The sequence below is a fragment of the Canis lupus genome, chromosome 7 (assembly GCF_011100685.1).
Source record: "Canis lupus familiaris isolate Mischka breed German Shepherd chromosome 7, alternate assembly UU_Cfam_GSD_1.0, whole genome shotgun sequence".
Classification (NCBI taxonomy): Eukaryota; Metazoa; Chordata; class Mammalia; order Carnivora; family Canidae; genus Canis; species Canis lupus.
Genome location: NC_049228.1, coordinates 40,687,096 through 40,755,715, shown reverse-complemented (window position 1 = coordinate 40,755,715; position 68,620 = coordinate 40,687,096). Strand labels below are relative to the sequence as shown.

Below are 68,620 nucleotides of genomic sequence, written 5' to 3'. Positions count from 1 at the left end.
AGCCCATTCAGGTCTCTCCTGTTATCTCAGCTCCTGCAGTGGGCTCAGGAGATCATTGCAGAGCAAATGTAGGAACAGCCCCGTCTAGGAGCCCCAGTGCAGGGGAGGCCCCAACTCTGTGCTCACAAGCAGCCTGGTGGTCTCACCTCCCCAGTCTGCACCCCTAGGGCCCCTGACCTGTGTCTTCGTGTTCCCACTCAGGCTCTGGACCTGCTGTCCCTCCTGCTGGCACCCAAGGGCTCTGTCTGCACCTAGGGCCCTCCCTGCCCCCATACACAGGGCATAGCTCCCCAGGAGCAGCACCCCAGCCAGCACCTCCCTCTCTTCCCGACATGGGCCCCCGCTCCGACCCAGGCAGGGGTGCAGAGGGATGGGCTCCTCTGGCCACTGTTCAGCAGCCTCAGGCCCCAGCCGCCTACTGAGTATCGGGCCCAGCCTATTCTTCGAAGAAGGGTTTTCCACAATTTGTGAGGACCTTGCCCTCACGTGGACCCCAGGGGAGCAGCTCCATCACTAACCCACCCATGGAGGCTCCCCTTGGCTGCTCAGACCCTCACATCCTAAGACAGGATCCCCAGGCCTGGCTGGGAGCCATGCACATTTGGTGTCAGCTTATTGGCTCTTCAATCCATTGTATGGGTGTGAGCCCTGAGCCCTGAGGGTTTGTGTGCAAACACAACAGATCCTGAACCAGGGTCTGGACTCCTAACGAGGAATCTGAAAAATCCAGCCTCATAGCCCCTGTCCTGTCCCACAGTGTGGCCTCCTGCAAGTCCCCACATCCATTCTCGGTTCTCCTCATCCTCTCCGTGCCCCTCGACCAGAGAGCCCTCAGCACTGTCCTGCCTGCTCCCACCCACTGATGGGAGATCCCTTCCCAGGACATGCCTGAGCCTTGTGGGAAGGAACTCCTGGGGTGGAGTCCAGATCTGGGCATCTCAGCCCCTGGTCACTTCAGGGGGATGGGAGCAAGTGGCTCTGCCCACTTCCCCGTCCCCACAACCCTGGGCAAGCCCTCCTGGATAAGGACTATTTGCTTGTGGAAACCACAGCTTGGGCTCGGGTGGGGGGCCCAGGAGGGAGCTCCGAGGACCCGCTGGCTTTGGACCCCAAGGGCCAGCCAGCGACCTTCCATGCTGGCCCAGCACAGGGACTCTGATGACTCCAGATACTAATCCTGTCTCTTCCTATGTCCTGTGCAGTATGAGGGCTAATGTCACCTGGCCTCCATGTGTCTTGGTCCCTCTGGTTAACAAGCCTGTTTACTGTGAGGGGCGGCGGTGCTCTGAAATACTACCTGTTTTACAGATGAAGAAGTCAAGACCATTGACGTTATCTGAAGAGCCCACAGTTTGAACTGCCCCAGCATGGGGCACAGCCAGGCTCACATCTCAGGCCTCCTAGACCACTGCTCTTTCTAGACCCAAGTTCCTCCCAGACCTTGAGAAGCCACATAGAGTGGGAGGGAGGCCAGGCCTGACCCAGCTCAGTCTCTCTCACACCCCCAGGCTGAGGATACAAGGCCTGTGGTTGCATGTGTGCAGCCTGTGAGGTCCACAGCAGCTGTCTGCCGACCACAGCCTCCCCTGCACTGGCTATGTCGCACATAGGCCTGCATCTCCAGGCCAGCTCACAGTGGAGCTTGCTTCTCCCACACTCAGACGCTTCCGGAACCACGCGACTGGCCCGGAGTGTGGTCTCTGGTGTGCCGAGAACTCAGGGCCCTGATTCCGAAGACACACACTGGGCAGCATGACTTCTGTGCTGACTGGCTTCGGGCTGGAAACTCCCCTGGAGGAGCAGGTGCCACAGTCTGCTGCCAGGGAGCGTGGGCTCTAGGACCAGATGCTCGAGGACCAGAGGCTGAATGTCATTGTCCCCACCCATCCCTGTGTGTCCCCTGGACACAGGGCTGGATGGCCCTGAGCTCGAGCTGTCAGCACAGTGGGGATGTGGAACTGCTCAGAACTTGCTGGGGAGTCACGGGGCCAATATGGGGCCAGTGACCCCCAGGGCTTCGGGAGACTCCTATGGATCCCCAGAATGCCCTCATAGCATAAACTATGTTTAGGCTCCGATCCTGAGGGGCCACATCAGACCTTTCCTCCTTGAGTACCCCACATCTGCCCGTCTGTGTGTCCTGTTGACTCCAAAGTATTTGTGGAGTCCCCCTTCCTATCACTTCCACGTGTCTCCATTCTACCCATGAAGAAGCTGGAGCATTTGTTGCTAAACACCCCAGAGCCATGGAACCAGGAGGTGGCAGCACCATATTCGAAGCCTAGTGGTTTCCTCCTGAAACTCTGTGGCTTGTCCTTTTGGGAGCCATTCCTTTGCCCGGACTATGAGACGTGGACTACACTGGGTCTGCTCTGCCTCCCATATGTGTAGAAAAGAGATACGAATCCATTGGCTGTAAACTAGTTGGTTTAAATTGTTCTTGGTTGCTTGGATGGTATACATGGTATTTGTGTGGGTAGGATAGAGTGTGGTCTCTACTCTGTGCTCTAGGACGCCAGGAGGACCAGCCCACCCGTGTAGATGAGTATTAGTTGCCTAATTGGTGTTCTCTACAAAATTCATCTCTTCATTGGTTTCCTTGACTCCAAAAGTGACTGAGCCCAAACACCAACTCGTGATAATAAACTCAAGTTAAACTAGGAATTGTTTATCAACTTTATCTCCTTGATAAAGATCATCCCCAGAAATACCACTGCGGACAGCATACTTAGTGGTGAGATATGGAAACCTCTCCTTCAAAGAAGAGAAATGAAGCCCGATGACCCCTATCACCATCCTTTTCAGGGTTGGACTGGAAATCTCAGCTAATATGGAAGACTAGGCAATTCAGTTAGAAGCATACAGATTTGGAGGATTAATTAAATCTATCTTTATGCTCAGGTGACATGGTTTTCTACTTAGAAAATCCATGAGAAACTGACAAAAAGAGGGAGGAAGAAGAAGAAGGAGGAGAAGGACCAGGAGGAAAAGAAAAAGGAGGAAGAAGAGTGTGAGAAGGAGTCCTAGATGTGATGAGTGATGATAGCAAGGTTGCAGGACACATTGTAAAAAGTATAGCAAAATCATTGTTGTTACTGCTCTTTTGTATTTGTGGTTATTTCCTCAGTTTTAATTTCATTTTTCGGGCACTTACGATTTCGGGGCTGAGGGATGAAAGATGCAGAGACAGAACCTGCACTTGCCCAGGTGCCACCGAGGCAGGGTTTCATCCTCCAGACAAAACCCCCTGATGCAGGAGACAGTAGGGTCCCCCACAGCGATGTTGGGTGCTGAGCAGGGAACTGCATGATCAAAGAAGAGGCAGGTGGCCGGGGGGCAGGACAAGATGGGACTGAGGGAATTTCCAGAGACCAACAAGGTAGTGAAGGCACAGGCAGGAGCTCCCCCAGCAGGCAGGTGACAGTTGCACCTGTGGGTCTGTCTGTGTCTGTCTGTCTCTCTCATATGAAGTAATTTATGAGGCGAGGACACACAGACTACAGAAGAGACTCTTTACTCTGAACAGGGATGAGTTCCAGCTCTCAGGAAAACTGAGAACAGCCACTAGAGGGAAGGTGGGGCCACAGTCCTTGTGGGATCCAGGCTCCTGGTGTTCATGCTCCACGTGAACGTCTGGACACACGAAACATACAGGAGGAGGACCCAGTCCAATCCCATGAAAGGCTGGGGGAGAGCTTGCATTCTGGAGGCTTCTGCCAGCAATCCTGGGTCCTGCCTGGAGGACAGGAGCACACATATGTCCAGGGCAGCTTCCTCACAGACCTCAAGACCTACACTTTAATACAATGATGTAATGTCATAAAGTTCGATTGTTTTAAAAAGCATCTTTTCATATTTTTAAAAATATTTATTTATTTATTATAGAGAGTGGGAGAGAGAGCACAATAGGGGGAGGGGGGAGGGAAGGGACAAGCAGACTCTCCCTGAGTGGGGAGCCCAGTGCGGGGCTCAATTCCAGATTCCTGAGATGATGACAGGAGACGATGTCAGTTGCTTAACCTAATGAACCACTGGGCGCCTAATCCTTTAATTGCTTAAATAATTATGATAGCCTCCAGACCAAACATGGACTTGAACCCCAACCCTGAGATCAAGGGTGAGGTGCTCTACAAACTGAGCCAACTGAAAGTCCTAGAATTTATCCTTTGAAATAAACCACAGTACCTCAATTCAGTCAACTTTGATTTTTAATAAAAGTGAGTCATCGTGGGGGCGCTTGGGTGGCTCAGTCGGTTAAGCATCTGCTTACAGCTCAGGTCGTGATCCCAGGGTCCTGGGATGCAGCCCCCTGTGTTGGGCTCTCCCCTCAGGGGAAGTCGGCTTCTCCCTCTTCCTCACCCCCACATGCTTGTTCTCTCTCTCCCTCAAATAAATAAAATCTTTACAAAATGAGTCCATGATGAAGCCAGCACTGCCATATTCTGCTTGACACCAAGTCGTGTTCCGGAAAGAGTCTCGTGGTCAGTGTTGAAGGACAGAAAGGCCATCGAGCCCAGGGCCAGCGGGCCCAGGCACGCCTGTGCCGCCCCCAGCTCGGGGCTCCGGGCCGCCCTCCGCCCTCAGGCTGCCGCAGGCTCTGAGGGAGAAACAGCCCTGGGACTAGGGCCGCCCTGAGCGCGAGCAGCATTGCTGAGCAGCACCGGGGGGCGGCAGCTGAGAAGGGGGAGCAAGCAGAGGACAGATGCATCCTCACACACGCTCCATCCGTTCGCTTTCGCAAACCAAGTCAGGAAGCAGGAACTTTACAGGCTCAGAGAGTCTCTGCGGGAGGAGAGTCGACCAGGACCCAGCGTCGGTCCGTCCCACTGATGCCCTCGAACGTGGAGGTTCAGAAGGGAGCCACGTGGCAGAGGGAGTGGAGGTGCCCGAGGCTCCTGGGTCCCCCCACTGCACCTGGATGGAGGCGCAGTGGAAGGACTGATCCACTGAGAGATTTATGGAGCCTCAGGTCTCATCCCCTGGGTTTGTCTGCATCGTGGAGCATTGAGGTTCCCTTCCTGCAGCCTCTAAGGTGGACGGTCAGGGCCGCAGCTCTCGGGGACCACGGCTCTGGCCTTCCCGGGGACTCGGCTCCTCTCGTGTCCTCAAGCCTCCGTCCCCTGCCTCTGGGTGTGGGGCAAGTGAAGAGCCAGGCTGTGGCTGGGCCCCGGCTCCAGGGCACACGTGTGTCCCTGTCTGTCATCCGTTTTCCTCTTTCGCCTCTGGCTGTTTTACTATTGCAAACGGCATTAAAAAAAACCAAAAAGTTACTCTGCTCTGAGGAAGAGCGCACGGGTGGCTCGTCCCCAGGGAAGGTCTCTAGAGTGCAGGGGAAAGTCCTACTGAGACCCCAGGACATCCTTCCCGGAGGCAGGAGAAGGAGGGAGGCAGGTGTCAATCAACACAGCCTGTTAAAAGCTAACTGGTAGGACCCAGAAACTTCCATTTCTTCCTGAACAGTAGGAGGCTCTGCCATTTGCAGCAGGACAGGACAGAAGGGAGCTTTGCCAGGACTCGGGACAGACAGCCGAGGGCTGGGGAGCCGCGCCTGGAGCCCCGATCCCCGGGCTGGGTCCCGGCCCAGCGCTCCCAGCTGCGCGGCCTCCAGAGTCAGCCCCCAAGGCCTCCTTCTACTGACCCGACCCTGCGCACAAGACCCCCACGTCACGGCGTGTGCACGAGGCCCGGGAGGTCCCAGCCTGCACGAGGTCAGAGCAGTGCGGGCCACAGAGCAGCACGCAGCCGGCGCTGACCGCCACGGAGGCATCGCGTCCCTGAATAGCTCTCGGCCCAGCCTGACCGCGGGCTGCTCTTCAGACTGTCCCGGTGGGAGGCTGTGAGTCACAGTGGTGCGTCCAGGGGGCGAGGGTCTGAAGGTAGTTTGCTGTCCTATAGATGAGGAGGAGAGCAGAGTCCATCCAGGGGTGTCCGGGCTGAGGCTGAGCCGACCTGGAACATGTTGGTACCAATACATTGACTCAGTTTCCCTCTTGCTCTACCACTGTGTGTGTCTCATGGTGAACGTGTGCAGAACCACTTAGCATAGACACTAGCTGATGTTTGGACCAGCCAGTCCCTCAGCAGAGGAGTCAGAGGAGGAAGAGGTGAGACCAAGGCTGCAGGCATCATGGTCCCAAGACAGGTGTCCCCGGGGGGCCGGATTCTCCTGCTTCTTCCAATTAAATCCTCATCATGGCCCTGCCTGGCCTGCGGACCTCACTGTAGACAGTAGTGAGGGGCGTCTCCCCTTCTAGACGAGCTGCACCCCTACCCTGGAATGCAGACAAAGGGTCCTGTAACAGCAGAGGGACAGAGAGGCTCAGAGGGACCCCCCGCCAGACCCAGTGCTGCTGACATGACCTCCCCTAATCACTCAGCACTGCATGGGCCCTGAGGTGTATTTTGTAACTAATACTGTGCTGTCTGGAAAGAGTTCCAGGGGCGTCGAGGTCAGACCCTGTGGATGATGGGGATTGACAAGCATATACCCAGGCACACAGGGATGTGGGAGGACTCAGGCTGCCCCCTCTCCCAGCCTCACCTGGTCCCTGCTGTCTCCAGTACCCTGCTGGCTCAGCTCTGCATAGTGGATGCCACCCATTGGGTCCCTGTGCTCCTCCTGGGACCCTGCACCTGGGTCATAAACACAGGGAACTGAAGTCTGAGCCCTGGAACCCTATCCCCTCCCCTCCATGACCCCAAGGTTATGGCCTCCCCCACCAGCCTCCTGCAGGGACATCCCCTGAGCAGTAAAGGCAGGAGGAAGGGAGCCCAGGGTCCAGGGGAGGGAGGTGTGTGGGCCCGGGGAGGAGAAGTGCAACCTGCCTCTCCCAGGCTCCAGGCTCTTCTTCACTCGTGTCCTCCAGAGGAACAGTCCAGCTCCCAGGATCAGCAGCAGGACCACAACAACCCGCAGGATGGTGGGTAGTTGGGAGGCATCAGCCTGTTCCTGTGGATCTGCTTCCCCCGCACAGAGAGATGGAGAAAGTTAAGGACAGAGAGGACAGATACCCATTGCCCAGCACGTACGTGGACACGTCTGAAGGCACCTGCTCAGAAGCTGAGGAGGGAGCAGCAAGGCAGGTGCTTTCACTCAACACTTCCCGAGCTCCTGCTTGAGGCCCGGGGGCTGAGAGGAACAGGACACGGTGCCCACCTCTGAGGACACCTCAGTGGGAGGAGGGTGAGAAGGTGCCAGAGGGAGCCAGCCAGAGCCATCCCAGGGCACAGGAGCTCCCAGCCTGTACTCAGGTGGTCAGGGAGGGCCTCATGGAGGAGGTGATGGGAAACCTCATCCTGAGGGAGGAGTGCAGGGAGCAGATAGGCAGGGTAGGTGCCACCGTCCAGGAAGGAGGGCCATGAACAGGGAGGGGGGCACCTTGCCTGCCCTGGATCTCCAGCACCCACTGGGGCAGGTGGGAGGGGGACCAAGCAGGGAGGAGCCAGGTAGGAGGGTGAGAGGGAGGCAGGGGCCTCTTTCCATAGGGTCCAGTGTGTCCCTGAGCGATTACTTCCCCTGGGATCGGGGAGACTGAGGCAGCAGGGCTCCAGCTGCTGGTGGAGGAGGGGGGAGGGCCGAGGGGGCACATGGGACACCGGGTCTCTCATTCACTCAGGGAAACACAGACTGTGAGCAAACAGCCCGGGGCCGAGCAGGGACAGGAATTCAAGGAGAAGCAGACGTGGCCGCTGCCGTCCAGGGCTTGGGGCTGCAGAGGAGGCTCATCCTGGCGCAGAGCCTCACTCTCAGTGTGGGGGCCCCTGGCGGCTCCTGAGAGGACGCAGGTGTGAGGGCAGGACGGCAGCAGCTCCTGCGGGGCCTGAGCCCCTGAGGCCCAGACCCCAGGGTCAAACTCTCTTCATGCTCGACCTGCCCCCAGCGGCGGCCTCGGGGAATACTCGGGTGTCAGGGCCCAGAGCCAGCTGGAGCCAAGGGGTCCCTGGATGGGAGTAGGGGGAGTGAGGATCCTGACCTGGAAGGGCTGAGGGCAGAGGGAGGAGCCTGACCAGAGGCTGGGGGCTGAGGACAGCAGGTGACATCTGGGACGCAGGCCAGCAGGTGGGTGATGTTGTCCGTGAGCCCAGGATCGAGCAGAGGAGCCCCCGGCCCTGAATCCTGAGGGAGTCGCTGATTCACACCCCTGCTGGTGGCACAGACCCCTGACATGCCTCGACTCCCCTCATGAAAACCACCCTGGACACAGGGAATGATGGATGAGGGTGGGCAGAGGTCCCTGCTGGGTGCTGCCTGGACCAGCAGGGGTGAGGGTGGGGGTAGAGGAGCCCGGGAGCAACATGCAAGGGCAGAAGCAAGTGGATGTGCCTGCCAGACTCTGGATGGGGTGACCAGGTGGCAGGTGGTGCCATAAACAAGGGGACAGACCCGAAAACCCTCACCCAGGGCTGCCTGAGCCCCGGGAGCCCCTCCCCTCTGCAGGATGCACTCACCGTGGCCACAGATGTCCCCAAGGTCCAAGGAGGCAGTTTTCTGGTCCACCTGGTTGCTGAGCACACAGGTGAGGCTGGCGCTGGGCTGGGTCAGGGGCAGGCTCAGAGCCAGGGTCCAGGGGTTGGGGGCTGGTCCTGGGGCCCCTCCCTGTTCCAGCTCCCTGGGGAGTCCCCTGCTCCTCCAGGACATGGTCAGGTCCTCCCTGGTTCCTGGGGCGTCACACTGCACGGTGACGTTGCACCAGCCTGGGGTGGTGGACAGATTCGTGGTCCGGATCTGGGGAAGGGGCAGGGGCTCTGGGGCAGGAGGGACAAGAGGACAGAGTGGCAGGTGGTTAGAGTACATCGCAGCTCAGGCTTTGTCCTGTGGAAACTCCCTGAAGCTCTGGCTTCCTCCCCCTCAGGATGGTGAATGTATTTTACAGATGACCCAGTAGTGACCCAAATATACAACAGATGCCATAAGGTTAGAGCTAGTGAGTTCAACCTTTTGTTATTTTACTGATTGATCAAGTCTTAAATATCTCCCACGAGTAAATAATTGGTGGGCCCACCTACCCATCCCCATTAATTCTAAGAAAGTGGTGTGTCCTCTAGAAGGAGATTTTTTTTAAAGGATTTATTTATTTATGATAGACACAGAGAGAGAGAGAGAGAGAGAGAGAGAGAGAGAGGCGCAGAGACACAGGCAGAGACACAGGCAGAGGGAGAAGCAGGCTCCATGCCGGGAGCCTGTTGCGGGACTCGATCCCAGGACTCCAGGATCGTGCCCTGGGCCAAAGGCAGGCGCCAAACCGCTGAACCACCCAGGGATTCCCTAGAAGGAGATTTTGAATAGAAGGGTTTGTCCTGGTCTAGACGCTCCCCTGCTTCTCCCACTTGGGTGTTTCCCGGGACCCCACAGCCCATGGTGCAGAAGGCCATTGGCCATATCTGGGAGCCCAGAGATCAGCCTAGGCTCCCAGAGGGAGAGACCATGGTGGGGACACAGTGTGGTCCCTAGGAATGGCCTCCCCGAGTATGGTGGTAACATACACTGAACTTTTGGTTCAGCCAGAGGATAAGGGACGGACTCTTAATAGGGCTTGCAAATCTCTGCCTGAGGCTGCAATGCTCCCTCTGCAGCAGGACTCATCCCAGCAGTGCTGGCTGTGCAGGTGGAGAAAGGGGCCACGACTCAGGGGGTGCAGGTATCACCAGAAGGGGGTCAGTAAGAGAAATGGATTCTTCCGGAGCCTCTAGAGAGGAGCACAGCCCTGCCCATACCCGGACCTCAGGGCATAGCCTCTGGGGTCTGACTCCTGCCCGACCTCACAGTAGGACCCTCAGGTGGGGTGTGGTGAGCCCCTGAGGTGTCCTCACCTGTCCCAGCGGCACAGACAGCTAAGGGACAGCCTGAGAACCCTGAGTCCTGTGGGGACTGTAGTGTTAAGGCAAAATCCCCACTTCCCCCCACAGGGGTTCCCCTCCTGAAGCACCAAAGTGATTCCATCCCTGGGGTGACTCTCAGCTCTGCCTGCATTTGTGGCGAACACCCTGCATCTGATTCCAGGGGAGAAGAGAGAGTCTGAAGGCTGGGGTCTGGGGGGAGCCCTGTGAGCGGGGCACGGGGACCCTCCAGGGACAGAGGAAGGAGGTGAGCTCTGGGGCTGGGGGAGGGGCCTACACACCATACACAGTCAGGTGGAAATCCTGGTCGTATTGTCTTCCTCTGGAGTAGAAGTCCCGAGCCCGGTACAGCCCAGTGTCCTCCGGGGTCAGGTTGTTCATCCTCAGGGTCGTAATGTTGAGCACACGGACCCTCTTCTGGAACTTGTCCTGGAAGTTGACCCATTCTGGATCGCGTGCCCCAGGGGAGACCTGCAGCAGGGTTGTGTAGTTTGCCCCGGAGGAGATCCCCCAGGTCATCTTCTCCAGCTCAACTCCTGCAGGCAAGTCTGGGTTTCTGAGCACTTGAAACAACACAGAAGCTCCTTGCATCCCCTTCAGAGAAACGGGGTTTCCAGAATCCTCAACTCCAGAACCATGGGCTTCAGAACGCTGGGTGCCAGTGCTGCAGACGCCTAGGGCAGAGGGCACAGGAAGTGAGGGTGGTTTCCAGGAGGAATGAAGGAGAAAAGCCCAGAACCCATCTTGCCATTAAATCCCTCCCATGTGCTCCGTGACTCCTGGAAGGCAGGAGAGTGCATGAGTGTGAAGCGATGCTGGAATCACGCCTGTCCCAGGGCAGCGTCCCCTTGACCAGGTCATGTGACCTCGCTCACCTGCAGGGTCCTGATCCCCAAAGGCAGAAAGAAGAAGTGCAGGGGACTCTGACAATAGGTCTGGCCTATTTTCAGTCCCTACCAAGAGCATTTCTGTAGTAAGGAGTCGCTCACGGGGCTGAGGATTCCCTTCCTGGCCTTGACCCAGTCCCTGTGGCTTCCCTCCAGGCCTGGGGATCCCACTTGGGGCCCAGCACCCCTTATGCACCAGGCCTTAGGTCCCAGGACAGGTGTCTGCTCTGTTCCTGGCTCAGGCCAGCCCTGACGCTGACAGGTGATTCCGCCTCAGCCTCCTGGGGCTCCCCATGTGTTCTCTCCATCCACACTCACTGCCCTCTGACACCCTGTGCAGGAAGAGGTCTGGTGCTGACATGCAGTCCTGTAGAGGCCATGCCCTGGGGTGCAGGAGGAACTCCGACAGGGCCACACACGGCCACTGGAACAGGAAGGTGATACTGCTACCAGGTCCTTCTTAGCAGGTCAGGACCCCAAGCCATGGGTCCCCAGAGCACGGCGCTCCATCCGTCTCACCTGAACCTGAGTTGGCCAAACCTTGATCTGGACTCTCAGCCTCCAGAACCGGGAGACAGGAGGAGTCTGGCCTTTAAGCCGCCTAATCCACAGGTTCTTGTTTCGGCAGCCCCAGGAAACTGAGGCAAGAGCCTGGGCAGCGCGGCCCCCACCCCACGTGGACCCGGCGCAATGTCTGGGGATCCAGCCTGGGCTCTTGGGCAGCAGGACCTGCAGGCGCAAGCTCAGGGGTGAGACAGGCCTGGGCTCCAGTGCAGGCCCGCCCCTTACTGGCTGAGCACCTTGGGCGACGTCCTCAACTGTCTCAGTCTTGAGGACCCACCAGGGAACCTCGGGGACAGAGCTGTGGGTCCATGAGGCTCCTGCTTGGGTTCCCTGGGACCACAGGTCCAAAGCACCCGCAGTGAGTGTTTCCTGGTGGTCGTCGTCACTGTCCCAGGGCCCGGCTGCTGCGGATTGTACAGGCAGCTGGTCCACCTGCCGCGGGCTGGGCCTGAGACCAGAGGTTCCCCGAGCCCGGGATCCCCGGTCCCAGCATCTCAGCCCCTGAGGGCTCCTGCTCCAGGCACCTGAGAGTGGCCCCAGCTGCACTCCTCCCCATAATCCTTAGCTCCCTCCACCCCAACACCCGGGATCTAACTTCTCACCCTTTGCCAAATGGATGAGAGAAAAGTCTAGCACCTGATATTGTACCGAGCATTTCTCCTGAACCTGAGCCTGGTCACCATGCCCTCCGACTGCTGATCTTTTCTGGCACCTGTCAGCTTTCCGCTCATATCCTTGGCCTCTGCTTGGATTTTTCCTAATAGTTTCTATGACTAAGACTTATTTTAAGAAGATTAGCCTGTTTCCCATCACAAGGTATAGAAAAATTTTCCAGTTTGCTTTTCAACTTTCTCTCTGAACTATTGGGCCTGCAAGTGTCCCTTGAAGCTAAACGTATGAACCATTTTAAGTTTCCTGGTTTAATCTTGTATAAAAAGATCACCCCCCATCACATGGGTGTTCCTAATTCCCTCTTGTTTCCTTCTAGAACCTTCTCCATATCACTGTTGGTGTGTGAACCTGACTCACGGGGAGTGTGTCTGGGTCTCTGACCGGGAGGTCTAGTGCAGCAGGGCGGTCAGCAGCCTGGACGGGAGGATCCAGGAGGAGGGAGACCATGTCCTCTGTTCCCTTGAGCCTGTGGACGTGCACGGTCCTGTGACCTCCCTACCCTTAGCCTTCCCTCTGGGACGAGGACATCATCGCAGTGCTGCCCTCACAGGAGGAGTGCTAGGATTTCAGGGGAGGAAGCTTTCCCACCCCTGTGGGCTGTTTTCGTGACCATGATGGTGACTCTCGACCAAGCAACCATGGATCTGCCTGGACTTCCCAGGTCCCAGACTGGAGTCGAGGTGTCCCCCTAGTGGCCCCTGTGTGGGGTCCTCCTGAGATCAGGGATGGGCCCTCGGGTCTAGACATCCATGGAACAATCCCACAGGAGGCGTCGGGGAGTCACAGTCAGGCCAGGGCCTTCCTGACTGAGAGTAAAGTTGTATCTGTATACACAGCTGCTGGCTTCGATGGCCCCTGTCACGTCCCTGTCACCAGGTGTGAGAGCACCCCTAGGTCCCCACACTGGGAGCAGTCTGGCTCCTTCAAGGTGTCGGCACAGCCCACTCAGGAGCAGAGGCAGGGACAGCAGAGGGCCAGGGGATCGTCAGGGAGCCTTGGAGACATCACCCCTCTCTCCTTGGAGGGCTGAGGATGTGACCCAAAGAGGCCTGGGCTCTGGGTTCTAAGGGTCCCAAAAAGGTTCCCTGGGTGTCAGCCCCTGTCAGGCCTGGGACTAGGACAGGACAGGAGGACAACAGGGAGCAGAGGCTCGGGGAACCCCCAGGACAGTCCCGACCAGGGGAAGACCCCTAGTCCCAGGACATCACAGCTGGAGGGGCTTCCAGGGGACCTTTCTCAGAGGAGAGGCTCCCTCGGGGTGAACCTGTGCAGGTCACACAGGGCAGAGCCAGACCTGGAGCTGGATTCCCTGTCCCCACACCCATGTTTCCTCCTGTCTTGCCCTGCACCCTCCCCCTCCCCTGCCCTGCCCTGGAGCTCCTCCCTCCCAGCACTGCTGTCTGGTCAGCAGGTCTGAGCAGTTCTGGGTTTCATGCCCCAGCTATTGTCCTGGGAGAAGAGCCTCCAATACCTGGGGGACTTTCTCAGGGTAAGCGCGTTGGGGAGTTTCGGGTTATCTGGCACCTGCTAGAAAGGGGGGAACCCGGGAGAGAGGAGGTCAGCCCTCAGGCTCAGGGGAGGGGCTGCCCAGAACCTGGCCGGGGAGCCTCAGCTTGAGGATGCTGGAAGCCCACTCAGGACGGGAGGAGGCTCCAGAGCTCTCAGACCTGCAACAGGTGCTGATCCCAGAGAGGACAGAGGCCGGGGGCGGGTGGCTGTGCGCTCGCGGGGCAGAGTTCATTTCAGTAAGACGGAATTTAATTTTCAGCCTCAAAATAAAAATGTGTCCATTTTCTTCCCTTCTTCCTTGCTTCCATCCTCCTTCCTTCTTTCTTCCCTTCTCTTTCTCTCTCTTTCTTTCTTTCTCTCTCTCTCTCTTTCTTTCTTTCTTTCTTTCTTTCTTTCTTTCTTTCTTTCTTTCTTTCTTTCTTTCTTTCTTTGTCTCTTTACCAAATTTACAACCCAGAGGAATTAAAACAGAATTTAATATCATTTCTCATATGTCTCCAGTTAAATAAAACAGAAAAGAGAGAAAGCCCACATGTTACTGACAGAAAGTTATTTCCGTAAAGAATCTCAATGTCCTGCAAAGCTAAGTTTGTAATGAGTAAACACCCTGTTTACAGATGCCCCGTGATTCCAGAATTTCCCAAGAACCTGAGCAGCTCACAGAGGGGCTCGTACACTCAAACAAACATTACAGGCAATAAAATCATCCAAACTGTCTGAGAATTCACAATTCTCCAGATCTTAGTTTTTTGTCGTTTGTTCTTATTTCCTTTGTTGCATAGAAGCAGGTGGTCTGATGACGTAAGAACTGGAAAATCCCACTCTGGTTAGCACTAGTGTTCCGTCAGACCAGTTCAGGGCCCCCTCTGCTTCCCTCCTGACCCCCCAGGGCACCCCCACCGGGAGCCCCTGTCCTCAGTCTCCTGTTCCAGGCACAGTCTCACATGCAGCAGGGGCACAGACCCCTTGAATTCTGGAGGCCGCCTTTCCTTCCTTTTCCAAGAGAATGTCACCATAGTCAGGCCTCATGTCGCCCCAGGAGCCAGAGGACACCTGCTTTCTTCTCCAGCTCAGCCCTGGGCTCTGGGTTGGCCCCGCCCGGGCACAGCAGCTGCAGGGGCTGCCCGGTCCCCTGAGCATCGCAGGCCAGGGGGTGCCTGTCCCTACTCTGGGTCCCCGCAGCCCCTGCTTGATCTCCTCCATCCCACTCCCCAGGGGGCTATGGGCTCTCCTGGCCTCACCCCTGCTGGGGGTTCCATCCTGCAGCCAGGCAGCCAGGGTCAGGGCTCCCAGCCTGGCCTCCGCCAGAAGCTCCTGTGTTCATTCCGCTGCCCCCGGGGCTGGAAACCAGACGCACCGCGTGTGCTCCATATCACAGGGCTGCTTCCTCTGCTCCTCCCCAGAGACACCAGACAGCCCCGCAGCTCCTGCCTCCCTGCCCTCCCGGGGGTCCTCCCTCCCCGGGAGCCCGGGCCACTCACTGAGGAGGAGGCTGGTGAGTCCCAGGAGCCAGGAGGCCCCGCCCAGGTGGGGGTCCCCTGAGCAGGAGCCCATGGCAGTCTGCCTCCCGCTGACTCCACCAGGGTCTATGAGGTTGTAGAGGAATCATCAGCACTCAAATGCAAGAGTAGTTGAAAAGCTGGTCTCAGAAGAGTCCTTCAGCTACTCTGTACCCCTAGGGCGGGGCTAACTGTTAGCCCTGGGACCTCACTGTCCAGTAGATTAGCCCATTCAGGTCTCTCCTGTTATCTCAGCTCCTGCAGTGGGCTCAGGAGATCATTGCAGAGCAAATGTAGGAACAGCCCCGTCTAGGAGCCCCAGTGCAGGGGAGGCCCCAACTCTGTGCTCACAAGCAGCCTGGTGGTCTCACCTCCCCAGTCTGCACCCCTAGGGCCCCTGACCTGTGTCTTCGTGTTCCCACTCAGGCTCTGGACCTGCTGTCCCTCCTGCTGGCACCCAAGGGCTCTGTCTGCACCTAGGGCCCTCCCTGCCCCCATACACAGGGCATAGCTCCCCAGGAGCAGCACCCCAGCCAGCACCTCCCTCTCTTCCCGACATGGGCCCCCGCTCCGACCCAGGCAGGGGTGCAGAGGGATGGGCTCCTCTGGCCACTGTTCAGCAGCCTCAGGCCCCAGCCGCCTACTGAGTATCGGGCCCAGCCTATTCTTCGAAGAAGGGTTTTCCACAATTTGTGAGGACCTTGCCCTCACGTGGACCCCAGGGGAGCAGCTCCATCACTAACCCACCCATGGAGGCTCCCCTTGGCTGCTCAGACCCTCACTTCCTAAGACAGGATCCCCAGGCCTGGCTGGGAGCCATGCACATTTGGTGTCAGCTTATTGGCTCTTCAATCCATTGTATGGGTGTGAGCCCTGAGCCCTGAGGGTTTGTGTGCAAACACAACAGATCCTGAACCAGGGTCTGGACTCCTAACGAGGAATCTGAAAAATCCAGCCTCATAGCCCCTGTCCTGTCCCACAGTGTGGCCTCCTGCAAGTCCCCACATCCATTCTCGGTTCTCCTCATCCTCTCCGTGCCCCTCGACCAGAGAGCCCTCAGCACTGTCCTGCCTGCTCCCACCCACTGATGGGAGATCCCTTCCCAGGACATGCCTGAGCCTTGTGGGAAGGAACTCCTGGGGTGGAGTCCAGATCTGGGCATCTCAGCCCCTGGTCACTTCAGGGGGATGGGAGCAAGTGGCTCTGCCCACTTCCCCGTCCCCACAACCCTGGGCAAGCCCTCCTGGATAAGGACTATTTGCTTGTGGAAACCACAGCTTGGGCTCGGGTGGGAGGCCCAGGAAGGAGCTCCGAGGACCCGCTGGCTTTGGACCCCAAGGGCCAGCCAGCGACCTTCCATGCTGGCCCAGCACAGGGACTCTGATGACTCCAGATACTAATCCTGTCTCTTCCTATGTCCTGTGCAGTATGAGGGCTAATGTCACCTGGCCTCCATGTGTCTTGGTCCCTCTGGTTAACAAGCCTGTTTACTGTGAGGGGCGGCGGTGCTCTGAAATACTACCTGTTTTACAGATGAAGAAGTCAAGACCATTGACGTTATCTGAAGAGCCCACAGTTTGAACTGCCCCAGCATGGGGCACAGCCAGGCTCACATCTCAGGCCTCCTAGACCACTGCTCTTTCTAGACCCAAGTTCCTCCCAGACCTTGAGAAGCCACATAGAGGGAGAGGGAGGCCAGGCCTGATCCAGCTCAGTCTCTCTCATACCCCCAGGCTGAGGATACAAGGCCTGTGGTTGCATGTGTGCAGCCTGTGAGGTCCACAGCAGCTGTCTGCCGACCACAGCCTCCCCTGCACTGGCTATGTCGCACATAGGCCTGCATCTCCAGGCCAGCTCACAGTGGAGCTTGCTTCTCCCACACTCAGACGCTTCCGGAACCACGCGACTGGCCCGGAGTGTGGTCTCTGGTGTGCCGAGAACTCAGGGCCCTGATTCCGAAGACACACACTGGGCAGCATGACTTCTGTGCTGACTGGCTTCGGGCTGGAAACCCCCCTGGAGGAGCAGGTGCCACAGTCTGCTGCCAGGGAGCGTGGGCTCTAGGACCAGATGCTCGAGGACCAGAGGCTGAATGTCATTGTCCCCACCCATCCCTGTGTGTCCCCTGGACACAGGGCTGGATGGCCCTGAGCTCGAGCTGTCAGCACAGTGGGGATGTGGAACTGCTCAGAACTTGCTGGGGAGTCACGGGGCCAATATGGGGCCAGTGACCCCCAGGGCTTCGGGAGACTCCTATTGATCCCCAGAATGCCCTCATAGCATAAACTATGTTTAGGCTCCGATCCTGAGGGGCCACATCAGACCTTTCCTCCTTGAGTACCCCACATCTGCCCGTCTGTGTGTCCTGTTGACTCCAAAGTATTTGTGGAGTCCCCCTTCCTATCACTTCCACGTGTCTCCATTCTACCCATGAAGAAGCTGGAGCATTTGTTGCTAAACACCCCAGAGCCATGGAACCAGGAGGTGGCAGCACCATATTCGAAGCCTAGTGGTTTCCTCCTGAAACTCTGTGGCTTGTCCTTTTGGGAGCCATTCCTTTGCCCGGACTATGAGACGTGGACTACACTGGGTCTGCTCTGCCTCCCATATGTGTAGAAAAGAGATACGAATCCATTGGCTGTAAACTAGTTGGTTTAAATTGTTCTTGGTTGCTTGGATGGTATACATGGTATTTGTGTGGGTAGGATAGAGTGTGGTCTCTACTCTGTGCTCTAGGACGCCAGGAAGACCAGCCCACCTGTGTAGATGAGTATTAGTTGCCTAATTGGTGTTCTCTACAAAATTCATTTCTTCATTGGTTTCCTTGACTCCAAAAGTGACTGAGCCCAAACACCAACTCGTGATAATAAACTCAAGTTAAACTAGGAATTGTTTATCAACTTTAGCTCCTTGATAAAGATCATCCCCAGAAATACCACTGCGGACAGCATACTTAGTGGTGAGATATGGAAACCTCTCCTTCAAAGAAGAGAAATGAAGCCCGATGACCCCTATCACCATCCTTTTCAGGGTTGGACTGGAAATCTCAGCTAATATGGAAGACTAGGCAATTCAGTTAGAAGCATACAGATTTGGAGGATTAATTAAATCTATCTTTATGCTCAGGTGACATGGTTTTCTACTTAGAAAATCCATGAGAAACTGACAAAAAGAGGGAGGAAGAAGAAGAAGGAGGAGAAGGATCAGGAGGAAAAGAAAGAGGAGGAAGAAGAGTGTGAGAAGGAGTCCTAGATCTGATGAGTGATGATAGCAAGGTTGCAGGACACTTGAGGTCACCGCACGAACTCATCTGTTCACACACCAGCAATGAAGAAAAGGAATTCAAATCTTAACACACAGTACTATTTGTACTGACACCCCAAAAATGACCTAAATCAGTAGAAATCTATCAAAATATGCACAGGACTTTATGAGGAAACTATATAACCAGAGGAGAACTAAATATATGCAGAGATAATCCTTGTTCATGGAAATGAGACTCAATATTGTCCAGCTATAAGTTCTTCTCAACTTGATCCACAGATTCAGGGCAATTGCCATCTGAATCCCAGCAAATTATTTGGTAGATATGGAGAAAGTGATTCTAAAATTTGTATGATGAGAAAAAGGCCCAGCATGGCCCACACCATACTGCAGAAGAAAGAAGGTGGACCACTGACACCACTGAGGGCAAGACCTATGAAAAACCTACAGTAATCCAGACAGTATGGACTCAGTGAAAGAAGAGCCAATAGAGGGATGCACAGAATGGGAGTCCAGACATAGACCCACATGGAGACAGTCAACTGATCTTTGACAAAGGAGCCAAGGCAACACCATGGAAGAAAGACCGTCTCTCCCACAAATGGTGATGGAACAGCTTGACATCTATGTGGAAAAAAAATAAAAAGAACCTAGACAGAGACCTTACACCCTTCACAAAAATTAAGTCAGTGAATGAATACCATCCATATAAAATGAAGAATTATGAAGCTCCACAAGACAACAGAGGAGAAATCCAGATTTCCTTGGGTTCGGTGATGATATTTCAGAAAAGGCGCCAAAGGCACAATTCATGAGAGAAAGATGAGATGATCTGGACTTCAGTAAAATGAAACACATGCTGTACAAAGGACAACATCACAAGAAGAAAAGACATGCCACATTCTGAGAGAAAATATCTGCAAAAGAAATATCTGCTGAAGAACTGTTATTTATCATACATAAAGAACTCTGAAGACTCAAGAAGAAGAAAAGAAAAACCCAATTAAAAAATAGGCCAAAGGCATTCACGGACACCTCACCAAAGAGGAAACTCAGATGGGACCTAAGTATGTGCAAAGATGCTCTCAAACATGTCTTCAGGGAAAAGCGAATTAAAGCAATGAGAAACCATCGCACAACTGTTAGACTGACCAACATCTGGACCACTGACAACACCCGACACTGGCAAGGAAATGCTACAACAGAAGTTCTCTGTCCCAGCTGCTGGGAATGCAAAATGGAGTGCTCACTTACGAAGAGTTTCATGATTTCTTGCAAAATTAAACATATTGCTGCCATTCGATCCAGCAACCTCACTCCTTGGTAATAAAGCAAAGGACTGACACCTCGTTCGTACTAAAACCTACATGCAGATGTTTTTAGCAAGTTCATCCAAAATGGCCAAAGTCTAGACGTAACCAAGAAGTCCTGCACGAGATGAATAAATCAATAAATGGGTCCATCCAGACGGTGGACTATCACTCAGCACTAGAAGGAAACGAGCTATCAAGCCACGAAAAGACAGGCAGGAAACCGAAATGCATATTACTACATGAAGAAGCCGATCTGAAAAGAATACATACAGTATGATGCGAACTAACACGACCTTCTGGAAAAGGTAACATTATGGAGATAGTGAAATCCTCTGTGTTTGCCAGGGCTTGGGGGAGGGATCACGAACAGGTGGACCGCAGGATGTGAGGGCCGAGAAAATATTCTGTATGGTTCTAGCATGGTAGATGCATATCCTTGTATGTTTGTCCAAGCTCATAGATGAAACACCCCACGAGTGATGCCACAGTAAACTATGGGCTCTGAGTGTGGTGACGTGGATGGAGGGTCATTAGCTGGGACAAATGCCCCCCTCTGCTGGCGGATGTTCAGAAGGGGGAAGGCTGCGCATGTGTGCGGGCACAAGGCATGTGGGAGATCCTGTGCCTTCTGCTGGTGCTGCTGAGAAGCCACAACTGCTCCTAGAAAGTAAAGTCTGCTACTTAAAGGGAGGCACTGAGCACTGGGACAGATCTATGCAGCAGAGAAGGGGACATTGTGGACAGTGACGAAAGCACACCCTGATCAACTCTGCACACAGCAAACCCTGGTTCCTCCGTAGTAGAGTCTAGATTGTTCCTGTGAACACGCCTGTCCATCTAATGATTTTGCAAAACTGAGCTCAGAGAGCACATAGGTTTGCAGGTTCTCCCCGGGATCAGCGGATGTCGCACGTGCTCATCTGGGGACAGATCCAGGTTTCCTCATCGCTCTTAACACTGATCTCCCTTCCTTCTTTAACCAGTTTCTGCCAATGGTCACTTGGACTGTTTCTCACCTCAAAACATGCTGCACCGAACTTAGGCGTGTGTGTATGACTGTTTGCTTTGGAGTTTTCCAGAAGGATGAATTGCAGGGGCACAGGGTATGTCCATGACGAATTTTCAGGGGTACTGTCCCGTTTTCCCCAACTCGAATGACCTGAAGCTCCCCAGCAGTGTGAGAGAGCGCCCGCCCCTGACCCTTCACAACCCTCCCTATGACTGACTATTTAACCTTGACCAGTCTATGTGACACTCATTAGTGGTCCTCATTTCCCTGCCTTCCTTATTAGCAAATTGAAAAATTCTCTGACGGGTGATGTGGCCACAGGTGTCTCTTCTCTGCCGCTTCCTGGTCTCCCCAGACGTATCCATTGGGTTGTTGGTCTTTTGCTCACGTTTGTCGGAGCTCCCGCTGCTGGGTGGCCGTGAACTCTCGGCCTCCTCTATGTGCACGAATCCGGTGCTGCAACATGTCCCTTTCCTGTGTCCCCTCGCCAGTCCCCCATCCCGGCCTCGCAGGGCTCACAAGCCTGGGAGTTCAGGGCAGGATCCGGGGTAAGGATTGCGGGAAGGACGTCCGTCCGGGAGGAGGGCGTCTCAGGCTGAAGCCTCCCTGGCCCAGGTCACCGGTGGTGCTCAGCTGTGCAGGAGGAAGAGCGGGAGGGAAGCCGTGATTGTGCAGAACGCCCCGCTCTGAGGGAAGGTGGTGAGGGAGTGTGTGCAGGTGAGGCAGGGGGTTTGCAGGTCCACAGGGAGAGGGGTGCGTGGCAGCTTCCAGAAGAGGTGCTCTGTAGCCTGGAATATGAGGCTCTGACCACACAGCTCCTGGGGGCCTCAGAGGCTGCGCAGCGGACGCTAGAGTCAGGCCTGCCCCGCACGCAGGCGCCCCTGAGTGCAGTCGCCACCCAGGCCAGGCCCAGACATCCCAGCCTGCCGCCCGAAGGGTGCGATGGCCTGGACGGGAGGACGCGCTCTCGGGAGGAAGCCGGAACTTTATGGAGAACTGGGAGTTGTCCCGAACACCGGACTGGGGGAACACGGGGACACGGCAGGCAGGAGGAGGCAGGGCCCCAGTGACCCCACAGTCTAAAGAAACTGTAGCGAGTCCTTCCGAACCCCGGACACCGGATTGGAGGATGGGAACCTCTCCCAGGCAGAGAGGTGGCTCGGCCTGTGTGGCTTCTTCCCCTCAAATAAAGATGCCTCGGCCTATGAGCTGTGCTCCCCAAGAAGCACCCCCAGCTGCAGTTCAGCTCCTGCCTTGGCACTCTGGGGACCCTGGGATTCCAGCTCCAGCTGTGGCTCTGGTCTGCTTAGTTTCTAGAAGGCGGTCCCTCCAGGTGACCCTTAGGGAGTTGGAAGAGTTGTGCCCTGGGGCTTCCAGGGACGCTCTGCAGTCCTGGCATCTCCCCCAGCAGCTGTCTGCTGGCCTCAGGCCTAAGGAAGGGGCTTGACTCTCATGACTTGGAACATGTCAGCAGCCTGCGGAGACTGGGTAAATCTGGAAAACTTTGGGAATTCCATCTCCACGGTCTTGGAGGCCCCATCGACATCAGGAGAGTGCGGGAGCATCCCGGGAGGGCTGTTTCAAGGATAACTTCCCCAGGTTCTGGAGAAGATGCTGAACGGTACCCCTGCACTGCACCCCAACCCAGATTCCAGAAAAAGGTCAAGGAACTCTGACATGAAGCAGCGTATGGCAGCCAATGTCAGGAGCCTCTTCAAAGGAACCCAACTCTTACCTGGGGAAGAACCACCTGTCACCATGGACCTTACCCTTGACCATCTGCCCCCGGCGCTGCCTGTTGCCCATCAGTGTGTCATTACTGCTTTGAGTCCTTACCCCCATTTCTAAGGGAAAGGTCTCGTTCTCATGGGTCTCTTTCCTGCATTGTTTGGCAAATGAGAGCGTTTCTCTAGGAAGGTGTTCTTGAGCTCTCCTCAGATCCTCTGGAGGGTCCAAGGCCCCATGTAAGGTGTCAAGACCCTAAGCAGGCAGCAGGAGCCACCGAGGTCACTTGTTGCTCAGGCCGTGCAACCTGAAACACTTGCCCCCACTTTCAATCATGTGTAACACGAGCTTCATTGTTGGGAGCTCCTGTGAGAGGGAACACAGAGCACGTTATTTTCTCAGTGACAATAATTTTTAAAATTTAGGTTAGCCAACCTCAGACTCCTTTTTTTGAGGTAGACCCTACATCCAGTGTGGGGCTCATGCACACCACCCCAGAGCAAGAATTGCATGAAACACTGACGGAGCCAGCCAGGCCCCTGGACCCCCTCTATAAATTAGGTATGACTTGTGAGGACATAAAGCAGGCACCGATTCCTCTGGATTTGCATTTAACCCTGTGAGCAGCTTGATGAGGTCAGTCTTGTCAGTGACCACACTGGACTCAGCAGAAGGAGGCACGGAGAGGCTGGGTGACTTGCACAGGGTCACAGAGCCCTCAGGGGAGGTCAGGAGGGGTCACAGCTCTGAGCGCTCAGGTGGGGACCAGGTGGGCGGTGCCCTCAGGGTCCCTAGATCTTGGTCCCTCCTCTAAGAGTGTCTCTACCTGGTTGTCTCCTTCTAGTCCAGAGTGTTGCTTTCCAAGTGGGCTCCTCATCCCGGGCTCCTGGCTGCACCTTTATGTCTGTCCTGCCGCCCCCTGGCCACCTTGCACCCCTCCCAGTTACCCTGGTGCTCCCCACCCGACCGGCCCCCCTGGTGGTGTGGGAGGAAAGGGAGAGTCTCCGTGGCTCCGCTCCCCGGGCAGCACCTGCACCCCAGGCCTCCCTGAGCACCTCCCTGCCACCCCACCCCACCCCACCCCACGGCTGCCTTGAGCACCGGGCACCAGCGCCACCTGGCAGCCGCCGACCCAACTGCCGTGGAGAGGTCCTGCCAAGTAGGCCTGTGGCCCTGTCTCTGCTCCTGACTGAGGCCCAGGCAGCTGTGACCAGAGGAGGCTGCTCCAGGGGTGGGGGGATTCCTGCTCCGGAGTCTGCATGAGCACCTCCAGGGGTGTCAGCAGCTGCCCTGCAAGGGCCCTGAGTTCACTGCAAATGAGAAAACAGGCTCCTTATGCATGAATGTTCCCCAGGAGTGACAGCCTGGTAGGAGGCAAGGGGGAAGGAGGGAGACCGAGGACTCCTTGCTGGGTCCAGGCCTCTCCTCACAGGCCTCCAGGGGGTCAGGGAGGGGGGAACCTCACATGGGGGAGGGGAGCCAGCAGGACAGAGGAGAGACAGCCCAGTCCTTCGAGGTCCCCATCCAGCTCCCTGATCCAGGGCCAGAGTGTGGCCCCCCCTGAGCGTGGGGATGGTGGGTCACAGGGCCCAGCCCCAAGAGGATGGACTCTGAGGACAGGTGTCTGAACACCTGGGTGACAGCATGACTCATCAGCTGCCAAGTCCTGGTCTGTCATCCTGAGAACAAGCCCAGAGGGTAGAGGAGAGCCCCAGGAAAGCCCACAGGAGGGAGACAGAGCCAGGCCATGCTGACCCAGGTTCAGGCCAGGAGAGTCTGGCCCCCGAGTGCCAGGAATGTGGGCAGATCCAGGTCAGAGGCCCCGTGAGCATCATGAACACGCACACCAGCAGCAGGACCACGACCTCCCTCCTCCCAGACTGTGGGTCTCTAACCTCCTGGGGGTGACGTCAGGGGCCTCCCCAGGAAATCCAGGCCCCTGAGCCCAAGGACAGACTTTCCATCCTGTGTCCTCAGGCTCCACATGGGCCTCCAGGCAGTGGGTGCTGATGCACATGTGCTGATGTGAGGCCGATTCTGCTTCCACAAGCTTTGGGGTGGAATTGGGACAATCCTCCTCTGGACACTCAGCTAGATGTAAGAAACTCACCGCACCCGGAACACCCTGGGATTCCTCCACAGGCATCACCAGAGATGAAGGGCCTCAGGCTCTGCCCAGACTTACCCTGTCAGGTGTTCTACACTCCAGGCCTGGCTCAGGGGCCCTGCCAGCTGGGCTCTGCTCCTCGGCCTTCCCCTGCCCAGCTCCCAGATGTCCTGCCAGAGAAGGCCTCCTGCTCTTGCTACCCCTGCTTGACCCAGTGAGCACCAGTTTCCCTCCTGCCCAATTGGCCCAGACCCAGGACCCACTGCAGGCTGGAAGGGACCTCCAATCCTGGGTGTGGGGCTCAGAGTTCAGCTTCATCTTCTAAGTGGGCATTTCCCAGATTAGGGGGTGATTCAGATGCTAAGTTATCAGGAGCTCCATAGGGCCTTTGGCTGAAAAGCAAAAGAAGGAATGTGAATCCTATTGTCATACATGTGGTGAACACAGATTGTCGCATGAACTGCTAATCCCAATGGAGCAGGGACTGAGACTATCTCAGAAGGGATCTGGTCTGTAGCATTTCCATATTTATCTGAACTTTGCATCCACCCCCTATATTGAGGAGGATCTCTCACAGATGATGCTCCATAGATCCCATTGAGGGTCACTGATGGAGGGGCCAGTGTGTGGTTTCGGTGAGGGACAGCAGTTGAGCTGTGCTGGGTTCTCCCAATAAGCTCTTGACCCCTTCTCCCTCTCCCCGCAGGGCAGCTCATGGGCCATGGGCTCCTTTCCTAAAACCCTACCTGGTCACAATAGCACAACCACACCCAGTCACTGAGTGTGAGCTGTGAACCCATCAGCCCCCAACCTAGACCCTTCCCTATGGTAGAGTCAACCAACCCACAAACAATTCTTAGGCTCCTATTGTGTGTCAGCCCTACTTTGAGCTCCTACTGTGTACTAGCCCCTGTTCCTGGTGCTTACATACATGCCCCCATGCACCCAGCAAACTCTCTGCCTTCCCCACGGTATTAGGAGGGGAAGGGCAGTGCTCGGTAACCACAGGAAGTGAGGTGAGTAGGGCTCTGGATGAGAGAGCAGGTTGGGGGGCTCAGGACCTGGGAGTGTGGTTCCCAGGTTACAACGGGAAGTCAGGACAGGCTTCATCAGGAAGCTGACTCCTGAAAAATCACCCGAAGGAGATGAGGAGTAGCTCCGGGCATTTGGGGTAATGGCTTAACTGGCACAGGTGACAGCTCCTGTCATGGCCCTCAGGTGGGACCCTGCCTGGCCTGTCCAGGAGCAAGAGGTCCTGTGGCTGATGCACATGTGAGCCCAGGAGATACAGGTAGGAGACTGAGGTCAGAGAGGTAACAGGGAGTCAGTTCAGGTCCATCCTGACCTAGATCCCAGGTTGCCAGAGCCAGAAGGGCCTCAGCCTCTGCCCCATAACTTGCTGGACAGGTGAGAAAAATCAGGGGACAGGTGTGTGTGATATGCCCTGAGACCTCGGAATGTAAGCAGGATCCTGAACAGCCTCTCTCAGGCCTGACTGTGGCCGCAGCAGAGCTGTCCCGGGCGGGCCCGGGGCCGGGCCGTGCTGTCCTCCCTCCAAGTGTCCAGGAAACACCTGCTCCCTGAGGTGCAGGAAGGCAGGGCTGGGACCCCTGGCTGCGGGCGGCTGCCGCTGCTGCTCCGTCCACCAGGAGGCGCTGTCCACACAGTTTTGCACAAGGCCACTTACAGAGCTCAGGGATAGGTCCAGTCTTCCTTCCAGCTGCCCTGGTGCTAACCCCTGAGCTTGGCGACCTGTGCTGGACGAGAGGAAGTGTCCTCAGGCCTGGAACGACAGAGTGTCGAGACAAGAGTTTGCTGTTCAGCATTCTCTTTGGTGATGGTTTTAGCCACCCGGTGTCTGCAGCCGCTGCCGACTTGGACCATGAGGAACAAGCAACAGGACAAGCCCCTGTGCCCAGGATGGTGGAGCAGAAACGTGGAGAGCCTGGGAGCCCCGGGACCATGCTGAGCCCTCTGTGCAGCCCAGCCACCGCCATTGCCTGACTTCCTTTTAGAGGAGAAACCCACCTGCTTCGGCCTCCAGAGCCAAGCTGTAGCCTTGCTGCCCTCAGACCTCCTCCTAACTTCTATACTCAGACAACAAGAAAGAAGATTTATTCATAAAATCAAACGCTGGTTTAAAGAAGACACCGATCCAACGCAAAATTCTGATATCTGACCAAAGTTGACCTTTTCCATAATTGTCATTAGGAATGAGGAGCAAGGGGTGCTTAGGTGGCTCAGCGATCGAGCATCTGCCTTTGGCCCAGGACGTGATCCCGGGGTCCTGGGATGGAGTCCCACATCAGGCTTCCTGAATGGAGCCTGCTTCTCTCTCTGCCTGGCTTTGATCTCTTTCTCTGTGTTGCTCATGACTAAATAAATAATATCTTAAAAAAAAGAAAAGGAATGTGGAGCCAGGCATAATACAGATAAGAAAGAACATGAAAAATTATGGGGAAGTCTGAGACATTGGAGAAGTAGGAGACCTTAGTTTCCTCTGGTCCCAGGAATCCAGCGAGATCGCCATGAAATCATTCTGTACACTTGCAAACTCAAATGGAGATCCAAGAAGAGAATAGCTGCAACTCTACAAATAGAAAAGTGACCACGTTCTGCAAGGTAGGAGGCTCAGGGAAGGGAATCCGAGGTGCTACATGGGAAGCTAGATGTGAGGGGAGGGAGCCTCCTGCAGGGGCCCCAGGAGTGATGGAGCAGCAGAGGGAACATCGGAACATTTAGAATTCCGCTCAGGTGAGGGACGTCCCTGCCTGAAAGGTGCTCAGGTGGCAAAGCGGGATGCGGGTGGGTGAATCCTGGGTGGGACATGTGGTCTCAGGATCCCCAGGGTCACAGGAAGACAGAGGTGCCTGAGTGCAGCAGAGTTCCCAGGCATTGGAGCCAGGAAGCTGGCTGCAATCACTGAGCCCAGGACTGGGCTCTCAGCTTGGGGTGGTCATGAACCCTGAACTGGGGCACAGTCAGCATGACCTTGCTCTGAGCAGGGGCCCAGCATGCAGCAAACCTGCGAGAGCCTCCTTCCCCCCTCTGGAAGAACAGCACAGGCACCCACCTCAGGGTTCTGCAGGGTTTGGGGCTCCAAATGGGGTCACATTCATGACATAGAAATGCTGGAGGAGCATGTGGTGCAGAGAGGGACCAGGCAGACAGGAGTGATGGACTGCTTTTCCCTGAGGACGCACTGAGGAGCGGGTATCTGAGCTTTAGGCTCTGGGCCTGAGGACAGGAAGGCCACCATTTTCACTCTCATCCTCAAAGGGACCTGGAAAACTTTCAGAGAACAAAAGCCACCTGATATATTCTGGGTGCTAAACCAGAAAAGCATGCAGCCAAGAATCCTTTATGAAGCTAGCATGTGATTCAAAATTGAAGGAGAGACAAAGAGTTTCCAGGACAAACAAATTATAAGAATTTATGATCACCAAACCAGCCCTACAAGGAATATGCAAATGAATCCTTTAAGCAAAAAGAGAGTCCAGAAGTAACATAGACCAGAAAGGAATAGAGATGATATACAGAAACAGTGACTTTACAGGTGATACAATGGCACTAAATTCCTGTCTTTCCATAGTTCTTCTGAATATAAATGTTTTAAATGCCCCCCCAAAAGACACTGGGTATCAGACTGCATTAACAAAAAGCAAGACCCATCCATATGCTGTCTGCAAGAGACTCATTTTAGACCCAAGGACACCTCCAGATTGATAGTGAGGGGTGGAAAACCATTTATCATGCTAATGGATGTCAGAAGAAAGCAGGGGTGGAGATCCTCATACCAGATAAATTATATTTTAAACTGAAGACTGTAATAAGAGATGAGGAAGGACTATATCATAATTAAAGGATACCCTACAAGAGGATCTAAACTTTGTAAATATTTTTACCTCTCACATGGGAGCAACCAATTAAAACCAAAATTAAAGAAATAAATCCATAATAATACAATAAGTGAGCCCCACTCACTGCAATGGATAGAGTATCTAAGCAGAAGATCAACAAGGAGATAAGGGCTCTGATGACACACTGGGCCACATGGACTTCAAAGACATATTCAGAACATTTCACCCTAAAGCAACAGAGTACACATTCTTCTCTGATGCACATGGAACATTCTCCAGAATAGATGACAAATTAGGTCTCAATCAGAACCAAAAGTTTGGGATCTTTCCCAGCAAATTTTCAGACCACAATGCTTTGAAACTGGAACTCAACCACAAGAGGACATTTGGAAGAATTCAAATATATGGAGACTAAAGAGCAACCTTCTAAAGAATGAATGGGTCACCACAGAATTAGGAAAGAATTACAAAATTCGTATCTACAAATGAAGATGAAAACACAACTGTTAAAAAACCTGTGAGATGCAGCAAAGGCAGTCCTAAGAGGGCAGTGGGTAGTACTACAAACCCTTCTCAAAAACAAGAAAGTCTCAAATACACAACCTAACCTTGCATCTAAAGATGCTGCAGAAAGAACCCTAAATGAAGCCTAAACCAGCAGGAGAAGAGAAATGGTATATATTAGAGCAGAAATCAATGAAATAGAGACAAACAAACAAACAAACAGCAAAATAGATCAATGTACTAGGAGCTGGTTCTTTGAAAGTATTAGTAAGATTGGTAAACCCCTTGGCAGGCTTCTCTAAAAGAATAGGGAAAGACTCACATAAATACAATCATGAATGAAAGAGGAGAGATCACCACCAACACCAAAGCAATAGAAACAAGTTTAAGAATATATTATGAGCAACTATGTGCCAACACATTAGGCAACCTGGAAGAAATGGATGCACTCCTAGAGATTTATAAAATACCAAAACTGTAACAGGAAGAAAGAGAGAACCTGAACAGACCTATCGCCAGCAAGGAAATTGAAGCAGTCATCAAAAATCTCCCAACAAACAAGAGTCCAGGGATGGATGGCTTCCCAGGAGAATTCTACCAAATGTTGGAAGAAGAATTAATATCTATTCTTCTGAAGCTGTTTCAAAGAACAGAAATGGAAGGAAAATTTCCAAAACCTTTCATGAGGCCAGCTTCACCTTGATCCCCAAATCAGACAATGACCCCACCAAAAACGAGAAATACAGACCAATATTCATGATGAAAACGGATGCCAAAATTCTCCCCAAAATATTACTCAATAGGATCCCACAATACATTAAAAGATTTATTCACCACAGCTAAGTGGGATTTATTCCTGGGCTGCAAGGGTGGTTCATCAGCTGTGAAGCAATCAATAGGATACACTACATTAATAGAAGAAAGGACAAGAACCATATGATGCTCTCCATAGATGCGGAAAAAGCATTTGACAAAGTACAGCATCCTTTTTTGATTAAACCTTTTCACAGTGCAGGGGGAGAGGGAACATACCTCAATTTCATAAAAGCCGTATATGAAAAGGACATAGTGAACATCATTCTCCACTGAAAGAAACAGAAATCTTTCCTCCTATGGCCCTGAGCACTGTGGTATGTCCACTGTCATCACTGCTGTTTGACCAGTACTAGAAGTCCTAACCTCAGCAATCAAACAACACAAAGAAATAAAAGGCATTTGAATTGGCAAAGAAGTCATATTCTCCAGCTTTGTAGATGACATGATACTTTATATGGAAAACCCAAAAGACTCCACCTCACATTGCTAGAACTCATACAAGAATTCAGCAAATTTGCAGGATATATAATCAACGCAAGAAATGCATTGCATTTCTGTACATTAACAATGAGACAGGAGAAAAAGAAATGAAAGAGTCTTTCCCATTTACAGTTGTACCCCAAACCATAAGATACCTAGGAATAAATGAACCAAAGAGGCAAACTTTTCTGTACTCAAGAAAACTACAGAACACTCATGAGAAGAATTGAGGAAGCCACAAAGAAATGGAAAAGCATTCCATGCTCATGGATCGGAAGAACAAACATTGTTGAAATGTCCATGCTACCCAAAGCAATCTACACATTTAATGCAATCTCGATCAAAATACCATCAACTTATTTCACAGACTTGGAACAAATAATCCTAAAATTTGTGTGGAACCAAAAAAGGTCCAGAATAGCCAAAGGAGTGTTGAAAAAGTAAGCCAAATCTGGTGGCATCTCAATTCCAGACTTCAAGCTCTATGACAAAGTTGTAATCACCAAGAGAGTATGGCGCTGGCACAAAAACAGACGTGCACATCAATGGAACAGAATAGAGAACCCAGAAATGGACTCCCAACTCTATGATCAACTAAATCCTCAACAAAGCAAGAAGGACCACACAATGGATAAAAGACAGTCTCTTCAACAACAGTGCTGAAAATTGGACAGCCACATGCAGAAGAATGACACTGGACCATTTATTCACACCATACACAAAAATAGATCAGATGGATGAAAGACCTAAATGTTAGAACGGAATCCGTCAGAATCCTAGAGAAGAACACAGGCAGCACCTCTGCAAACTGGCCGCAGCAACTTCTTGCTAGACGCGTCTTGAATGAGAAGGAAACAAAGGCAAAAATGAACTATTGCGACTTCATCAAGATAAACTGCTTTTGAACAGCAGAGGAAAGAGTCTGCAGAAGCAAAAGACAACTGACAGAAAGTAGAAGATATATGCAAATGATATATGATATAAGGCTAGTATCAAACATCTATAAAGAAGTTATCAAGCTCAACACACAAAGCATAAAAAATCTAATCAAGAAAAGGGCAGAACATGTGAACAGCCATTTCTCCAAAGAAGACATACAAATTGGCAACAGACACATCAACCTCTCCCTATGACCCAGAAATTGCACTACTAGGTATTTATTTACTCCAAGGAAACAAAGATATTGACCTGAAAGGGCTTCTACACCCCAGTGTTTATAGCAGCAATGTCCACAGTAGTCAAATGATGGAAAGAGCCCAGATGTCCATGGGAGGGTGAATGGATAAAGAAGAGGTGGATATATAGATATAGATATAGATATACACATATATATGAATATGACTCTGGCATAAAAATTAATACTTGTCATTTGCAATTACGAGGATGGAACTAGAGGGTATTACTCAGTGAAATAAGTCCATCAGAGAACGACAATTGTCATGTGATCTCACTCTTATGTGGAAGTTAAGAAACAACACAGAAAATCACAGAGGAAGAGAGAAAAAAAGAAAAGAAGTTAAATCAAAGAAGGAGACATAGCATAAGAGACCTTTAATTAAAGGAACAAACTGTAGGTTTCCAGAGGGGAGGGTAGTGGGGGGATGGGGTCACTGGGTGATGGACCTTAAAGAGAGCACGTGAGTGATGAGCACTGGGTGTTCTATAAGACGGATCACTGACCTCTACCTCTGAAACCAATAGTATATAAGGTGTTTTTAAATCAAATTTAAATTTAAAAAATTAATGTGAGGACAAATTATAAGAAAATAGTACATATGAATACACATTAATACATTTACAAAATGTCGGCGAAACAATGCCCTTCTGGAAAATGATCAAGCTTCTCATAAAAGAGGTAGGAAACATGGATATACTTGGAAGAAATCAGGGAGGTGGCCAAAGATCTGTCGTCATTAAGGGCGTGAGGGGCACACAGTTGTGGGGTGAGCACTGCCAACTGGCCAAGGAAAATAACATTCCTGTGTTACAGACAGTGTTCCAGTGTAGAAAAAGGCAGAAGGTCTCTCAGGTCATGAGTGTATATTTCAGCTTTAACACGCACATCAGACAAGGAGGGAGAAGGCTTGGAGCGTGAGATCCCCCGACCCCAGTGGTTATGGGTTTATCAGGGTGTTCATGTAATGAGAACTCTAAACCCCAAAAGGACAGGGTTAGGAGGGCTTCGGGGTGGGAGCACCCACAGGTGTTGGGGAGGGCTCACCTAGAGGGATAGCAGCTCCGCACCCCTCCCCACATGCCTTGTCCCCGGCCCCTCTGCCCCCGGCTGTTCGTGACTTATACCCTGTATAACCGACCCGTAAGCTAGGAAGGACTCGGGGTCCCATTGCCGGGTGAGCTGCCCCAGGAAATCAGCAGCCTGACAGGCCGCTCATGGGAACCTGCGAGGCACAGCCGGGTGCTCAGAGGCACAGACCAGAGCTGCCTGGGTCCGAGTGGAGGCACAGGTGCGGTGCCCTGCACCCTCCCCTGTGGGGTCTGACCTGACCTGCAGGTAGAGAGTGTCAGGACTGCCTCAGATCCTAGGACGCCCAGCTGGGGACCCAAAAATCACCAAGGGGCTCAGTGTGGGGGAACAACCCCATCTAGGGTCAGCTGAGGTGTGGTGGGGGGTCTGCGGGCGACGGGGAAATGCGACAGTGCTTGTTCACCCAGTAGGCACCTTACCTGCCCTGACGCTCTTCCTCCTCTGCAGTCCTATCGCTAAATCACACTTCCTTGATATTTACCCATTTTATCTGAATTTTCAATAGGTTGTAAAAAGTATAGCAAAATCATTTGTGTTTCTGCTCTTTTGTATTTGTGGTTATTTCCTCAGATTTAATTTCATTTTTCGGGCACTTACGATTTCGGGGCTGAGGGATGAAAGATTGCAGAGACCAGAACCTACACTTGCCCAGGTGCCACCGAGGCAGGGTTTCATCCTCGAGGCAAAACCCCCTGACGCAGGAGACAGTAGGGTCCCCCACAGCGATGTTGGGTGCTGAGCAGGGAACTGCATGATCAAAGAAGAGGCAGGTGGCCGGGGGGCAGGACAAGGTGGGACTGAGGGAATTCCCAGAGACCAACAAGGTAGTGAAGGCGCAGGCAGGAGCTCCCCCAGCAGGCAGGTGACAGGTGCACCTACGGGTCTGTCTGTGTCTGTCTGTCTCTCTCATATGAAGTAATTTATGAGGCGAGGACACACAGACTACAGAAGAGACTCTTTGCTCTGAACAGGGATGAGTTCCAGCTCTCAGGAAAACTGAGAACAGCCACTAGAGGGAAGGTGGGGCCACAGTCCTTGTGGGATCCAGGCTCCTGGTGTTCATGCTCCACGAGAACTTCTGGACACACGAAACATACAGGAGGAGGACCCAGTCCAATCCCATGAAAGGCTGGGGGAGAGCTTGCATTCTGGAGGCTTCTGCCAGCAATCCTGGGTCCTGCCTGGCGGACAGGAGCACACATATGTCCAGGGCTACTTCCTCACAGACCTCAAGGACCTACACTTTAATACAATGATGTGATGTCATAAAGTTCGATTGTTTTAAAAAGCATCTTTTCTATTTTTAAAAATATTTATTTATTTATTTCAGGGAGTGGGAGAGAGAGCACAATAGGGGGAGGGGGGAGGGAAGGGACAAGCAGACTCTCCCTGTGTGGGGAGCCCAGTGCGGGGCTCAATTCCAGATTCCTGAGATGATGACAGGAGACGATGTCAGTTGCTTAACCTAATGAACCACTGGGCGCCTAATCCTTTAATTGCTTAAATAATTATGATAGCCTCCAGACCAAACATGGACTTGAACCCCAACCCTGAGATCAAGGGTGAGGTGCTCTACAAACTGAGCCAACTGAAAGTCCTAGAATTTATCCTTTGAAATAAACCACAGTACCTCAATTCAGTGAACTTTGATTTTTAATAAAAGTGAGTCATCGTGGGGGCGCTTGGGTGGCTCAGTCGGTTAAGCATCTGCTTACAGCTCAGGTCGTGATCCCAGGGTCCTGGGATGCAGCCCCCTGTGTTGGGCTCTCCCCTCAGGGGAAGTCGGCTTCTCCCTCTTCCTCACCCCCACATGCTTGTTCTCTCTCTCCCTCAAATAAATAAAATCTTTACAAAACGAGTCCATGATGAAGCCAGCACTGCCATATTCTGCTTGACACCAAGTCGTGTTCCGGAAAGAGTCTCGTGGTCAGTGTTGAAGGACAGAAAGGCCATCGAGCCCAGGGCCAGCGGGCCCAGGCACGCCTGTGCCGCCCCCAGCTCGGGGCTCCGGGCCGCCCTCTGCCCTCAGGCTGCCGCAGGCTCTGAGGGAGAAACAGCCCTGGGACTAGGGCCGCCCTGAGCGCGAGCAGCATTGCTGAGCAGCACCGGGGGGCGGCAGCTGAGAAGGGGGAGCAAGCAGAGGACAGATGCATCCTCACACACGCTCCATCCGTTCGCTTTCGCAAACCAAGTCAGGAAGCAGGAACTTTACAGGCTCAGAGAGTCTCTGCGGGAGGAGAGTCGACCAGGACCCAGCGTCGGTCCGTCCCACTGATGCCCTCGAACGTGGAGGTTCAGAAGGGAGCCACGTGGCAGAGGGAGTGGAGGTGCCCGAGGCTCCTGGGTCCCCCCACTGCACCTGGATGGGGGCGCAGTGGAAGGACTGATCCACTGAGAGATTTATGGAGCCTCAGGTCTCATCCCCTGGGTTTGTCTGCATCGTGGAGCATTGAGGTTCCCTTCCTGCAGCCTCTAAGGTGGACGGTCAGGGCCGCAGCTCTCGGGGACCACGGCTCTGGCCTTCCCGGGGACTCGGCTCCTCTCGTGTCCTCAAGCCTCCGTCCCCTGCCTCTGGGTGTGGGGCAAGTGAAGAGCCAGGCTGTGGCTGGGCCCCGGCTCCAGGGCACACGTGTGTCCCTGTCTGTCATCCGTTTTCCTCTTTCGCCTCTGGCTGTTTTACTATTGCAAACGGCATTAAAAAAAAACCAAAAAGTTACTCTGCTCTGAGGAAGAGTGCACGGGTGGCTCGTCCCCAGGGAAGGTCTCTAGAGTGCAGGGGAAAGTCCTACTGAGACCCCAGGACATCCTTCCCGGAGGCAGGAGAAGGAGGGAGGCAGGTGTCAATCAACACAGCCTGTTAAAAGCTAACTGGTAGGACCCAGAAACTTCCACTTTTTCCTGAACAGTAGGAGGCTCTGCCATTTGCGGCAGGACAGGACAGAAGGGAGCTTTGCCAGGACTCGGGACAGACAGCCGAGGGCTGGGGAGCCGCGCCCTGGAGCCCAGATCCCCCGGCTGGGTCCCGGCCCAGCGCTCCCAGCTGCGCGGCCTCCAGAGTCAGCCCCCAAGGCCTCCTTCTACTGACCCGACCCTGCGCACAAGACCCCCACGTCACGGCGTGTGCACGAGGCCCGGGAGGTCCCAGCCTGCACGAGGTCAGAGCAGTGCGGGCCACAGAGCAGCACGCAGCCGGCGCTGACCGCCACGGACGCATCGCGTCCCTGAATAGCTCTCGGCCCAGCCTGACCACGGGCTGCTCTTCAGACTGTCCCGGTGGGAGGCTGTGAGTCACAGTGGTGCGTCCAGGGGGCGAGGGTCTGAAGGTAGTTGATGTCCTATAGATGAGGAAGAGAGCAGAGTCCATCCAGGGGTGTCTGGGCTGAGGCTGAGCCGACCTGGAACATGTTGGTACCAATTCATGGACTCAGTTTCCCTCTTGCTCTACCACTGTGTGTGTCTCATGGTGAACGTGTGCAGAACCACTTAGCATAGACACTAGCTGATGCTTGGACCAGCCAGTCCCTCGTCAGAGGAGTCACAGGAGGAAGAGGTGAGACCAAGGCTACAGGCATCATGGTCCCAAGACAGGTGTCCCCGGGGGGCCGGATTCTCCTGCTTCTTCGATATTAAATCCTCATCAGGGCCACTCCTGGCCTGCGGACCTCACTGTAGACAGTAGTGAGGAGCGTCTCCCCTTCTAGACGAGCTGCACCCCTACCCTGGAATGCAGACAGTGTTTCCTGCAACAGCAGAGGGACAGAGAGGATCAGAGGGACCCTCCCCAGACCCAGTGCTGCTGACATGACCTCCCCTAATCACTCAGCACTGCATGGGCTCCGAGGTGAATTTCATAGCTAATACTATGTTGCCTGCAAAGGGTTCCAGGGGCATCGAGGTGAGTCCCTGTGGATGACGGGGATTGACAAGCACACACCCGGCAAGGAGGGATGTGGAAGGACTCAGGCTGCGTCCTCTCCCAGCCTCACCTGGTTCCTGCGGTCTCCAGACCCCTGGTGGCTAGCTCTCCAGAGTGGATGCCACTATCAGTTCCCTGTGACGCTCCTGCGACCCTGCACCAGGTCATACACAGAAGCAGCTGGAGTCTGAGCCCTGGACCTGTACCTTCCCCTCCATGACCCCAAGGCCATGGCCGCCCCCACCAGCCTCTTGCAGGGACATCCCCTGAGCAGTAAAGGCAGGAGGAAGGGAGCCCAGGGTCCAGGGGAGGGAGGTGTGTGGGCCCGGGGAGGAGAAGTGCAACCTGCCTCTCCCCGGCTCCAGGCTCTTCTTCACTCGTGTCCTCCAGAGGAACAGTCCAGCTCCCAGGATCAGCAGCAGGACCACAACAACCCGTAGGATGGTGGGTAGTTGGGGGGCATAACTCTGTCCCTGTGGATCTGCTTCCCTTCACAGAGAGATGGAGAAGGTTAAGGACCAAGAGAAGGACAGACGCCCATTGCCCAGCACGTACGTGGACACGTCTGAAGGCACCTGCTCAGAGGCTGAGGAGGGAGCAGCATGGCAGGTGCTTTCACTCAACACTTCCCGAGCTCCTGCTTGAGGCCCGGGTGCTGAGAGGAACAGGACACGGTGCCCACCTCTGAGGACACCTCAGTGGGAGGAGGGTGAGAATGTGCCAGAAGGAGCCAGCCAGAGCCATCCCAGGGCACAGGAGCTCCCAGCCTGTACACACGTGGTCAGGGAGGGCCTCCTGGAGGAGGTGATGGGAAACCTCATCCTGAGGGAGGAGTGCAGGGAGCAGACAGGCAGGGTGGGTGCCACCTTCCAGTAAGGAGGACCATGAATAGGGACCCCCCAGCCCCAGAGCTCCAGCACCCACTGGTGCTGGTGGGAGGGGGACCAAACAGTGTGGGGGCCCCTGGTGGCTCCTGAGAGGAGGCAGGTGTGAGGGCAGGACGGCAGCAGCTCTTGTGGGGCCTGAGCACCTGAGGCCCAAACCCCGGGTCAAGCACTCTTCATGCTGGACCTGCCCCCAGCGGTGGCCCCTGGGGATTGCTCGGGGGTCAGGGCCCAGAGCCAGCTGGAGCCAAGGGGTCCTTGGACGGGAGTAGGGGGAGTGAGAATCCTGACCTGGAAGGGCTGAGGGCGGAGTGAGGAGCCTGAACAGAGGCTGGGGGCTGAGGACAACAGGACACATCTGGGACCCAGGCCAACAGGTGGGGTGACCTGTGTCCAAGAGCCCAGAATCAGGCAGAGGAGCCCCCAGCCCTCAATCCTGAGGGAGTCGCTGGCTCATACCCCGTCTGGTGGCACAGACCCCTGACACCCCCCAACTCCCCTCCTGAAAACTACCCTGGACACAGGGAATGATGGATGAGGGTGGGCAGAGGTCCGTGCTGGGTCGTGCTGCCTGGACCAGCAGGGGTGAGGGTGGGGGGAGAGTAGCCCGAGAGGACCACCCAAGGACAGAGCAGGTGGAAGTACCTGCCAGATTCTATATGGGGTGACCAGGTGGCATGGGGTCCATAAACAAGGGGACAGACCCGAAAACCCTCACCCAGGGCTGCCTGAGCATCATGAGCCCCTCCCCTCTTTAGGATGAACTCACCGTGGCCACAGATGTCCCCAAGGTCCAAGGTGGCAGTTTTCTGGTCCACCTGGTTCCTGAGCACACAGGTGAGGCTGGCGTTGGGCTGGCTCAGGGGCAGGCTCAGAGCCAGGGTCCAGGGGTTGGGGGCTGGTCCTGTGGCCTCTCGTTGTTCCAGCTCCCTGGGGAGTCCCCTGCTCTCCCAGGACATGGTCAGGTCCTCCCTGGTTCCCGGGGCGTCACACTGCACAGTGACGTTGCACCAGCCTGGGGTGATGGACAGATTCGTGGTCCTGATCTGGGGAAGGGGCAGGGGCTCTGCGGCAGGAAGGACAAGAGGACAGAGGGTCATGAGAGTGGAAAATATCACACCTCAGGCTTTGTCCTGTGGACTCTCCCTGAAGCTCTGGCCTCCTCCCCCTCAGGATGGTGAAAGCATTTTATAGATGACACAGAAGTGACCAAATATACAGCAGGTGCATAAGGATGGAGCCAGTGAGTTCAGCTCTATGGGACTTCTGTAGATTGAGAAAGACTAAAACTATCACGTGAAAAAATAAATGCTGGAGCCCACTGACCCACAACTAATTAGAAAAAGAAAGTGAGGTGTCCCCTAGAAGAAAGAGAAGTCTAGGGCCTGATTTATCAGAATAAATGATGCCCAAGCCCTGAAATTGGTCCCATGTTCCCACCATGAAAGACTGTTATGGGGGGCACCTTGGTGCCCCCTAGGAAAGACCACCCTCTGTGTGGTTGGAATATGCACTGAACTTTGGTTCCACCCGTGAAGCCAAGGGACAGGCTAACAGGCTGACACAGATCCTTAGAATCTGTGGGACCTGAGGCTCCCACTCTCTCTGGAGCAGACAGCTCCCTGGGCAGAGGGGGGTGCAGGGAGAGAGCAGGATGCTCCCTGAGATCCTGAGAAAGGACTGCCATGTGCACTCCTATATCTGTGGAGGTTTAGAGCTGGACCAGTGGAGTCTGTGAGTGAGCTGCTCGGGCTGAGGCTAAAAGGGGATCGGGGGAAAGGGTGGAGAACCACACGTGGGAGTCTGGATCCTACTTCATGATGAGTGACCCCAGCTATGCTGACGTGCTGACCCTCAGAACCTGAAGGTGTCTTAGATTCCAAGTCAATGGTGGTCTGAGGCTGCTAACCAGCTGAGCCTAAACCAGAGATGGTCTGGATGTCTTGATGGGCCCCATGTGATCACAGGGTCCTCCCAAGTAGAAGGAGGCAGGAGAGGAGGTCCGAGGGACCCAGTGCCAGAGGCACTCATCCCAGCAGTGCTGGCTGTGCAGGTGGAGGAAAGGGCCACAACCCAGGGAATGCAGGTGCCACCAGGAGGGGGGACAGGAAAAGAAATGGATTCTCCCTGGAGCCTCCAGAGAGGAGCACAGCCCTGCCCAAACCCGGACCTCAAGGCACAGGCTCTGGGGTCTGACTCCTGCCCAACAGCACAGTAGGACCCTCAGGTGGGGTGTGGTGAGCCCCTGAGGTGTCCTCACCTGTCCCAGCGGCACAGACAGCTAAGGGACAGCCTGAGAACCCTGAGTCCTGTGGGGACAGTAGTGTTAAGGCAAAATCCCCACTTCCTCCCACAGGGGTTCCCCTCCTGAAGCACCAAAGTGATTCCATCCCTGGGGTGACTCTCAGCTCTGCCTGCATTTGTGGCGAACACCCTGCATCTGATTCCAGGGGAGAAGAGAGAGTCTGAAGGCTGGGGTCTGGGGGGAGGCCTGTGAGCCGGGCGCGGGGACCCTCCAGGGACAGAGGAAGGAGGTGAGCTCTGGGGCTGGGGGAGGGGCCTACACACCATACACAGTCAGGTGGAAATCCTGGTCGTATTGTCTTCCTCTGGAGTAGAAGCCCTGAGCCCGGTACAGCCCAGTGTCCTCCGGGGTCAGGTTGTTCATCCTCAGGGTCGTAATGTTGAGCACATGGACCCTCTTCTGGAACTTGTCCTGGAAGTTGACCCATTCTGGATCGCGAGCCCCAGGGGAGACCTGCAGCAGGATTGTGTAGTTTGCCCCGGAGGAGATCCCCCAGGTCATGTTCTCCAGCTCGACTCCTGCAGGCAAGTCTGGGTTTCTAAGCACTTGAAACAACACAGAAGCTCCTTGCATCCCCTTCAGGGAAACGGGGTTTCCAGAATCCTCAACTCCAGAACCATGAGCTGCAGAACGCTGGGAGCCAGTGCTGCAGACGCCTAGGGCAGAGGGCACAGGAAATGAGGGTGGTTTTCCGGGAGGAATAAAGGAGAAAAGCCCAGAACCCATCTTGCCATTAAATCCCTCCCATGTGCTCCGTGACTCCTGGAAGGCAGGAGAGTGCATGAGTGTGAAGCGATGCTGGAATCACGCCTGTCCCAGGGCAGCGTCCCCTTGACCAGGTCACATGAACTTGCTCACCTGCAGGGTCCTGACCCCTCACAGGGAGAGGGTGAAATGCTTGGGACTCGGACCAACAGCTCTGACACATTTTCAGTCCCTACTGAGAGCATTTCTGCAGGAGGCAGCTGCTCACGGGGCTGCAGAGACCCCTCCTGCCCACAGGCCCTGGAGCCCTCCCCTGGGGTGGGAGCCATAGCCAGTGAGCCCCCTCTGGGGAGCTGGGAGCTGCTAAGGGGGTGGACAACCTTTAGGCATATTGGATCACACAGAGGTGGACTCCATCTCGCTGTCACCCTGTGTCCTGCTCGCTGGGACGAAGGCCTCTGCCATGTTAGGGGCTGCCCTGGAGAGAGGCCCACATGGGGAGGGGTGAGGGCCGCCTCTGGTAACAGGAGGCAGGAGTGAGGCCTCTCTCCAGAGACCATAGGAAGTGCACCCAGTCAGCTCATGCTCATGGGAGCCTGGAAACACCCCTCCCGGTGACCCTGACCCCTGAAGCTCCAGCCTGGACCTGAACTTCTATCCCTGAACCTGATGACCAGCCGAGCCCCCCTAGATTATGACCTGCACCAGATGGAACCTGCATCTGCCCTGTGTCAAGGGGCCAAGGGAGGGCTGGTCCCACCCTAGCAGGTGACAGCCACCAGAAGAGGGGACAGGAAAAGAAATGGAGCAGAGACTCTGACGAAGCTGGTCCCAGTCCCACCCCCCACCACCGGGCACGCCCACAGTCAGGCTGAGCTGGGCTGCCTTGCTGTCACACACACTCCAGGAGCTCAGGGTCTAAGGACCAGGGGTTTCACCCCACAGAGGGAGGAATCTGTCCCCCTGGGGGAGGCTCCACCCCTGGGAGCTGCACCCTTGGGGCTCCAGCAGGAAAGGCAGACAGTGGAGTCACCCTGGGGTGTCTGCATCTGTCCAGGAGTAGCGGGGTCTCTGCTCCTGCTTGTTGGCCAGCACTCGTCCCCTGACCCAGCTAACTGCCAGGGACCAGAGAATGTGGGGTTGCCGGTGGTCTTTGCGTGAGCTCTGCTGTGCCTGCCACCAGCACAGGGTGTCCCCAGCCGGACCCCAGGAGGCCTAGAATGTCCTTCCTCGGTCACACTCCTGCAGAGCCCTGAGCAGTGGGCTCCTGAGGGGCAGCAGGTCAGTCTCCAGGTTGGCACCTGCCCCAGGGCAGTTCCCAGGGACTCCTGAGCACAGAATGTCCCTCTCTGAGCCCCCAGTGTTGGTCAGAGGGGTCAGTCCAGGGGTGCATGGAGAAAGAAGCTGGTGTTTACTAGGGAATCTGGGCAAGGCCTGACCTGCTCTGGCCAGGATCTTCATTGGGGGCCTATCGTGGCTCCCCTGTGACTCCGTCTTGAGCATGCCCTGTACCTCTGGGTCCCCATACTGGGGAGCAGTCAGACTCCTTCAGCAGGTGTCGGCACAGCCCACTGAGGAGCAGAGGCAGGGACAGCAGAGGGCCAGGGGATCGTCAGGGGGCCTGGGAGACATCACCCCTCCCTCCTTGGAGGACTGAGGATGTGACCCCAGAAAGTCCTGGGTCTTGGTTCTGAAGGGCCCAAACAGCATCCCCGGGTATCAGCCCCTGTCAGGACCAGGACTAGGACAGGACAGGAGGACGACACAGAGCAGAGGCCTCGGAGAAGCTCCAGGACAGTCCCAACCAGGAGGAGACACCCAGTCCCGGGACATCAGAGCTGGAGGGGCTTCCAGGGGGCCTTTCCCCGAGGAGGGGCTCCGTCGGGGTGAACCTGTGCAGGTCACACAGGGCAGAGCAGACCTGGAGCAAATTCCCCATCCCCAGCCCTGTTCTTCCCCACAGGGAGCTGCCTTGCACCCGTCTCCTCCCCTGCACCCTCCCCTGCCCTGCCCAGGGGCTTCTCTCTCCCACCTCTGCTGTCTGGTCAGCAGGATCTGAGCAATTCTGGGGTCTCCCGGGAGAGAGGAGGTCAGCCCTCAGGCTCAGGGGAGGGGCTGCCCAGAACCTGGACGGGGAGCCTCAGCCTGAGGACGCTGGAAGCCCACTCAGGACGGGAGGAGGCTCCAGAGCTCTCAGACCTGCAACAGGTGCTGATCCCAGAGAGGACAGAGGCCGGGGGCGGGTGGCTGTGCGCTCGCGGGGCAGAGTTCATTTCAGTAAGATGGAATTTAACTTTGAACAATCAGCTTAAAATTTAGTCCGTTTCTCCTTCTCTCCTTCTTCCTTTCCGCCTTCCTTTCTTCCATTTTCCTTCCTTCTTCTCTTTCTCTTTCTTTCTTTTAAACTTTCTTTATCCTCCAAACCAGACCTTTATGGAGGAAACTATGTAATTCCCTTATGTCTCCAGTTCAATAAAATGGAAAAGAGGATAAAATCCACATATTGTTGACATGAAGTTGACTCATTAAAAGGGTCTAAATGTGCTGCAAAACTCATTTTCTAAAGAATCATTGCCCTGTGACAGAGGCCCAGTGATTTCAGAAATCCTCCATAACTTAGTGTTTTCTCCTTTGCTCTTACGTACTTTGTAACATAGAAGCAGATGATCAGATGAAGTAAGAACTGGAAAATCCCACTCTGGTTAGCACAGACCTTCTTTCAGTCTCCTTTCGGGGGCCCCCTCTGCTTCCCTCCTGACTCCCCAGGGCACCCCCACCTGGAGCTGTCCTCAGTCTCCTGTTCCAGGCACAGTCTCACATGCAGCAGGGGCACAGACCCCTTGAATTCTGGAGGCCGCCTTTCCTTCCTTTTCCAAGAGAATGTCACCATAGTCAGGCCTCATGTCGCCCCAGGAGCCAGAGGACACCTGCTTTCTTCTCCAGCTCAGCCCTGGGCTCTGGGTCGTCCCTGCCCGGGCACAGCAGCTGCAGGGGCTGCCCGGTCCCCTGAGCATCGCAGTGCCCATCCCCACCCTGGGTCCCTGCAGCCCCTGCTTGGTCTCATCCATCCCTCTCCCCAGGGGGCTATGGGCTCTCCTGGCCTCACCCCTGCTGGGGGTTCCGTCCTGCAGCCAGGCAGCCAGGGTCAGGGCTCCCAGCCTGGCCTCCGCCAGAAGCTCCTGTGTTCATTCCGCTGCCCCCGGGGCTGGAAACCAGACGCACCGCGTGTGCTCCATATCACAGGGCTGCTTCCTCTGCTCCTCCCCAGAGACACCAGACAGCCCCGCAGCTCCTGCCTCCCTGCCCCCCGGCGGTCCTCCCTCCCCGGGAGCCCGGGCCACTCACTGAGGAGGAGGAGGGTGAGTCCCAGGAGCCAGGAGGTCCCGCCCAGGTGGGGGTCCCCTGAGCAGGGGCCCATGGCAGGCTGCCTCCCTGCTGGATCCATCTGGTTCTACAGTGAGGCTGGAGAAGCATCTAGAACACAGAGGAAGAGAGGATGAAAACTTCTTCACTCAAAGAAACTTAAGCTCTTCCGCACCCCTAGGGCGGGGCCAACTGTTAGCCCTGGGACCTCACTGTCCAGTAGATTAGCCCATTCAGGTCTCTCCTGTTACCTCAGCTCCTGCAGTGGGCTCAGGAGATCATTGCAGAGCAAATGTAGGAACAGCCCCGTCTAGGAGCCCCAGTGCAGGGGAGGCCCCAACTCTGTGCTCACAAGCAGCCTGGTGGTCTCACCACCCCAGTCTGCACCCCTAGGGCCCCGACCTGTGTCTCCGTGTTCCCCTTCAGGCTCTGGACCTCTCCCTCCTGCTGGCACCCAAGGGCTCTGTCAGCCCCTAGGGCCCGCCCTGCCCCCATACACAGGGCATAGCTCCCCAGGAGCAGCACCCCAGCCAGCACCTCCCTGGGAGGCTCTTCCCGCCATTGGCCCCCGCTCCGACCCAGGCAGGGGTGCAGAGGGATGGGCTCCTCTGGCCACAGTTCAGCAGCCTCAGGCCCCAGCCGCCTACTGAGTATCGGGCCCAGCCTATTCTTCGAAGAAGTGTTCTCCACAACCTGTGAGGACCTTGCCCTCACGTGGACCCCAGGGGAGCAGCTCCATCACTAACCCACCCATGGAGGCTCCCCTTGGCTGCTCAGACCCTCACATCCTAAGACAGGATCCCCAGGCCTGGCTGGGAGCCATGCACATTTGGTGTCAGCTTATTGGCTCTTCAATCCATTGTATGGGTGTGAGCCCTGAGCCCTGAGGGTTTGTGTGCAAACACAACAGATCCTGAACCAGGGTCTGGACTCCTAACGAGGAATCTGAAAAATCCAGCCTCATAGCCCCTGTCCTGTCCCACAGTGTGGCCTCCTGCAAGTCCCCACATCCACTCCCGGTTCTCCTCACCCTCTCCGTGCCCCTCGACCAGAGAGCCCTCAGCACTGTCCTGCCTGCTCCCACCCACTGATGGGAGATCCCTTCCCAGGACATGCCTGAGCCTTGTGGGAAGGAACTCCTGGGGTGGAGTCCAGATCTGGGCATCTCAGCCCCTGGTCACTTCAGGGGGATGGGAGCAAGTGGCTCTGCCCACTTCCCCGTCCCCACAACCCTGGGCAAGCCCTCCTGGATAAGGACTATTTGCTTGTGGAAACCACAGCTTGGGCTCGGGTGGGAGGCCCAGGAAGGAGCTCCAAGGACCCGCTGGCTTTGGACCCCAAGGGCCAGCCAGCGACCTTCCATGCTGGCCCAGCACAGGGACTCTGATGACTCCAGATACTAATCCTGTCTCTTCCTATGTCCTGTGCAGTATGAGGGCTAATGTCACCTGGCCTCCATGTGTCTTGGTCCCTCTGGTTAACAAGCCTGTTTACTGTGAGGGGCGGCGGTGCTCTGAAATACTACCTGTTTTACAGATGAAGAAGTCAAGACCATTGACGTTATCTGAAGAGCCCACAGTTTGAACTGCCCCAGCATGGGGCACAGCCAGGCTCACATCTCAGGCCTCCTAGACCACTGCTCTTTCTAGACCCAAGTTCCTCCCAGACCTTGAGAAGCCACATAGAGTGGGAGGGAGGCCAGGCCTGACCCAGCTCAGTCTCTCTCACACCCCCAGGCTGAGGATACAAGGCCTGTGGTTGCATGTGTGCAGCCTGTGAGGTCCACAGCAGCTGTCTGCCGACCACAGCCTCCCCTGCACTGGCTATGTCACACATAGGCCTGCATCTCCAGGCCAGCTCACAGTGGAGCTTGCTTCTCCCACACTCAGACGCTTCCGGAACCACGCGACTGGCCCGGAGTGTGGTCTCTGGTGTGCCGAGAACTCAGGGCCCTGATTCCGAAGACACACACTGGGCAGCATGACTTCTGTGCTGACTGGCTTCGGGCTGGAAACCCCCCTGGAGGAGCAGGTGCCACAGTCTGCTGCCAGGGAGCGTGGGCTCTAGGACCAGATGCTCGAGGACCAGAGGCTGAATGTCATTGTCCCCACCCATCCCTGTGTGTCCCCTGGACACAGGGCTGGATGGCCCTGAGCTCGAGCGGTCAGCACAGTGGGGATGTGGAACTGCTCAGAACTTGCTGGGGAGTCACGGGGCCAATATGGGGCCAGTGACCCCCAGGGCTTCGGGAGACTCCTATTGATCCCCAGAATGCCCTCATAGCATAAACTATGTTTAGGCTCCGATCCTGAGGGGCCACATCAGACCTTTCCTCCTTGAGTACCCCACATCTGCCCGTCTGTGTGTCCTGTTGACTCCAAAGTATTTGTGGAGTCCCCCTTCCTATCACTTCCACGTGTCTCCATTCTACCCATGAAGAAGCTGGAGCATTTGTTGCTAAACACTCCAGAGCCATGGAACCAGGAGGTGGCAGCACCATATTCAAAGCCTAGTGGTTTCCTCCTGAAACTCTGTGGCTTGTCCTTTTGGGAGCCATTCCTTTGCCTGGACTATGAGACGTGGACTACAGTGGGTCTGCTCTGCTTCCCATATGTGTAGAAAAGAGATACGAATCCATTGGCTGTAAACTAGTTGGTTTAAATTGTTCTTGGTTGCTTGGATGGTATACATGGTATTTGTGTGGGTAGGATAGAGTGTGGTCTCTACTCTGTGCTCTAGGACGCCAGGAGGACCAGCCCACCTGTGTAGATGAGTATTAGTTGCCTAATGGTGTTCTCTACAAAATTCATCTCTTCATTGGTTTCCTTGACTCCAAAAGTGAGTGAGCCCAAACACCAACTCGTGATAATAAACTCAAGTTAAACTAGGAATTGTTTATCAACTTTAGCTCCTTGATAAAGATCATCCCCAGAAATACCACTGCGGACAGCATACTTAGTGGTGAGATATGGAAACCTCTCCTTCAAAGAAGAGAAATGAAGCCCGATGACCCCTATCACCATCCTTTTCAGGGTTGGACTGGAAATCTCAGCTAATATGGAAGACTAGGCAATTCAGTTAGAAGCATACAGATTTGGAGGATTAATTAAATCTATCTTTATGCTCAGGTGACATGGTTTTCTACTTAGAAAATCCATGAGAAACTGACAAAAAGAGGGAGGAAGAAGAAGGAGGAGAAGGACCAGGAGGAAAAGAAAAAGGAGGAAGAAGAGTGTGAGAAGGAGTCCTAGATCTGATGAGTGATGATAGCAAGGTTGCAGGACACATATTGTAAAAAGTATAGCAAAATCATTGTTGTTACTGCTCTTTTGTATTTGTGGTTATTTCCTCAGTTTTAATTTCATTTTTCGGGCACTTACGATTTCGGGGCTGAGGGATGAAAGATTGCAGAGACCAGAACCTACACTTGCCCAGGTGCCTCCGAGGCAGGGTTTCATCCTCCAGACAAAACCCCCTGACGTAGGAGACAGTAGGATCCCCACAGCGATGTTGGGTGCTGAGCAGGGAACTGCATGATCAAAGAAGAGGCAGGTGGCCCGGGGGCAGGACAAGGTGGGACTGAGGGAATTCCCAGAGACCAACAAGGTAGTGAAGGCACAGGCAGGAGCTCCCCCAGCAGGCAGGTGACAGGTGCACCTGCGGGTCTGTCTGTGTCTGTCTGTCTCTCTCATATGAAGTAATTTATGAGGCGAGGACACACAGACTACAGAAGAGACTCTTTGCTCTGAACAGGGATGAGTTCCAGCTCTTAGGAAAACTGAGAACAGCCACTAGAGGGAAGGTGGGGCCACAGTCCTTGTGGGATCCAGGCTCCTGGTGTTCATGTTCCATGAGAACTTCTGGACACACGAAACATACAGGAGGAGGACCCAGTCCAATCCCATGAAAGGCTGGGGGAGAGCTTGCATTCTGGAGGCTTCTGCCAGCAATCCTGGGTCCTGCCTGGAGGACAGGAGCACACATATGTCCAGGGCTGCTTCCTCACAGACCTCAAGGACCTACACTTTAATACAATGATGTGATGTAATAAAGTTCGATTGTTTTAAAAAGCATCTTTTCTATTTTTAAAAATATTTATTTATTTATTTCAGGGAGTGGGAGAGAGAGCACAATAGGGGTGGGGGGAGGGAAGGGACAAGCAGACTCTCCCTGTGTGGGGAGCCCAGTGCGGGGCTCAATTCCAGATTCCTGAGATGATGACAGGAGACGATGTCAGTTGCTTAACCTAATGAACCACTGGGCGCCTAATCCTTTAATTGCTTAATTAATTATGATAGCCTCCAGACCAAATATGGACTTGAACCCAACCCTGAGATCAAGGGTGAGGTGCTCTACAAACTGAGCCAACTGAAAGTCCTAGAATTTATCCTTTGAAATAAACCACAGTACCTCAATTCAGTGAACTTTGATTTTTAATAAAAGTGAGTCATCGTGGGGGCGCTTGGGTGGCTCAGTCGGTTAAGCATCTGCTTACAGCTCAGGTCGTGATCCCAGGGTCCTGGGATGCAGCCCCCTGTGTTGGGCTCTCCCCTCAGGGGAAGTCGGCTTCTCCCTCTTCCTCACCCCCACATGCTTGTTCTCTCTCTCCCTCAAATAAATAAAATCTTTACAAAACGAGTCCATGATGAAGCCAGCACTGCCATATTCTGCTTGACACCAAGTCGTGTTCCGGAAAGAGTCTCGTGGTCAGTGTTGAAGGACAGAAAGGCCATCGAGCCCAGGGCCAGCGGGCCCAGGCACGCCTGTGCCGCCCCCAGCTCGGGGCTCCGGGCCGCCCTCTGCCCTCAGGCTGCCGCAGGCTCTGAGGGAGAAACAGCCCTGGGACTAGGGCCGCCCTGAGCGCGAGCAGCATTGCTGAGCAGCACCGGGGGGCGGCAGCTGAGAAGGGGGAGCAAGCAGAGGACAGATGCATCCTCACACACGCTCCATCCGTTCGCTTTCGCAAACCAAGTCAGGAAGCAGGAACTTTACAGGCTCAGAGAGTCTCTGCGGGAGGAGAGTCGACCAGGACCCAGCGTCGGTCCGTCCCACTGATGCCCTCGAACGTGGAGGTTCAGAAGGGAGCCACGTGGCAGAGGGAGTGGAGGTGCCCGAGGCTCCTGGGTCCCCCCACTGCACCTGGATGGGGGCGCAGTGGAAGGACTGATCCACTGAGAGATTTATGGAGCCTCAGGTCTCATCCCCTGGGTTTGTCTGCATCGTGGAGCATTGAGGTTCCCTTCCTGCAGCCTCTAAGGTGGACGGTCAGGGCCGCAGCTCTCGGGGACCACGGCTCTGGCCTTCCCGGGGACTCGGCTCCTCTCGTGTCCTCAAGCCTCCGTCCCCTGCCTCTGGGTGTGGGGCAAGTGAAGAGCCAGGCTGTGGCTGGGCCCCGGCTCCAGGGCACACGTGTGTCCCTGTCTGTCATCCGTTTTCCTCTTTCGCCTCTGGCTGTTTTACTATTGCAAACGGCATTAAAAAAAAACCAAAAAGTTACTCTGCTCTGAGGAAGAGTGCACGGGTGGCTCGTCCCCAGGGAAGGTCTCTAGAGTGCAGGGGAAAGTCCTACTGAGACCCCAGGACATCCTTCCCGGAGGCAGGAGAAGGAGGGAGGCAGGTGTCAATCAACACAGCCTGTTAAAAGCTAACTGGTAGGACCCAGAAACTTCCACTTTTTCCTGAACAGTAGGAGGCTCTGCCATTTGCGGCAGGACAGGACAGAAGGGAGCTTTGCCAGGACTCGGGACAGACAGCCGAGGGCTGGGGAGCCGCGCCTGGAGCCCCGATCCCCGGGCTGGGTCCCGGCCCAGCGCTCCCAGCTGCGCGGCCTCCAGAGTCAGCCCCCAAGGCCTCCTTCTACTGACCCGACCCTGTGCACAAGACCCCCACGTCACGGCGTGTGCACGAGGCCCGGGAGGTCCCAGCCTGCACGAGGTCAGAGCAGTGCGGGCCACAGAGCAGCACGCAGCCGGCGCTGACCGCCACGGAGGCATCGCGTCTCTGAATAGCTCTCGGCCCAGCCTGACCGCGGGCTGCTCTTCAGACTGTCCCGGTGGGAGGCTGTGAGTCACAGTGGTGCGTCCAGGGGGCGAGGGTCCGAAGGTAGTTTGCTGTCCTATAGATGAGGAGGAGAGCAGAGTCCATCCAGGGGTGTCCGGGCTGAGGCTGAGCCGACCTGGAACATGTTGGTACCAATACATTGACTCAGTTTCCCTCTTGCTCTACCACTGTGTGTGTCTCATGGTGAACGTGTGCAGAACCACTTAGCATAGACACTAGCTGATGCTTGGACCAGCCAGTCCCTCGTCAGAGGAGTCACAGGAGCAAGAGGTGAGACCAAGGCTACAGGCATCATGGTCCCAAGACAGGTGTCCCCGGGGGGCTGGATTCTCCTGCTTCTTCCAATTAAATCCTCATCATGGCCCTGCCTGGCCTGCGGACCTCACTGTAGACAGTAGTGAGAGGCTTCTTCCCTTCTAGACGAGCTGCACCCCTACCCTGGAATGCAGACAGTGTTTCCTGTAACAGCAGAGGGACAGAGAGGCTCAGAGGGACCCCCCCCCAGACCCAGTGCTGCTGAGATGACCTCCCCTAATCACTCAGCACTGCATGGGCCCCGAATTGAATTTCGTAGCTAATACTGTGTTGTCCGGAAAGAGTTCCAGGGGTACAGTGGTCAGACCCTGTGGATGATGGGGATTGACAAGCACACACCCGGGCACGGAGGGAAAGGGGAAGACTCAGTTGCCCCCTCTCCCAGCCTCACCTGGTCCCTGCTGTATCCAGACTCCTGCTGTCTGAGCTCTGCATAGTGGATGCCACCATCAGGGTCCCTGTGCTCCTCCAGTGACCCTACACCTGTGTCATACACAGAAGGAGCTGGAGTCTGAGCCCTGGACCCTGTACCCTCCCCTCTATGACCCCAAGGCCATGGCCGCCCCCACCAGCCTCCTGCAGGGACATCCCCTGAGCAGTAAAGGCAGGAGGAAGGGAGCCCAGGGTCCAGGGGAGGGAGGTGTGTGGGCCCGGGGAGGAGAAGTGCAACCTGCCTCTCCCAGGCTCCAGGCTCTTCTTCACTCGTGTCCTCCGGAGGAACAGTCCAGCTCCCAGGATCAGCAGCAGGACTACAACAGTCCCCAGGATGCTGAGTAGTTGGGAGGCATCAGCCTGTCCCTGTGGATCTGCTTCCCTTGCACAGAGAGATGGAGCAGGTTAAGCACCGAGAGGACAGATACCCATTGCCCAGCACGTGGACATGTCTGAAGGCACCTTCTCAGAAGCTGAGGAGGGAATAGCATGGCAGGTGCTTTCACTCAACACTTCCCGAGCTCCTGATGAAGCCCGGGTGCTGAGAGGAACAGGACATGGTGCCCACCTCTGAGGACACCTCAGTGGGAGGAGGGTGAGAAGGTGCCAGAAGGAGCCAGCCAGAGCCATCCCAGGGCACAGGAGCTTCCAGCCTGTACACACGTGGTCAGGGAGGGCCTCCTGGAGGAGGTGATGGGAAACCTTGACCTGAGGGAGGAGTGCAGGGAGCAGACAGGCAGGGTGGGTGTGGCCTTCCAGGAAGGAGGGCCATGAACAGGGAGGGGGGCACCTGCCAGCCCTGGAGCTCCAACACCCACTGGGGCAGGTGGGAGGGGGACCAAGCAGGGAGGAGCCAGGTAGGAGGGTGAGAGGGAGGCAGGGGCCTCTTTCCAGAGGGTCCACTGGGTCCCTGAGTGATGAGCTCCCCTGGGATCGGGGATCTGAGGCAGCAGGGCTCCAGCTGCTGGTGGAGGAGGTGGTAGGGCCGAGGGGGCACACAGGGCACCGGGTCTCTCATTCACTCAGTGAAACACAGACTGTGAGCAAACAGCCTGGGGCCGAGCTGGGACAGGAATTCACAGGAAAAGCAGACGTGGCTGCTGCCGTCCAGGGCTTTGGGCTGCAGAGGATGCTCATCCTGGCCCAGAGCCTCACTCTCAGTGTGGGGGCCCCTGGCGGCTCCTGATAGGAGGCAGGTGTGAGGGCAGGACGGCAGCAGGTACCCCTAGGCCTGAGCCCCTGACGCCCAGACGCCGGGTCAAACACTCTTCATGCTGAACCTGCCCCCAGTGGTGGCCCCGGGGACTGCTCGGGTATCAGGGTCCAGAGCCAGCTGGAGCCAAGGGGTCCCTTGACCAGAGTAGGGGGAGAGAGGATCCTGACCTGGAAGGGCTGAGGGCAGAGGGAGGAGCCTGACCAGAGGCTGGGGGCTGAGGACAGCAGGGCCCATCCGGGACCCAGGCCAGCATGTAGGGTGACCTGTGTCCGTGAGCCCACAATCGGGCAGAGGAGCCCCCAGCCCTCAATCCTGAAGGAGTCGCTGGCTCATACCCCGTCTGGTGGCACAGACCCCTGACACCCCCCAACTCCCCTCCTGAAAACTACCCTGGACACAGGGAATGATGGATGAGGGTGGGCAGAGGTCCGTGCTGGGTCGTGCTGCCTGGACCAGCAGAGGTGAGGGTGGGGGGAGAGTAGCCCGAGAGGGACACCCAAGGACAGAGCAGGTGGAAGTACCTGCCAGATTCTATATGGGGTGACCAGGTGGCAGGTGGTGCCATAAACAAGGGGACAGACCCGAAAACCCTCACCCAGGGCTGCCTGAGCATCATGAGCCCCTCCCCTCTTTAGGACGAACTCACCGTGGCCACAGATGTCCCCAAGGTCCAAGGTGGCAGTTTTCTGGTCCACCTGGTTCCTGAGCACACAGGTGAGGCTGGCGTTGGGCTGGCTCAGGGGCAGGCTCAGAGCCAGGGTCCAGGGGTTGGGGGCTGGTCCTGTGGCCTCTCGTTGTTCCAGCTCCCTGGGGAGTCCCCTGCTCTCCCAGGACATGGTCAGGTCCTCCCTGGTTCCCGGGGCGTCACACTGCACAGTGACGTTGCACCAGCCTGGGGTGATGGACAGATTCGTGGTCCTGATCTGGGGAAGGGGCAGGGGCTCTGCGGCAGGAAGGACAAGAGGACAGAGGGTCATGAGAGTGGAAAATATCACACCTCAGGCTTTGTCCTGTGGACTCTCCCTGAAGCTCTGGCCTCCTCCCCCTCAGGATGGTGAAAGCATTTTATAGATGACACAGAAGTGACCAAATATACAGCAGGTGCATAAGGATGGAGCCAGTGAGTTCAGCTCTATGGGACTTCTGTAGATTGAGAAAGACTAAAACTATCACGTGAAAAAATAAATGCTGGAGCCCACTGACCCACAACTAATTAGTTAAAGAAAGTGAGGTGTCCCCTAGAAGAAAGAGAAGTCTAGGGCCTGATTTATCAGGATAAATGATGCCCAAGCCCTGAAAAAGGTCCCATGTTCCCACCATGAAAGACTGTTATGGGGGGCACCTTGGTGCCCCCTAGGAAAGACCACCCTCTGTGTGGTTGGAATATGCACTGAACTTTGGTTCCACCCGTGAAGCCAAGGGACAGGCTAACAGGCTGACACAGATCCTTAGAATCTGTGGGACCTGAGGCTCCCACTCTCTCTGGAGCAGACAGCTCCCTGGGCAGAGGGGGGTGCAGGGAGAGAGCAGGATGCTCCCTGAGATCCTGAGAAAGGACTGCCATGTGCACTCCTTATCTGTGGAGGTTTAGAGCTGGACCAGTGGAGTCTGTGAGTGAGCTGCTCGGGCTGAGGCTAAAAGGGGATCGGGGGAAAGGGTGGAGAACCACACGTGGGAGTCTGGATCCTACTTCATGACGAGTGACCCCAGCTATGCTGACGTGCTGACCCTCAGAACCTGAAGGTGTCTTAGATTCCAAGTCAATGGTGGTCTGAGGCTGCTAACCAGCTGAGCCTAAACCAGAGATGGTCTGGATGTCTTGATGGGCCCCATGTGATCACAGGGTCCTCCCAAGTAGAAGGAGGCAGGAGAGGAGGTCCGAGGGACCCAGTGCCAGAGGCACTCATCCCAGCAGTGCTGGCTGTGCAGGTGGAGGAAAGGGCCACAACCCAGGGAATGCAGGTGCCACCAGGAGGGGGGACAGGAAAAGAAATGGATTCTCCCTGGAGCCTCCAGAGAGGAGCACAGCCCTGCCCACACCCAGACCTCAAGGCACAGGCTCTGGGGTCTGACTCCTGCCCGACAGCACAGTAGGACCCTCAGGTGGGGTGTGGTGAGCCCCTGAGGTGTCCTCACCTGTCCCAGCGGCACAGACAGCTAAGGGACAGCCTGAGGACCCTGAGTCCTGTGGGGACTGTAGTGTTAAGGCAAAATCCCCACTTCCCCCCACAGGGGTTCCCCTCCTGAAGCACCAAAGTGATTCCATCCCTGGGGTGACTCTCAGCTCTGCCTGCATTTGTGGCGAACACCCTGCATCTGATTCCAGGGGAGAAGAGAGAGTCTGAAGGCTGGGGTCTGGGGGCAGCCCTGTGAGCCGGGCGCGGGGACCCTCCAGGGACAGAGGAAGGAGGTGAGCTCTGGGGCTGGGGGAGGGGCCTACACACCATACACAGTCAGGTGGAAATCCTGGTCGTATTGTCTTCCTCTGGAGTAGAAGCCCCGAGCCCGGTACAGCCCAGTGTCCTCCAGGGTCAGGTTGTTCATCCTCAGGGTCGTAATGTTGAGCACATGGACCCTCTTCTGGAACTTGTCCTGGAAGTTGACCCATTCTGGATCGCGTGCCCCAGGGGAGACCTGCAGCAGGATTGTGTAGTTTGCCCCGGAGGAGATCCCCCAGGTCATGTTCTCCAGCTCGACTCCTGCAGGCAAGTCTGGGTTTCTGAGCACTTGAAACAACACAGAAGCTCCTTGCATCCCCTTCAGGGAAACGGGGTTTCCAGAATCCTCAACTCCAGAACCATGGGCTGCAGAACGCTGGGTGCCAGTGCTGCAGACGCCTAGGGCAGAGGGCACAGGAAGTGAGGGTGGTTTTCCGGGAGGAATAAAGGAGAAAAGCCCAGAACCCATCTTGCCATTAAATCCCTCCCATGTGCTCCGTGACTCCTGGAAGGCAGGAGAGTGCATGAGTCTGAAGCTATGCCGGAATCACGCCTGTCCCAGGGCAGCGTCCCCTTGACCAGGTCACATGAACTTGCTCACCTGCAGGGTCCTGACCCTTCACAGGGAGAGGGTGAAATGCTTGGGACTCGGACCAACAGCTCTGACACATTTTCAGTCCCTACCGAGAGCATTTCTGCAGGAGGCAGCTGCTCACGGGGCTGCAGAGACCCCTCCTGCCCACAGGCCCTGGAGCCCTCCCCTGGGGTGGGAGCCATAGCCAGTGAGCCCCCTCTGGGGAGCTGGGAGCTGCTAAGGGGGTGGACAACCCTTAGGCATATTGGATCACACAGAGGTGGACTCCATCTCGCTGTCACCCTGTGTCCTGCTCGCTGGGACGAAGGCCTCTGCCATGTTAGGGGCTGCCCTGGAGAGAGGCCCACATGGGGAGGGGTGAGGGCCGCCTCTGGTAACAGGAGGCAGGAGTGAGGCCTCTCTCCAGAGACCATAGGAAGTGCACCCAGTCAGCTCATGCTCATGGGAGCCTGGAAACACCCCTCCCGGTGACCCTGACCCCTGAAGCTCCAGCCTGGACCTGAACTTCTATCCCTGAACCTGATGACCAGCCGAGCCCCCCTAGATTATGACCTGCACCAGATGGAACCTGCATCTGCCCTGTGTCAAGGGGCCAAGGGAGGGCTGGTCCCACCCTAGCAGGTGACAGCCACCAAAAGGGGAGACTGGAAAAGAAATGGAGCAGAGACTCTGACGAAGCTGGTCCCAGTCCCACCCCCCACCACCGGGCACGCCCACAGTCAGGCTGAGCTGGGCTGCCTTGCTGTCACACACACTCCAGGAGCTCAGGGTCTAAGGACCAGGGGTTTCACCCCACAGAGGGAGGAATCTGTCCCCCTGGGGGAGGCTCCACCCCTGGGAGCTGCACCCTTGGGGCTCCAGCAGGAAAGGCAGACAGTGGAGTCACCCTGGGGTGTCTGCATCTGTCCAGGAGTAGCGGGGTCTCTGCTCCTGCTTGTTGGCCAGCACTCGTCCCCTGACCCAGCTAACTGCCAGGGACCAGAGAATGTGGGGATGCCGGTGATCTTTGCGTGAGCTCTGCTGTGCCTGCCACCAGCACAGGGTGTCCCCAGCCGGACCCCAGGGGGCCTAGAATGTCCTTCCTCGGTCACACTCCTGCAGAGCCCTGAGCAGTGGGCTCCTGAGGGGCAGCAGGTCAGTCTCCAGGTTGGCACCTGCCCCAGGGCAGTTCCCAGGGACTCCTGAGCACAGAATGTCCCTCTCTGAGCCCCCAGTGTTGGTCAGAGGGGTCAGTCCAGGGGTGCATGGAGAAAGAAGCTGGTGTTTACTAGGGAATCTGGGCAAGGCCTGACCTGCTCTGGCCAGGATCTTCATTGGGGGCCTATCGTGGCTCCCCTGTGACTCCGTCTTGAGCATGCCCTGTACCTCTGGGTCCCCATACTGGGGAGCAGTCAGACTCCTTCAGCAGGTGTCGGCACAGCCCACTGAGGAGCAGAGGCAGGGACAGCAGAGGGCCAGGGGATCGTCAGGGGGCCTGGGAGACATCACCCCTCCCTCCTTGGAGGACTGAGGATGTGACCCCAGAAAGTCCTGGGTCTTGGTTCTGAAGGGCCCAAACAGCATCCCCGGGTATCAGCCCCTGTCAGGACCAGGACTAGGACAGGACAGGAGGACGACACAGAGCAGAGGCCTCGGAGAAGCTCCAGGACAGTCCCAACCAGGAGGAGACACCCAGTCCCGGGACATCAGAGCTGGAGGGGCTTCCAGGGGGCCTTTCCCCGAGGAGGGGCTCCGTCGGGGTGAACCTGTGCAGGTCACACAGGGCAGAGCAGACCTGGAGCAAATTCCCCATCCCCAGCCCTGTTCTTCCCCACAGGGAGCTGCCTTGCACCCGTCTCCTCCCCTGCACCCTCCCCTGCCCTGCCCAGGGGCTTCTCTCTCCCACCTCTGCTGTCTGGTCAGCAGGATCTGAGCAATTCTGGGGTCTCCCGGGAGAGAGGAGGTCAGCCCTCAGGCTCAGGGGAGGGGCTGCCCAGAACCTGGACGGGGAGCCTCAGCCTGAGGACGCTGGAAGCCCACTCAGGACGGGAGGAGGCTCCAGAGCTCTCAGACCTGCAACAGGTGCTGATCCCAGAGAGGACAGAGGCCGGGGGCGGGTGGCTGTGCGCTCGCGGGGCAGAGTTCATTTCAGTAAGATGGAATTTAACTTTGAACAATCAGCTTAAAATTTAGTCCGTTTCTCCTTCTCTCCTTCTTCCTTTCCGCCTTCCTTTCTTCCATTTTCCTTCCTTCTTCTCTTTCTCTTTCTTTCTTTTAAACTTTCTTTATCCTCCAAACCAGACCTTTATGGAGGAAACTATGTAATTCCCTTATGTCTCCAGTTCAATAAAATGGAAAAGAGGATAAAATCCACATATTGTTGACATGAAGTTGACTCATTAAAAGGGTCTAAATGTGCTGCAAAACTCATTTTCTAAAGAATCATTGCCCTGTGACAGAGGCCCAGTGATTTCAGAAATCCTCCATAACTTAGTGTTTTCTCCTTTGCTCTTACGTACTTTGTAACATAGAAGCAGATGATCAGATGAAGTAAGAACTGGAAAATCCCACTCTGGTTAGCACAGACCTTCTTTCAGTCTCCTTTCGGGGGCCCCCTCTGCTTCCCTCCTGACTCCCCAGGGCACCCCCACCTGGAGCTGTCCTCAGTCTCCTGTTCCAGGCACAGTCTCACATGCAGCAGGGGCACAGACCCCTTGAATTCTGGAGGCCGCCTTTCCTTCCTTTTCCAAGAGAATGTCACCATAGTCAGGCCTCATGTCGCCCCAGGAGCCAGAGGACACCTGCTTTCTTCTCCAGCTCAGCCCTGGGCTCTGGGTCGTCCCTGCCCGGGCACAGCAGCTGCAGGGGCTGCCCGGTCCCCTGAGCATCGCAGTGCCCATCCCCACCCTGGGTCCCTGCAGCCCCTGCTTGGTCTCATCCATCCCTCTCCCCAGGGGGCTATGGGCTCCCCTGGCCTCACCCCTGCTGGGGGTTCTGTCCTGCAGCCAGGCAGCCAGGGTCAGGGCTCCCAGCCTGGCCTCTGGCAGAAGCTCCTGTGTTCATTCCGCTGCCCCCGGGGCTGGAAACCAGACGCACCGCGTGTGCTCCATATCACAGGGCTGCTTCCTCTGCTCCTCCCCAGAGACACCAGACAGCCCCGCAGCTCCTGCCTCCCTGCCCCCCGGCGGTCCTCCCTCCCCGGGAGCCCGGGCCACTCACGGAGGATGAGGCTGGTGAGTCCCAGGAGCCAGGAGGTCCCGCCCAGGTGGGGGTCCCCTGAGCAGGGGCCCATGGCAGGCTGCCTCCCTGCTGGATCCATCTGGTTCTACAGTGAGGCTGGGGAAGCATCTAGAACACAGAGGAAGAGAGGATGAAAACTTCTTCACTCAAAGAAACTTAAGCTCTTCCGCACCCCTAGGGCGGGGCCAACTGTTAGCCCTGGGACCTCACTGTCCAGTAGATTAGCCCATTCAGGTCTCTCCTGTTACCTCAGCTCCTGCAGTGGGCTCAGGAGATCATTGCAGAGCAAATGTAGGAACAGCCCCGTCTAGGAGCCCCAGTGCAGGGGAGGCCCCAACTCTGTGCTCACAAGCAGCCTGGTGGTCTCACCTCCCCAGTCTGCCCCCCTAGGGCCCCTGACCTGTGTCCCTGGGCTCCCGAACAGCCCCGGGCCCTGCTTGCCAGCACTAGCCGATGGCCAGGCACAGAGGCACATCCTAGAGCCAAGGACAGGGGGCCTCTCCTGCTTTGGGCCTGTCCTGTCTTTACACCATTTAACCAGTCAGATTTCCTTTCTGAGTTTCTTTTTTTTTTTTTTTTAATTTTTTAATTTTTTTATTTATTTATGATAGTCATACAGAGAGAGAGAGAAAGAGGCAGAGACAGAGGCAGAGGGAGAAGCAGGCTCCATGCACAGGGAGCCCGACGTGGGATTCGATCCCGGGTCTCCAGGATCGCGCCCTGGGCCAAAGGCAGGCGCCAAACCGCTGCGCCACCCAGGGATCCCCCTTTCTGAGTTTCTATGAGCATCACTGCCGGGTGTCTAAGGAAGAAGCTGTGAGCACGAGAACCAAGCTCTCCTGAGAAGTGTCCACCACCCTCCACCTGCAGCCCCTATGGCCGTGTTCCTTCTGTCTGCACCCTAGGGCCCGCCCTGTCCCCACGCACAGGGCACAGCCCCCCCAGGAGCAGCACCCCAGCCAGCACTTCCCTGGGAGGCTCTGCCGGCCATGGGCCCGCACTCCGCCACAGGCAGGGGTGCAGAGGGATGGGCTCCTCTGGTCACAGGCTCAGCAGCCTCAGACCCCAGCTACCTACTGAGGATCAGGCACAGCCTCTTCTTCCCAGATGGGTTCCCTGCAACCTCTGAGGACCCTGGTCTTCTGTGGACCTCAGGGGAGCAGCTCCATCACTAACCCACCCCGAGGCTCCCCTTAGCTGCTCAGACCCTCACATCCTAAGGGAGGATCCCAGGACTCTTTGGGGGACCATGCACTTTTGGTGTCAGCGTGTTGACTAACACCCATTTTACGGATGTGAGCCCTGAGCCCTGAGGGTTTGTCCCACCTGCCAGAGGTCACACAGTAGATCCAGAGTCAGGGTCTGGACTCCTAACAAGGAAGTCTGAAAACTTCAGCCTTACAGCCCCTGTCCTGTCCCACCAAGTGGCTTCCTGAAGTCCCCACATCCAGTCTGGGCTCCCCCGACCCGCTCTGAGCCCCGTCAGACCAGAGAGCCCTCAGCCCTGTCCCCACTCCCACCCACTGTTGGGAGATCCCTTCCCAGGGCGTTCTTGAGCCTTGTGGGTACAAACCCCTGGGATGGAGTCCAGACTTGGGCAGTTCAGTCCCTGGTCACTTCAGGGGGAGGGGCAGCAAGTGGCTCTGCCCCCGTCCCCGTCCCCGTCCCCGTCCCCATCCCCACAGCCCTGGTCAAGCCCTCTTGGGTGAGGACTGTTTGCTTGTGGAAACCACAGCTTGGGGTGGGGAGGGGGGCCCTGAGGGAGCCCCGAGGACCTGCTGGCCAGGGACCCCGAGAATCAGCCAGCTACCTTCCATGCTGGCTTAGCACAGGGACACTTACAAACCAGATACTAATCCTGTCTCTTCCTCCATCCTGCAGCATGAGGGCTAATGTCACCAGGCCTCCATGTGTCTAGATCTCTCTGGTTCACAAGCATGTTTCCTGTGAGGGGCAGCGGGGCTCCTTTCACAGATGAGGGATGTCAGGACCATTGAGGTGATCTGACGAGCCCACGTTTTGGATGCTGGCACACCTGAGCCAGGTCCAGGTCAGGCCTCTTAGGCAACTAGTCTTTCCTGACCAACGTCCCTGCAGACCTTGAGAAGCCACACTGAGGGGAAGGAGGCCAGGCCAGACCCAGGACAGCCTCTCATTCTCACACCCACAGGCAGAGGAAACAAGCCTGTGGTGAATCTTGCAGTCTCTGAGGTCCAGGGCGTCACTTTGCTGACCATAGGGGTCCCCTGCACTGGCTGAATCACACATGGGTCACACCTTCCCCCAACTCAGGGTGGGGATTGCTCCTCCCACACTTAGGCTCTTCCAGAGGCTTCCTAACCTGCCTGGATACAGCTCCCTGGTGGCAGAGAGCTGAGGGACATGATCCAGAAGACATACACTGGGCAGCATGGCTTTTGTGCTGACCCTGGTTTACGACCAGAAATTCTCTGGAGGAGCAGGTGCCACAGTCTGCCCCCAGGGGAGCCCGGGCTCTAGGACCAGACACAGTGAGGCTGCGTCTCACCCTCCCACCCCTTCCCTACTTGTCCCCTGGACACATGGCTGCACGGCCCTGAGCCCCCGAGCTCTCCACACAGTGGGGACGTGGAGCTGCTTCAGGACTCGCTGGGGGAGTCACGGATGTGCAGGGCCAGCGCATCCCAGGGCCCAGGAGACTCCTATTTGACCCACAGTGCCCTTGGAGGAGAGCCCTCCCGCCTCAGGAACCTGCTGGCTTGGCTACTAGACCAGGTTCCCAGGAGCCCCCTCCTGCCTCTCCATTTCCTACTGTCCCCTCAGAAACAGGCCTGACCTGGGGACAGGCAGCCCCGAGGGTAGAAACTCCCTCCCTCAGCCAGCTCCCCTCTGCCTTTCCTCACAGGAGCCTGAAGCCCTCGTCCAGGGAGGAGACGTCAGGGTGAATCAGAACATCATTCCCCACAGGGGCCTGGGTCTTCACCCACCAGAGAGAAAGGACATGAAACCCTGGAGTGAATGATCCCTGTGAGGCCATAGGATGGGTGGGGGTGGGAGAGAAATCAGAATGCACCTGCTGCCCAAGAGCATTAGAAGAAATAGGGGGCAATGGAGGGACGTGGGCATCATGAACACACACACCAGCAGCAGGACCACGACCTCCCTCCTCCCAGACTGTGGGTCTCTGACTGCCTGGGGGTGACATCAGGGGCCTCCCCAGGAAATCCAGGCCCCTGAGCCCAAGGACAGACTTTCCATCCTGTGTCTTCAGGCTCCACATGGGCCTCCAGGCAGGGGGTGCAGATACACGTGTGCTGGACGTGAGGCCCATTCTGCTTCCACAAGCTTTGGGGTGGGATTGAGACAATCCTCCTCTGGACACTCAGCTAGATGTGGGAATCTCACCGCACCCAGAACACCCTGGGATTCCTCCACAGGCATCACCAGAGATGAAGGGCCTTTGCCCAGTCGTTTCTCTGTCAGGCGTTCTAGACTCCAGGCCTGGCTCAGGGGTCCTGCCTGCTGGGCTCTGCTCCTCGGCCTCCCCGTGTCCAGCTCCCAGATGTCCTGCCAGAGAAGGCCTCCTGCTCCTGCCACCCCTGCCCTAACCCAGTGAGTACCAGCTTCCCTCCTGCCCAACATGCCCAGTTCTGGGACCCACTGCAGGCTGGAAGGGACCTTCGGTCCTGGGAACTGGGCTCAGAGTTCAGCTTCATCTTCTAAGTAGGCATTTCCCAGATTGGGGGGTGATTCAGATGCTAAGTTAGCAGGAGCTCCATAGGGCCTTTCGCTGAAAAACAAAAGAAGGAAAATGAATCCCCTGGTCATACAAGCTGTGAAAAGCAGAGTATAGCATTAAAGTGATGGTCCCCCTAGAGTATAGACTGTGAATATCTCAGAAGGGATCTTTTCTGTAGCATTTCCATGTTTATCTGATCTTTGCCTCCACCCCCTATATTGAGGAGCTTCTCTCACAGCAGATGCTCCATGGATCCCACTGAGAATCACTGATGCAGGGAAATCAGGTGCCAGTGTGGACTCGGTGAGTGACAGCAGCCGACCTGGGCTGGGTTCTCCCCAGGAGCCCTTGATCCCTTCTCCCTCTCCCCACAGGGCAGTTCATGGGCCACAGGCTCCTTTCCTGAATCCCTATGTGGTCACAGCTGCACAACTATATCCATGCAGTAAGTGTGAGCTGTTTAGGTGGACCCTTCAGCCTCTAACCCAGATCCTCCCTGATGGTAGATGCATTCCTCCCACAAACAGGCCACGAGCTCCTCCTATGTGCCAGCCCTACTGTGTGCAGGCCTACTATGAGCTCCTACTTTGTACCAGCCCCTGCTCCCGGCGCTTACATACATGCACCAATGCACCCAGCAAACTCTCCCTGTATTAGGAGGGGAAAGGCGGTGCACGGTAACCACAGTAAGTGAGGTGAGCAGGGCTCTGGATGAGAGGGTGGGGGGTCAGGACCTGGGAGTGTGTTTCCAGGTTACACCTGGAGGTCAGGACAGGCTTCATCAGGAAGTAGACTTCTAGAATGGACTGGAAAGAGGTAAGGAGTAGCCCTGGGCATCTGGAGTATTCACTTTCCAGGCACAGGTGACAACCCCTGTCATGGCCTTCAGGTGGTACCCTGCCTGGCTTGTTCCAGGAGCAAGGGGTCCTGTGGCTGGTGCAAATGTGAGCCCAGGAAAGACAGGTAGGAGACTGAGGTCAGAGAGGTAACAGGGAGCCAGTTCAGGTCCATCCTGACCTAGATCCCAGGTTGCCAGAGCCAGAAGGACCTCAGCCTCTGTCCCATAACTTGCTGGACAGGTGAGAAAAACCAGGGGACAGGTGTGTGTGATATGCCCTGAGACCTCGGAATGTAAGCAGGATCCTGAACAGCCTCTCTCAGGCCTGACTGTGGCCGCAGCAGAGCTGTCCCGGGCGGGCCCGGGGCCGGGCCGTGCTGTCCTCCCTCCAAGTGTCCAGGAAACACCTGCTCCCTGAGGTGCAGGAAGGCGGGGCTGGGACCCCTGGCTGCGGGCGGCTGCCGCTGCTGCTCCGTCCACCAGGGGGCGCTGCCGGCACAGCCTCCCCCGCAGGCCCGGCCCCTGCCCAGGGCTGTGGCTCCGGGGAGCCCCGGACCCCGCGCCCTGCCTGCAGCCCCGCCCGTGGGCGCGGCCCCTCCCAGCCTCGCTGCCGGGTCCCGGGGTGTCTCTGTGGCCTGGGCCCCGGGAAGAGCCCCGAGGGCGGCCAGCCTGGGTTGCAGGGTCTGCAGGGAGGCGGGAGGAAGGCCCCGAGGGCGGCCTGGGCAGGTGCAGTGCGCAGTCACCGCAGTCACCGTGTCTGCCTCCCTCCCTGGGGCTGGCCCCTGCCTGTCCCTCTGTGTTTGCTGCTCCGGGTCCCCGGGGGCTCATTTGGAAGCGCGAACTGGGCAGGGAGGTGGGGTGAGGGCAGAGCACAAGCAGGGAGGAGAGGGGGTGACTGGCCGCCCTCCCCCCACCAGAGCCACTGGGAAAGGAGACCATGCCCCACCCCCACCCCAGGGTTTGTCCCTCTCCAACAGCAACGGCCCAGGGAGGGGAAACTGAGGCAGCAGAGCTCAGGCCGGCTACCAGTCAGTCACCCTCCTTTTCTGCCCCTCATCCCGGGGTGTCTCAGGATGGGACCCGATGCAGAATGCCCACCTACCCGCTCTGCTCTAGGGACACATGGGGGTTCTCAGGAGGGTGGAGGGTGGGGCTGCCACACACCCCTTATCAGCTCCCTGGGCCCTGGCCACACCCGCCTGGCACCCGGAGCCTGATGGGAGGGCAGAGGCAGCCCACAGAGCCCCCACCCCCTACTGGTCAGCCGAGGGCAGGGTCAGGGGGGCGGGGTCAGCATGAGGTCTCTCCCACCAGAGCCCCTGCACCTCATGTTAGCTGCTGCCCTACACCCGACCTTGCTCCCTGGCCTCTGAGGCCTCACCCCCAGACCTGAGAGTAGAGGTCCGTGGGAGTCCCCTGCTGACCAGGGAAACAGGTCCTGGCCTGAACTTTGGTCTGGCTGAGTCCCCGGCCTGAGGCCAAGAATCAGGTTTCCCTGTCCATGCAGACTTCCTGCTGGTGTGGGCTGGGGAAATCCCAGAAGCAGAACTGCCCCGGCCCCCCAGGACTCACAGGCCACCTGGTCAGGGCAGGGAGCTGCTGTCTGCCCCTGAGGGCAGAGCAGAGGGGTTTGGGGCAGAGGTTGGGGCTGAGGTGCACCAGGGAGGTGGAGGTGCAAGGCTGGAGAGGACCCTGGGAGACACCCGGGGACAGGCGAGGGCCAGCAGCCCAGGAGGGAGATAGGTGGCCTCCTCCAGGCCTTCACTTCACGGACACCAGGTGGACATGGCTCTCGGTCGGCTCAGGGGAGAGGGTCAGAGCTGGGGCGGGTGGGAGCCCAGAGATGGTGCTGCTTGCCCCAGAGGAAGAGATGGGAGGAAGGGATCGTGATGGGCTAAGGGGAAGGCGCAGACAGCTGGCAAGCTGGCGTCCCCCCTGCCCCCCCCCCCCCACTGGGAGGTGACCAACCCTCCTCCCCAACAGTCTGCCAGGTGGAGAGTCGGGGAAGGGAGGACGGAGGCAGTGGGAGCGCGGGGTGTCCTCCAGGCAGAAAGCAAAGCCCCCGCAGGGAGAGAAGGCAGCTGAGCTGGAAGGGTGCATTACAATGGTTATTCTCGTCCTGTTTCCCTGGAGATCTTGTTCTGGGCCCCCTCAGGACAGCTGTGATGGTCCCTTCCCCCCAACTCCTGCAGTTGGACTAGGGGATCATGCCCAGCACCCCAGCCACAGGCAGGAAGCCTCATCTTTCCTCAAAGATGATCACCCCCTGATTCCCTCCTCCTCCTTTGCAGCCCACTGTTCCCTCCTGGCCAAAGCTGAGCATCCTCCTCCCCTTCCTCCTCCTCCTCCTGCGCCTCTTTCTCCAGGAAGGACTCCTAGACTGACCCTCCCCACTTCCCGGCCAGAGCTCCTCATCCTCACAGTGACCAGACTCCCTTTCCTTTTCTGGGCGTTGACAGGTGACTGTACATGTGTTCTAAGCACTGTGGTTTCCTGGGTGTGTCTCAGGCCTCTCCTGTAGGGGCAGTTCCAGGGCAGGGTCCTTGAGGCCAAGTCACCAGCCAGTCCTCAGGCTCAGGGTAGGGAGCCATCAGCGGGTTTTCACAGCCCAGAATCCTAAGTGAATGGCCCTTGTCTCTCCATCACCACCTGCCTCAACCTGACCTTTGTGTCTCCCCGCCCCCCACTTTCCTCTCCACCCAACCGGTCAGCTTCTCCCACCTTACTGTTCTGTGCCAACAGCCCTGCCCTCCTCCTCCCCGCCCAGACCCAGGTCCCAGGAGTGGAGTCGTCTCTGACTCTCCTCTGACACTGGGATACAGGTTCACACGAAGCCCTGTCCTGCTCCGGGGCTGCAACCCCAGGCACCTTCATTTCAGGTGACAGCACCTTCTGGAAGCTGGTTGAAGTCGGGCACTGCTTCCCCCATGGGTAAGTAAGACACAGGCAGTTGCCCTGGAGGGAGTCACCGCAGGGCAGGTCCCACCGCACCAGGTAAGATCCTGGAAGCACAGAGCTGTGCAATCAGACTGCTGCGTGTCCACCTGGGGCCCCAGGAAGGCAGACTGGACTGATTGTATTTTCTCTTCATGGAAGAGATGAAGCTCTGACTCAAGGTGGTGACTGCCCGGGGGGCCAGGGACTGGTCACTCAACCTCTGAGACTTCCTTCCATCCATGACAGTGTGGGAATGACAAGAGTCTTGCAGAGTTTTGGGAGGGCCACCCATAACAATAGGTAACAATAGGTAACATTTATTAGGTCTCTTTAAGTACCAAGCTCCATTTTAAGTGTTTTATATGTATTATGTAATTTTATCCTTGCACCTTCTATGAGGTACATGACATTCTTATTTTCAAATGGAAAAACTGAGGTTGTGGCAGTTATGAAGATTGCCCAAGCTAGTCTCACCAACCAGGATGGATCCTGGCTTTGATGTAAGACAGTGCTTCATAATCTAATCCATTCAACTTTATCTTCAAAATAATTGTAGTAATAGATGATATTTTTTGAGCATTTCTGTGTGCCAGACTCTATGCTGATTGCTTTTCTTCCATTTAATCTTTAACACTGTTCTAAGTAGGAAGATTCTATTCTAAGATATTATGAGAAAATTGGAAGCCAGAAGGTTAAGTAATGCCAAGATCCTACAGCTAGTTTTCTACAGATCTAAACTTAAACCTGAGTCTATCCAAAAAGGATCCCACCTAGCCCATTGCTTAAGTTTATAGAAGGCTCAAGTTTGGGAGAAAAGACAGATTTCACAGGTACCAGAAGCTCCTTTCCTGTCCCCATCTCAGCTCAGCTTTGAGAACAGGGCACACAAAGGGCTCCAAACTGGGGTAAGAAGAGGAAGTCACCACTTCACAAGGTCACTCACCAGAGGATAGGGGCATCAGGCACAGCAGCAGGAAGAACACTGGAGTTTCCTCTTGTGTGTTGGCAGATTTACCTTGGATTCTCCGTGTTTCTGCCTCTTCAGAGCCCCAGACCAGGATCTTGGTTTGGGTTGGTGGGTGGAGAAGTTATGAATGATTGGAAGGGAAGACTGTCACCAATGGCACTACCAGGCTCTCCCCCTTGCCACCTCTTCCCTAGCTGTGGCTGTGGAGCACAGCATTGGGAGAAACCATGGTCTTGCCCCCTAATGATACCAGAGACCAGCGTTCAGGGCTTCCAAGTTTAAAGGGAAAATCTGGAACCATAAGAATCTGGAGAGATTGAGATCTGAATTCAGAAAGTAAAGTCTCTAACCTCTCTGGCTGGCAGCTAAAGTATATACATGAGAGGGAGACCCTAGCAACCTGATGAAAAGACAGGTACATGATAGAGAGAGACCTATTATGGACAGATAGGGCCATGCAAAACCAGAGCTGGGTGTCTTTTATTCCTTTCTGAATTTAATTCCCTAATGGTGTACAGCTTGATGGTAAAATGCTGAAGCCAGACAGGCTTGAAATGTTAAAGAAGAGTCCAAATCTGGCAGAGCCACTGGCAAAGATAGGGGAATACCTAGAAACAAGGAAACAGTTGAGAGGATGAGGCCACCTCTGTTCAAATCCTGACTAGCTGCCAATTTTGCAGACTCAGGTAAGTCCTATAGGCTAGAAAAGTAGCAATGATAAGTCATAAGAGCAGATATTGGGCAGCTACATACTGCAGCTACATACTGCTACATACTGCAGAGATCATATTTCCAGTTTCAATTTAAGCATATCTATTGCCTACTAGAAGAGCAATCATCTTCAGAAGAATATGACAACATCCAGAAATGCTATGACATATTATTTACAATGATTAGGTTTTTTTCCCCCCAAAATACAACATATGTAAAGAAACAGTAAAGTGTGATACATATTCAGGGAAAAAAGGCAATCTATAAAAACTGCTCTCAAAGGGGCTCAGATGTTGGATTAGGCAGAGAAAAAATTTAAATGAGGTAATATAAATATATTTGAAGAATAGAAGGCAAATATGCTATCAATGAATGAACACACATAGTATCTCAATAGATAAATTGAGAAATTGTAAAAATAAAAGAATTAAGGTGGCATTCTGGAATTCAGAAGTACAATAACTGAAATTAAAATTATTTGTTTGATTTGTTCATAACTATATTAGGTACCACAAGAGAGAGAATTCATTAACTCTAAGGTATATCAATAAAGATTGCTCATGTTGAATGAAAGTGAGAATGAACATTGAATAGCTGAATAGAGCCTCAAAGACCTATGGCACAAATGAATAAATTTAACATATGTGTAATTGGAATACCAGAAAAAGAAGGACAAAAAGGCAGTAAATATATTTGAAAAAATAAAAAGAAAGACTCAAGCTTATCTGAAATTTGATGGAAAACATTAATTTTCAAACCCAGGAAGCTCCAAGAAGATAGCCCCTAGTTATATTAGAGTTGAACTGCTGAAAACTAGGGTAAAGAGAAGATGTGGCTAGCAGCCATGAGAAAATAGCATTTACCTACAAGGGAATCAATGATGATGGCTAACTTTTCATCAGAAATTATACACACATTAAGACATTGGAATGATTATTTGAGGTACTGTAGGGAAAAAAAAGTCAATTGAAATCTGATAAATTTGCTATCTAATAAAGAACTCCTTCAAAAACAAAGAGCTAAAGACATTTTCAGATAAGCAAGAACAGAGAAATTTTATGCTAGCATATCTTCACAAGTAATTACAGAGACTCCTTCAGTCTGAGGGGAAATGACTCAAGAGGATGACTCAGATCAGCAGGAAGAACCAAAGACATTGGAAATGATAAAAATATAAATAAATACAAAAGACTATAGATAATTTTGGTTTTCTTCTCTTAGATTTTTTAAAAAAGACATGATTATTTAAAGCAAAAATCATAACACTATCTTGGAGACTCTGATACATCGTTCCCAGAAATAAATAGAACAATTAGACACTAAAAAATCAGTAAGAATATAGGTGATCTAATTGGCAAAGCCAATTTCTTTCTTTTTTTTTTTTTAAAGCCAACTTCTTTAACCTAACTGACATTTATGGAATATGACATCCAACTGCAACAGAGCACATAGCCTTCCAAGGGCACATATAAAATGCTCACCAAGATAGACTATATTCTCAGCCATAAAACAAACTGCAATAGTTTTTGAAGTATTGAAATATTACAGAAATGTTTTTTGACTACAACAAAATTAAGTTAGAAGTGAAAGAATACAAAACATCTTTTAAATATCTGGAAATTAAACAACACACTTTAAAATGACATATGGGTAAAAGAAGAAATCACCAAGAGAGTTAGAAAATATTTT

General features: G+C 55.3%; 3 protein-coding genes and 1 long non-coding RNA gene across 4 annotated transcripts; all 4 read right to left on the bottom strand.

Moving 5' to 3' along the window:
- Positions 1–5,394: 5,394 nt before the first annotated feature.
- Positions 5,395–6,631, bottom strand: LOC119876443. Its single transcript, XR_005362343.1, has 2 exons — positions 6,542–6,631; positions 5,395–6,272 (listed from the first exon to the last, which is right to left on the bottom strand). It is a non-coding gene; the product is annotated as an uncharacterized LOC119876443 (long non-coding RNA).
- A 462-nt stretch (positions 6,632–7,093) lies between these two features.
- LOC119876417 (SLAM family member 9-like) lies at positions 7,094–15,089 on the bottom strand. Its single transcript, XM_038541804.1, has 5 exons — positions 14,951–15,089; positions 10,119–10,511; positions 8,398–8,745; positions 7,683–7,771; positions 7,094–7,168 (listed from the first exon to the last, which is right to left on the bottom strand). Exons 1-5 carry the CDS (start codon positions 15,021–15,023, stop codon positions 7,094–7,096), a joined length of 978 nt encoding a protein of 325 aa, XP_038397732.1. The 5' UTR covers positions 15,024–15,089.
- Positions 15,090–36,593: 21,504 nt separating this feature from the next.
- Positions 36,594–40,034, bottom strand: LOC111096929 (SLAM family member 9-like). The gene is made up of 3 exons (XM_038542914.1): positions 39,681–40,034; positions 37,882–38,178; positions 36,594–36,717 (listed from the first exon to the last, which is right to left on the bottom strand). The coding sequence occupies exons 1-3, from the start codon at positions 39,988–39,990 to the stop codon at positions 36,641–36,643; spliced, it is 684 nt and encodes a 227-aa protein (XP_038398842.1). The 5' UTR covers positions 39,991–40,034; the 3' UTR covers positions 36,594–36,640.
- Positions 40,035–50,400: 10,366 nt separating this feature from the next.
- LOC119872683 (SLAM family member 9-like) lies at positions 50,401–57,879 on the bottom strand. The gene is made up of 4 exons (XM_038541778.1): positions 57,740–57,879; positions 53,953–54,345; positions 52,155–52,451; positions 50,401–50,674 (listed from the first exon to the last, which is right to left on the bottom strand). Exons 1-4 carry the CDS (start codon positions 57,837–57,839, stop codon positions 50,610–50,612), a joined length of 855 nt encoding a protein of 284 aa, XP_038397706.1. The 5' UTR covers positions 57,840–57,879; the 3' UTR covers positions 50,401–50,609.
- Between the last annotated feature and the right edge of the window lie 10,741 nt (positions 57,880–68,620).

Coding starts and splice junctions, on each gene's coding strand:
- LOC119876417 (XM_038541804.1), bottom strand. CDS start 15,023: ATGGGCTCCTGCTCAGGGGACCCCCACCTGGGCGGGGCCTCCTGGCTC. Junction 10,512..14,950: donor ACTCACCAGCCTCCTCCTCA/GTGAGTGGCCCG, acceptor CCTCTGCCCTAG/GCGTCTGCAGCACTGGCACC. Junction 8,746..10,118: donor TTTCCACCTGACTGTGTATG/GTGTGTAGGCCC, acceptor CTCCTGCCCCAG/AGCCCCTGCCCCTTCCCCAG.
- LOC111096929 (XM_038542914.1), bottom strand. CDS start 39,990: ATGCAAGGAGCTTCTGTGTTGTTTCAAGTGCTTAGAAACCCAGACTTG. Junction 38,179..39,680: donor TTTCCACCTGACTGTGTATG/GTGTGTAGGCCC, acceptor TTCCTGCCGCAG/AGCCCCTGCCCCTTCCCCAG. Junction 36,718..37,881: donor TGGGGACATCTGTGGCCACG/GTGAGTTCATCC, acceptor CTCTCTGTGAAG/GGAAGCAGATCCACAGGGAC.
- LOC119872683 (XM_038541778.1), bottom strand. CDS start 57,839: ATGGATCCAGCAGGGAGGCAGCCTGCCATGGGCCCCTGCTCAGGGGAC. Junction 54,346..57,739: donor ACTCACCAGCCTCATCCTCC/GTGAGTGGCCCG, acceptor CCTCTGCCCTAG/GCGTCTGCAGCACTGGCACC. Junction 50,675..52,154: donor TGGGGACATCTGTGGCCACG/GTGAGTTCGTCC, acceptor TCTCTGTGCAAG/GGAAGCAGATCCACAGGGAC.